The 72,089-nt window shown below is 34.7% G+C and overlaps 3 protein-coding genes across 6 annotated transcripts; all 3 read right to left on the reverse strand.

Annotated features, from left to right (window-relative positions):
* Window positions 1-25,342: 25,342 nt before the first annotated feature.
* On the reverse strand, window positions 25,343-28,371 carry LOC112773218 (probable serine/threonine-protein kinase PBL28). Of its 4 annotated transcripts, none has more exons than XM_072224714.1 (10): window positions 28,271-28,371; window positions 27,742-27,874; window positions 27,357-27,503; window positions 26,939-27,172; window positions 26,627-26,862; window positions 26,421-26,547; window positions 26,261-26,332; window positions 26,001-26,181; window positions 25,779-25,911; window positions 25,343-25,697 (listed from the first exon to the last, which is right to left on the reverse strand). In XM_072224714.1, exons 2-10 carry the CDS (start codon window positions 27,812-27,814, stop codon window positions 25,446-25,448), a joined length of 1,455 nt encoding a protein of 484 aa, XP_072080815.1. In that variant the 5' UTR covers window positions 27,815-27,874; window positions 28,271-28,371; the 3' UTR covers window positions 25,343-25,445. The 4 variants fall into 4 exon arrangements, with proteins under 4 accessions (XP_072080815.1, XP_072080816.1, XP_025674069.1 ...); XM_072224715.1 differs by having other exon boundaries at window positions 27,378-27,503; window positions 27,742-27,865; window positions 28,271-28,321; XM_025818284.3 differs by lacking the exon at window positions 28,271-28,371 and having other exon boundaries at window positions 27,357-27,479; window positions 27,742-27,950.
* Window positions 28,372-53,583: 25,212 nt separating this feature from the next.
* Window positions 53,584-56,368, reverse strand: LOC112771133 (aquaporin PIP2-7). Its single transcript, XM_025815764.3, has 3 exons — window positions 55,318-56,368; window positions 54,727-55,163; window positions 53,584-54,071 (listed from the first exon to the last, which is right to left on the reverse strand). Exons 1-3 carry the CDS (start codon window positions 55,634-55,636, stop codon window positions 53,958-53,960), a joined length of 870 nt encoding a protein of 289 aa, XP_025671549.1. The 5' UTR covers window positions 55,637-56,368; the 3' UTR covers window positions 53,584-53,957.
* A 5,221-nt stretch (window positions 56,369-61,589) lies between these two features.
* Window positions 61,590-62,446, reverse strand: LOC112771134 (large ribosomal subunit protein uL11). The gene has a single exon (XM_025815765.3). The coding sequence runs from the start codon at window positions 62,297-62,299 to the stop codon at window positions 61,799-61,801; it is 501 nt and encodes a 166-aa protein (XP_025671550.1). The 5' UTR covers window positions 62,300-62,446; the 3' UTR covers window positions 61,590-61,798.
* Between the last annotated feature and the right edge of the window lie 9,643 nt (window positions 62,447-72,089).

The raw sequence follows: 72,089 nt of genomic DNA on the forward strand, positions 1-72,089 counted from the left end.
TATGTACGACTTCCCTTCAAAAAGAATGAAGACATCAACCCTACAAAGGCCACGCATTCAGGAATGAACCCTGAAGATCTTAAGTTGGCAAGAGCTGAATGTGCAGCCCTTCTTGTTCAAGGACTCATTGAACCAACCAACTCCAACTGGGCATGTCAAGCATTCTATGTTGAAAAAAGAGCTGAGCAAAATAGAGGGAAAAAGAGACTTGTCATTGATTATAAGCCACTTAATGTCTTCTTACAAGACGACAAGTTTCCTCTACCAAGAATCTCAGTTATTACATAAAGATTAAGTGGAGCAAAAATATTCAGCAAGTTTGACTTGAAAGCTGGATTTTGGCAAATTGGGCTCCATCCTGAAGATAGGTATAAAACAGCGTTCTGTATACCTGAAGCCCAATACCAATGGACAGTAATGCCATTTGGACTCAAAGTAGCCCCCTCTCTCTTCCAAAAAGCAATGACCAAAATCTTTGAGCCCATACTACACTCCACACTCATCTACATTGATGACATCTTACTGTTCTCAAAAGACAGCGAAGCCCACAAGGCACTCCTGGCCCAATTTACTCAGATCATCAAAGACCAGGGAATCATGCTATCAGCAAAAAAGAGCTCTATTGCTAAGACAAAAATTGAATTCCTTGGGATGATTTTCGAAAATGGATTTTTCCAACCAGGGGATCACCTTGCCAAAGAATTAATCCATTTTCCTGATGAAAACTTGACAGTCAAACAAGTCCAACAATTCTTGGGAATCGTCAACTACATCAGAGACTTTATCCCAGATGTGACCAGACACACCAGCCAGCTGTCAAAACTCCTAAAAAAGAAGCCCCCACCATGGGGACCTGAGCAAACCACAGCTGTCAAAACCCTGAAGAAGATAGCACAAGACCCCCCACCTTTAAAGATTCCCAGCACAGGAAAAAGAATATTGCAGACAGATGCTAGTGATGAATTCTGGGGAGCTGTGCTACTTGAAGAGATTAATGGGACAAGACACTATTGCGCGCATGCTAGTGGACAGTTCAAAGAATCTGAAAAACATTACCATGCCACTTACAAAGAGATTCTTGCTGTCAAAAGAGGGATAGAAAAATTCAATTTCCACCTCAGTTCTTATCATTTCACTGTGGAAATGGATAACACCTCTTTCCCATCAATGCTAGAAATCAAGAAAAAAATCCTGCCAGACTCTCAATTGCTAAGATGGAAGGACTGGTTCTCTCGCTATAAATTCGAGGTAAGACACATCAAAGGACATCAAAACACACTTGCAGATTTCCTATCCAGGCCAACCAAAGAACCACCCCCCAAACCAGTAGAATCACTTCCTAAACCAATCCATTACATTTACACCATGAGCACCTACAACCCTTCATACACCATTCCATTTCCTGATTGTCCACCCCACAATAACCCATACAGAAGAAAAATTGGCCCTTTTCCTTTCAAAGCAAGACCCCAGACAGTGTTTCAAATAGTCTGTCTAGCCAGGCAAACTTTGTTCTATTGGTTACACCAGCTCCTTACCATAACCCAAATACATCCAAATCCAAAGTACTTTGATGTGGATACCCCTTTTTGCACTATACCAATAATCCAAGGACCTATACCAGAGGAAATGATGTGGTATATCTGGGCTCTGTCTTCCCTATATCCATGTGCTATCATAATACCACTCTTCCCAATATATCACATTCTGTGTAACAGTACTCAAGCCCAGTCTCATCTAGTCAAGTTATTTGCTATGTATGCACCACTTGGGGCATGGAGAGGAATGTTATATAACATGATCGAGCAGCACCAATTATGGGATAAACCCTCCAGGACAAAACGGAAATTCTGTTGTTTTGTCACCCTTCAGAGAGATTACTTTGCTGGATGTAAAGCCCATAATGAGAAGACACATACCAAGAACAAGGTCGATATTGTTGGATATTCTACCATATGGCCCACAGATGAAAAAACAGTCCTAAATGCCTTGGCCAAATACCTTTGTCAACTTTGGCAACCTGGACTATATGGAGAAAAAGATGTAGTTGAAGGACTCCCATTTCAATCAGATGTACCACCAATAACTCTCCAAGAGTTTCAGTCCAGATTCATAACTTCAGGGATAATCAACCAGTTTGGACAATACTCCTTTTATGCTCCAACAGACCTACCCAGTACGTCCACACAAGCTCCAAGCAGATATTCTGGAGAAGATCTGAATTCTGAAGATCCAGGTGGAAGAGTGTATGCTTTACCACCAAGCCCAACTAGAATTGATGCAGGAATACCCGATGATGCTGAAGGCCCAAAATCAGACCCATATGACCCATATCTGCAAGATGCCCAAGATCCAAATGAAGAAAACACTGAAGACCCGTTTCTCTACCTCCAAGACCCAGATACGGATTTCAGAGCTGTCAATCTAGCTTCTGATTCATCCTTCTCAGACGGTGATGGGACCCTACCAGAAGACTATTTCAAACCGTCTCTTTATTAGAACACTGTTGTTCCCACTATGTATAATTATGAGTGTGCTAGAATAAAGTGACATCATTCACATGCTTAGAAAATGCCAAAAAAGATAAGGCTTATCCTTATCCTCCAGGTGGCATTGTATGATAGGCTTGTTTAGATTTCGCTTCTATCTAGAGGCCTCTATATAAGGAGGTGCTCACCCCAGTTGTAATCAGATCTCAAGAAACATTGTAATATATCCACTTTTCCTATCTCTCAATATGTTCTAAGTTCTCTTTCTCTCTCTGAAAGCTTAGCTAGTATTATTTCCTTCTTCCTCAATCCAGTGCCATAACAGTATGCTCTGAGCTTGCCTCTTTTAAGAGGATCCTGCTCATCAGAAAATGGCATGGACCAGATCCATGGGAATTTCTCATAGTGGAAAAGGGACTCAATGTTATAATGCTAAGTTTTGCTCGGACCCTTTGATCTCACTCGTTATAATAGTTGAAAAGAGTGATTGGGATAAGCAAATGATGCATTATCTCATTGTCATCCTGAAGTACTGGAGATCCACCCCTGTGGTATCAGAGCCTCAGGTTGATAAGAGGAAGAAGAAGGTATTACTAGTAAAAGCAAGTAAGAGAGAATCACTAAATAGGAAATCTGCAAGTGTGTTTTGATGTCCTTTGATGTGTCTTACCTCGAATTTATAGCGAGAGAACCAGTCCTTCCATCTTAGCAATTGAGAGTCTGGCAGGATTTTTTTCTTGATTTCTAGCATTGATGGGAAAGAGGTGTTATCCATTTCCACAGTGAAATGATAAGAACTGAGGTGGAAATTGAATTTTTCTATCCCTCTTTTGACAGCAAGAATCTCTTTGTAAGTGGCATGGTAGTGTTTTTCAGATTCTTTGAACTGTCCACTAGCATGCGCGCAATAGTGTCTTGTCCCATCAATCTCTTCAAGTAGCACAGCTCCCCAGAATTCATCACTAGCATCTGTCTGCAATATTCTTTTTCCTGTGCTGGGAATATTTAAAGGTGGGGGTCTTGTGCTATCTTCTTTAGGGTTTTGACAGCTGTGGTTTGCTCAGGTCCCCATGGTGGGGGCTTCTTTTTTAGGAGTTTTGACAGCTGGCTGGTGTGTCTGGTCACATCTGGGATAAAGTCTCTGATGTAGTTGACGATTCCCAAGAATTGTTGGACTTGTTTGACTGTCAAGTTTTCATCAGGAAAATGGATTAATTCTTTGGCAAGGTGATCCCCTGGTTGGAAAAATCCATTTTCGAAAATCATCCCAAGGAATTCAATTTTTGTCTTAGCAATAGAGCTCTTTTTTGCTGATAGCATGATTCCCTGGTCTTTGATGATCTGAGTAAATTGGGCCAGGAGTGCCTTGTGGGCTTCGCTGTCTTTTGAGAACAGTAAGATGTCATCAATGTAGATGAGTGTGGAGTGTAGTATGGGCTCAAAGATTTTGGTCATTGCTTTTTGGAAGAGAGAGGGGGCTACTTTGAGTCCAAATGGCATTACTGTCCATTGGTATTGGGCTTCAGGTATACAGAACGCTGTTTTATACCTATCTTCAGGATGGAGCCCAATTTGCCAAAATCCAGCTTTCAAGTCAAACTTGCTGAATATTTTTGCTCCACTTAATCTTTGTGTAATAACTGAGATTCTTGGTAGAGGAAACTTGTCGTCTTGTAAGAAGACATTAAGTGGCTTATAATCAATGACAAGTCTCTTTTTCCCTCTATTTTGCTCAGCTCTTTTTTCAACATAGAATGCTTGACATGCCCAGTTGGAGTTGGTTGGTTCAATGAGTCCTTGAACAAGAAGGGCTGCACATTCAGCTCTTGCCAACTTAAGATCTTCAGGGTTCATTCCTGAATGCGTGGCCTTTGTAGGGTTGATGTCTTCATTCTTTTTGAAGGGAAGTCGGACATAAAATTCTGGATTTTTCCATAAAGGAGCAGGGTGGTTGAATTGATCATGACTATCACAGCAAGCACTGAGGAGTAGCTGCTGGATCTCCTTATATTCTTCTGGAGCTTCTTGGATTTCAAGGATACTTTGTATCCCTGTAAAAGGCAAAAACTGCCCTTTGTAACTCAGACCAGTGGGTTTGATATGTAGCCCATGAGTTCGGAAGAAGGCATCGAATCCGAACAAAACATCTTTGTCAGGGAGGTAGCTTCCCAGCACTCTAAGCCAAGTGGTCTGGCCTGCAAATATCTCCAGTCCAACTGGTTTTTTGGAGATGAGATTGATGGTGAAGACTTCACTGTTAGCTGCTGCGAATTTCTTGGAAAAAGGTGCCCACATTTCTTTTGGTAAGACATGTGGTTTTACGACAGTAGCACAAGATCCAGTGTCCATTAATGCAACGGCCTTTATTGGTTTATCATAGACAGATGTCTTGACTTTTAGATCAAAATGAGGTCTAGGAGTACCATCAATCTGTTTTACTCCTAAAGATCCGAGATACCCAAGTTCTTCTTCTGGCATACTCGTTCCTTTAGGAATTCTTGTGGTGATGGAAGCAATAGATGATATGATAAAGATAGACCTTTTTGGTGGGAGGTCTTCTTCTGAACTATTCTCTTCTGAGTCAGAGTCCTGGAAAACGTATTCAGTTTCATCATCTTTGCTTCTCTGTTCCTCAAGTACTGACTCTAGATCTTCCTCATCACCAATGGAGGCAGCATCCATTAAAGACTGGAGCATTTTTATTTCCTTCTTTGTCTTGTGAGGACATGACTTAGCAAAGTGTCCTTGTTTTCCACAAATGAAGCATTTGTTTGACTTGGTATGGGGTTTCCTCCTTTTGAAGTAACGATATTTTTGCTTGCTTCTTCTCCTTCTGAATGCTTTCTGATGAAATGTATTGGTTGATGATCGCCAATGCGTCTTTTTCTTTGGCTTGCATTCACACATACTTGACTCTTTGCACTTAATTTTCAGATGGGATTTGCTGCATGCTCCTTTGAGTTTGCCTGAGTTTTTGTTAAGCTGTTTGAACATTTGTTGTTGTTCACACAACTTGTCCAAGGCAGCTAGGGCTAACTGGTATATTTCTCCAATGGTTGTGGTAGCCACTTCTTTGCGAAGAGTCATCATCATTCGCTGTATTTCAGGCTGAAGCTCATCTGGCAAGGATGCTATAAAGACTTGCTTAAGTGGCGGATTATTATTTCCTCCAAGAGGATAATATTTAGCAGCCATCTTTTTGTAGTGTTTTTCCAAGTCTTTTCTGTTGAGGGAACAACACTTCATCTCAAAGTATTCTTGAGAATTTCTTTTTTGGATAATTGCAATGTCTCCTAGAAATTCTTGATGTATTATACCACAGGGGTGGATCTCCAGTACTTCAGGATGACAATGAGATAATGCATCATTTGCTTATCCCAATCACTCTTTTCAACTATTATAACGAGTGAGATCAAAGGGTCCGAGCAAAACTTAGCATTATAACATTGAGTCCCTTTTCCACTATGAGAAATTCCCATGGATCTGGTCCATGCCATTTTCTGATGAGCAGGATCCTCTTAAAAGAGGCAAGCTCAGAGCATACTGTTATGGCACTGGATTGAGGAAGAAGGAAATACTAGCTAAGCTTTCAGAGAGAGAAAGAGAACTTAGAACATATTGAGAGATAGGAAAAGTGGATATATTACAATGTTTCTTGAGATCTGATTACAACTGGGGTGAGCACCTCCTTATATAGAGGCCTCTAGATAGAAGCGAAATCTAAACAAGCCTATCATACAATGCCACCTGGAGGATAAGGATAAGCCTTATCTTTTTTGGCATTTTCTAAGCATGTGACTGAGGTCACTTTATTCTAGCACACTCATAATTATACATAGTGGGAACAACAGTGTTCTAATAAAGAGACGGTTTGAAATAGTCTTCTGGTAGGGTCCCATCACCGTCTGAGAAGGATGAATCAGAAGCTAGATTGACAGCTCTGAAATCCGTATCTGGGTCTTGGAGGTAGAGAAACGGGTCTTCAGTGTTTTCTTCATTTGGATCTTGGGCATCTTGCAGATATGGGTCATATGGGTCTGATTTTGGGCCTTCAGCATCATCGGGTATTCCTGCATCAATTCTAGTTGGGCTTGGTGGTAAAGCATACACTCTTCCACCTGGATCTTCAGAATTCAGATCTTCTCCAGAATATCTGCTTGGAGCTTGTGTGGACGTACTGGGTAGGTCTGTTGGAGCATAAAAGGAGTATTGTCCAAACTGGTTGATTATCCCTGAAGTTATGAATCTGGACTGAAACTCTTGGAGAGTTATTGGTGGTACATCTGATTGAAATGGGAGTCCTTCAACTACATCTTTTTCTCCATATAGTCCAGGTTGCCAAAGTTGACAAAGGTATCTGGCCAAGGCATTTAGGACTGTTTTTTCATCTGTGGGCCATATGGTAGAATATCCAACAATATCGACCTTGTTCTTGGTATGTGTCTTCTCATTATGGGCTTTACATCCAGCAAAGTAATCTCTCTGAAGGGTGACAAAACAACAGAATTTCCGTTTTGTCCTGGAGGGTTTATCCCATAATTGGTGCTGCTCGATCATGTTATATAACATTCCTCTCCATGCCCCAAGTGGTGCATACATAGCAAATAACTTGACTAGATGAGACTGGGCTTGAGTACTGTTACACAGAATGTGATATACTGGGAAGAGTGGTATTATGATAGCACATGGATATAGGGAAGACAGAGCCCAGATATACCACATCATTTCCTCTGGTATAGGTCCTTGGATTATTGGTATAGTGCAAAAAGGGGTATCCACATCAAAGTACTTTGGATTTGGATGTATTTGGGTTATGGTAAGGAGCTGGTGTAACCAATAGAACAAAGTTTGCCTGGCTAGACAGACTATTTGAAACACTGTCTGGGGTCTTGCTTTGAAAGGAAAAGGGCCAATTTTTCTTCTGTATGGGTTATTGTGGGGTGGACAATCAGGAAATGGAATGGTGTATGAAGGGTTGTAGGTGCTCATGGTGTAAATGTAATGGATTGGTTTAGGAAGTGATTCTACTGGTTTGGGGGGTGGTTCTTTGGTTGGCCTGGATAGGAAATCTGCAAGTGTGTTTTGATGTCCTTTGATGTGTCTTACCTCGAATTTATAGCGAGAGAACCAGTCCTTCCATCTTAGCAATTGAGAGTCTGGTGTGGAGTGTAGTATGGGCTCAAAGATTTTGGTCATTGCTTTTTGGAAGAGAGAGGGGGCTACTTTGAGTCCAAATGGCATTACTGTCCATTGGTATTGGGCTTCAGGTATACAGAACGCTGTTTTATACCTATCTTCAGGATGGAGCCCAATTTGCCAAAATCCAGCTTTCAAGTCAAACTTGCTGAATATTTTTGCTCCACTTAATCTTTGTGTAATAACTGAGATTCTTGGTAGAGGAAACTTGTCGTCTTGTAAGAAGACATTAAGTGGCTTATAATCAATGACAAGTCTCTTTTTCCCTCTATTTTGCTCAGCTCTTTTTTCAACATAGAATGCTTGACATGCCCAGTTGGAATTGGTTGGTTCAATGAGTCCTTGAACAAGAAGGGCTGCACATTCAGCTCTTGCCAACTTAAGATCTTCAGGGTTCATTCCTGAATGCGTGGCCTTTGTAGGGTTGATGTCTTCATTCTTTTTGAAGGGAAGTCGGACATAAAATTCTGGATTTTTCCATAAAGGAGCAGGGTGGTTGAATTGATCATGACTATCACAGCAAGCACTGAGGAGTAGCTGCTGGATCTCCTTATATTCTTCTGGAGCTTCTTGGATTTCAAGGATACTTTGTATCCCTGTAAAAGGCAAAAACTGCCCTTTGTAACTCAGACCAGTGGGTTTGATATGTAGCCCATGAGTTCGGAAGAAGGCATCGAATCCGAACAAAACATCTTTGTCAGGGAGGTAGCTTCCCAGCACTCTAAGCCAAGTGGTCTGGCCTGCAAATATCTCCAGTCCAACTGGTTTTTTGGAGATGAGATTGATGGTGAAGACTTCACTGTTAGCTGCTGCGAATTTCTTGGAAAAAGGTGCCCACATTTCTTTTGGTAAGACATGTGGTTTTACAACAGTAGCACAAGATCCAGTGTCCATTAATGCAACGGCCTTTATTGGTTTATCATAGACAGATGTCTTGACTTTTAGATCAAAATGAGGTCTAGGAGTACCATCAATCTGTTTTACTCCTAAAGATCCGAGATACCCAAGTTCTTCTTCTGGCATACTCGTTCCTTTAGGAATTCTTGTGGTGATGGAAGCAATAGATGATATGATAAAGATAGACCTTTTTGGTGGGAGGTCTTCTTCTGAACTATTCTCTTCTGAGTCAGAGTCCTGGAAAACGTATTTAGTTTCATCATCTTTGCTTCTCTGTTCCTCAAGTACTGACTCTAGATCTTCCTCATCACCAATGGAGGCAGCATCCATTAAAGACTGGAGCATTTTTATTTCCTTCTTTGTCTTGTGAGGACATGACTTAGCAAAGTGTCCTTGTTTTCCACAAATGAAGCATTTGTTTGACTTGGTATGGGGTTTCCTCCTTTTGAAGTAACGATATTTTTGCTTGCTTCTTCTCCTTCTGAATGCTTTCTGATGAAATGTATTGGTTGATGATCGCCAATGCGTCTTTTTCTTTGGCTTGCATTCACACATACTTGACTCTTTGCACTTAATTTTCAGATGGGATTTGCTGCATGCTCCTTTGAGTTTGCCTGAGTTTTTGTTAAGCTGTTTGAACATTTGTTGTTGTTCACACAACTTGTCCAAGGCAGCTAGGGCTAACTGGTATATTTCTCCAATGGTTGTGGTAGCCACTTCTTTGCGAAGAGTCATCATCATTCGCTGTATTTCAGGCTGAAGCTCATCTGGCAAGGATGCTATAAAGACTTGCTTAAGTGGCGGATTATTATTTCCTCCAAGAGGATAATATTTAGCAGCCATCTTTTTGTAGTGTTTTTCCAAGTCTTTTCTGTTGAGGGAACAGCACTTCATCTCAAAGTATTCTTGAGAATTTCTTTTTTGGATAATTGCAATGTCTCCTAGAAATTCTTGATGTATTATCCCCAGAAATTGTGAAGAGGTACCATTGATGAGCTGGAGTCTTTCATACTCAGAAAGGTTAGTTGCCCATTCTCGGAGATTGCCAGTCATCCGATTTATGAAATCTGCAAGGACTTGTCTGCTTGTGAGATTTAGGTTGGCCATGTTGGTCTGAATCCACGCACTAAATTCATTCAACCTTTCTCTGTACCTTGCTGGTGGGACATCATCAAAAGTGAACCATTTGTTGGGAGTTTTAACTTCAATTGGGCTTATATAATCGTGATTTGCTGAAGTTTCTGGTTCATCTCTTTCAGAAGTTATCTCTTCCTCCTCTTCTTCTACAGGGTTGACCATGGCTATTGCTGAAAGATCTGCTTCATAGTCTCCTTCAGACTCCTCATCTTCTTGTTCACTGGTCTCAGTAGTCTCATCTTCTGATTCTCCAGTAATCTCTTCACTGGGTGATTGAGTATCCAGAGTAAGGGTATAAATTGATCGTCCTGGAGCAGGCGACCCTTCTTTGATGCCCTTATCTTTCATAGGGACATTGGAAGATGTCTCATCTCTAAAAAAGTTTCCTGGCTTCCAAGGAGGATGAGGTCTAGATTGGAGGGATGGCTGAGGTTGTTGTGGCCTAGGCAAGGACGAATGATGCCGTCCTTGAGGAGAAATAGATCTTTTAGTGTTTGCTTGCCTGGCCAAATGGTAGGTGGATTTGAAGATGGAGTCATAATCTGGGGTTTCTGGTGGTGAATATGTGGAAGGGAATAAGACAGGTGAATATGAGGGGTATGGTTTGGCATACATGGATAATGGGTCTATGGACAGCGTCTGGGGTACAGTCGTTTTGCTTTTGTCCATCTCAATTTGTCGAAGTTGAGCCTTGACTTGATCCAATTCTCTGTTCTTCTTTTGGAATTCTGGGCCAAAGTAGCGATTGTCAATGTAGGCCTTGAGTTCTTGATCAAGTTGAAAAGCTTGTGCAGAAAGTCGATCTTTGAGTTCAGCCACTTGTTCTGCCATAGAACTTAATTGTACTGAGAGACCCTCAGTTTTCTCTACAAGAGTATCAAGAGTGTGATCTATCCGGAGCAGTACTTTATTTTGGCTGACTGCATTATCTGTATGCCAATTGAGCACCTCTTCTTGAGGAGTTGTTGCTTGATGTCCATGTGGAGTGATTCCTTGAGGTATCACATAAGGTCTCCTTGTGATTTTCTTTTCATCAGTTTGGGTCACTAAAGGTGGGAATTCTTCCTCATAAGATCTGAGGGTGGCGATACATGGGATTGTATCGACTGGCTGAAAAGGATAATCTGCGAAGCTTTTCCTAGACAGTTTTGTCCTCTTGATCATTGGTTTCTTTCTGAGCATTGGAGATGATTCAGCATCATCAGGAGGCTCAGGTCTTTTATAGGAGCATGGGGCTTGTAACGACTTTTTCTTCTTTTTCTTGTTCCTCCGTCTTCTAGTATAATCTTCATCATCAGTGTCACTCCATTGATTAGCACAGTCACAGTCAGAATCACACATAGAGGGATCAACATCCCAAATGAAGTGGCCATTTACGTGAGAGACGTAAACAGGTTTTCCATTCTCATAGAAATGCACTGGTGGATCATTTTGATCATGAGTTGTTTGCACCTGAACAGGAGAGATCATATTGATCCTTCTGAAGGATGATCTTCGCAGTGAAATTTGTTTGGTCATTCCAGGTTTCTGAAAGACAGTCGTCACTGTACCATCACTATTATGGGTAATAGTTGGAGGTGCTGTAGTATGAACATCAACCTGTTCTTTTGGGAAAGCTTTCTCATAATCAGTAATCCATTCCAACGGAATGATAGAAGAAAGTTCTTCAGTAGTGATCATCCTTGGAATATTTACTATTGCAGGTCCTCCAGCACTGTCTGTGAACATGAATAGGGCTTCTCCAGTAGTGTTTGGGAGATTAAGATCAAGAGCATGATCTTGGACTCTGTAGAGGACTTGGTGATGTAAGGTGGCCTGTTCAGCATTAGAGTCTTGAATTACTCCTACCAATTGTATTTGGATTTTCAGCCTTTGACTTATCGTAGGATCTGATAATCTCATGGTGAAATTAGGAGCTATAGTAAGAATGACACTTCCATTTGAGAGTGTTGTTACTAATGCTCCGATCAAGGCATGTTGGTATTCTTTGAAAGTAGTATCTAAAAGAGCAACTTTGGCTGTTACCGGAAGAGATCTCCTTCCATGAAGGGTAAGAATGAGCCTGACTGCCCCTAGATGCATATGAGTGTAGCCTTGGTTTTGGTAGTTTTCGATGAGTTCTTGTGGGATTTCTAAGGTTATGTATTGTTCAGCAGTAGTGGCTTTTAAACCACACTGTTGGAGATTAGAGGACTGGATGACTTCTTTGGGAGGAGGAGAAGGGTTTCTATGGATGAGATGGCGAATAGAAATGAGGGTTGATTTCTTTTGTCTGTGGTAGAAAGAGTAAGGACTTATGAGAGGGTATTCAGTGGCCGGGGTACGTGAGTCTTCTGGAACATGAGTGAATTCTACCAACTGATCAATTTTATTTCCAAGAGTTTTCTTTAAACTGGAGGGTAATCGGTCTATGCTCAGAGGGGTAGAGTGATGTATAGGTTGAGAAGAGCTTGATGAGTCTGTGATATTCATGATTATATTTAGTGATTCTCTCTTACTTGCTTTTACTAGTAATACCTTCTTCTTCCTCTTATCAACCTGAGGCTCTGATACCACAGGGGTGGATCTCCAGTACTTCAGGATGACAATGAGATAATGCATCATTTGCTTTTTTTAGAGATGAGACATCTTCCAATGTCCCTATGAAAGATAAGGGCATCAAAGAAGGGTCGCCTGCTCCAGGACGATCAATTTATACCCTTACTCTGGATACTCAATCACCCAGTGAAGAGATTACTGGAGAATCAGAAGATGAGACTACTGAGACCAGTGAACAAGAAGATGAGGAGTCTGAAGGAGACTATGAAGCAGATCTTTCAGCAATAGCCATGGTCAACCCTGTAGAAGAAGAGGAGGAAGAGATAACTTCTGAAAGAGATGAACCAGAAACTTCAGCAAATCACGATTATATAAGCCCAATTGAAGTTAAAACTCCCAACAAATGGTTCACTTTTGATGATGTCCCACCAGCAAGGTACAGAGAAAGGTTGAATGAATTTAGTGCGTGGATTCAGACCAACATGGCCAACCCAAATCTCACAAGCAGACAAGTCCTTGCAGATTTCATAAATCGGATGACTGGCAATCTCCGAGAATGGGCAACTAACCTTTCTGAGTATGAAAGACTCCAGCTCATCAATGGTACCTCTTCACAATTTCTGGGGATAATACATCAAGAATTTCTAGGAGACATTGCAATTATCCAAAAAAGAAATTCTCAAGAATACTTTGAGATGAAGTGTTGTTCCCTCAACAGAAAAGACTTGGAAAAACACTACAAAAAGATGGCTGCTAAATATTATCCTCTTGGAGGAAATAATAATCCGCCACTTAAGCAAGTCTTTATAGCATCCTTGCCAGATGAGCTTCAGCCTGAAATACAGCGAATGATGATGACTCTTCGCAAAGAAGTGGCTACCACAACCATTGGAGAAATATACCAGTTAGCCCTAGCTGCCTTGGACAAGTTGTGTGAACAACAACAAATGTTCAAACAGCTTAACAAAAACTCAGGCAAACTCAAAGGAGCATGCAGCAAATCCCATCTGAAAATTAAGTGCAAAGAGTCAAGTATGTGTGAATGCAAGCCAAAGAAAAAGACGCATTGGCGATCATCAACCAATACATTTCATCAGAAAGCATTCAGAAGGAGAAGAAGCAAGCAAAAATATCGTTACTTCAAAAGGAGGAAACCCCATACCAAGTCAAACAAATGCTTCATTTGTGGAAAACAAGGACACTTTGCTAAGTCATGTCCTCACAAGACAAAGAAGGAAATAAAAATGCTCCAGTCTTTAATGGATGCTGCCTCCATTGGTGATGAGGAAGATCTAGAGTCAGTACTTGAGGAACAGAGAAGCAAAGATGATGAAACTGAATACGTTTTCCAGGACTCTGACTCAGAAGAGAATAGTTCAGAAGAAGACCTCCCACCAAAAAGGTCTATCTTTATCATATCATCTATTGCTTCCATCACCACAAGAATTCCTAAAGGAACGAGTATGCCAGAAGAAGAACTTGGGTATCTCGGATCTTTAGGAGTAAAACAGATTGATGGTACTCCTAGACCTCATTTTGATCTAAAAGTCAAGACATCTGTCTATGATAAACCAATAAAGGCCGTTGCATTAATGGACACTGAATCTTGTGCTACTGTCGTAAAACCACATGTCTTACCAAAAGAAATGTGGGCACCTTTTTCCAAGAAATTCGCAGCAGCTAACAGTGAAGTCTTCACCATCAATCTCATCTCCAAAAAACCAGTTGGACTGGAGATATTTGCAGGCCAGACCACTTGGCTTAGAGTGCTGGGAAGCTACCTCCCTGACAAAGATGTTTTGTTCGGATTCGATGCCTTCTTCCGAACTCATGGGCTACATATCAAACCCACTGGTCTGAGTTACAAAGGGCAGTTTTTGCCTTTTACAGGGATACAAAGTATCCTTGAAATCCAAGAAGCTCCAGAAGAATATAAGGAGATCCAGCAGCTACTCCTCAGTGCTTGCTGTGATAGTCATGATCAATTCAACCACCCTGCTCCTTTATGGAAAAATCCAGAATTTTATGTCCGACTTCCCTTCAAAAAGAATGAAGACATCAACCCTACAAAGGCCACGCATTCAGGAATGAACCCTGAAGATCTTAAGTTGGCAAGAGCTGAATGTGCAGCCCTTCTTGTTCAAGGACTCATTGAACCAACCAACTCCAACTGGGCATGTCAAGCATTCTATGTTGAAAAAAGAGCTGAGCAAAATAGAGGGAAAAAGAGACTTGTCATTGATTATAAGCCACTTAATGTCTTCTTACAAGACGACAAGTTTCCTCTACCAAGAATCTCAGTTATTACACAAAGATTAAGTGGAGCAAAAATATTCAGCAAGTTTGACTTGAAAGCTGGATTTTGGCAAATTGGGCTCCATCCTGAAGATAGGTATAAAACAGCGTTCTGTATACCTGAAGCCCAATACCAATGGACAGTAATGCCATTTGGACTCAAAGTAGCCCCCTCTCTCTTCCAAAAAGCAATGACCAAAATCTTTGAGCCCATACTACACTCCACACTCATCTACATTGATGACATCTTACTGTTCTCAAAAGACAGCGAAGCCCACAAGGCACTCCTGGCCCAATTTACTCAGATCATCAAAGACCAGGGAATCATGCTATCAGCAAAAAAGAGCTCTATTGCTAAGACAAAAATTGAATTCCTTGGGATGATTTTCGAAAATGGATTTTTCCAACCAGGGGATCACCTTGCCAAAGAATTAATCCATTTTCCTGATGAAAACTTGACAGTCAAACAAGTCCAACAATTCTTGGGAATCGTCAACTACATCAGAGACTTTATCCTAGATGTGACCAGACACACCAGCCAGCTGTCAAAACTCCTAAAAAAGAAGCCCCCACCATGGGGACCTGAGCAAACCACAGCTGTCAAAACCCTGAAGAAGATAGCACAAGACCCCCCACCTTTAAAGATTCCCAGCACAGGAAAAAGAATATTGCAGACAGATGCTAGTGATGAATTCTGGGGAGCTGTGCTACTTGAAGAGATTGATGGGACAAGACACTATTGCGCGCATGCTAGTGGACAGTTCAAAGAATCTGAAAAACATTACCATGCCACTTACAAAGAGATTCTTGCTGTCAAAAGAGGGATAGAAAAATTCAATTTCCACCTCAGTTCTTATCATTTCACTGTGGAAATGGATAACACCTCTTTCCCATCAATGCTAGAAATCAAGAAAAAAATCCTGCCAGACTCTCGATTGCTAAGATGGAAGGACTGGTTCTCTCGCTATAAATTCGAGGTAAGACACATCAAAGGACATCAAAACACACTTGCAGATTTCCTATCCAGGCCAACCAAAGAACCACCCCCCAAACCAGTAGAATCACTTCCTAAACCAATCCATTACATTTACACCATGAGCACCTACAACCCTTCATACACCATTCCATTTCCTGATTGTCCACCCCACAATAACCCATACAGAAGAAAAATTGGCCCTTTTCCTTTCAAAGCAAGACCCCAGACAGTGTTTCAAATAGTCTGTCTAGCCAGGCAAACTTTGTTCTATTGGTTACACCAACTCCTTACCATAACCCAAATACATCCAAATCCAAAGTACTTTGATGTGGATACCCCTTTTTGCACTATACCAATAATCCAAGGACCTATACCAGAGGAAATGATGTGGTATATCTGGGTTCTGTCTTCCCTATATCCATGTGCTATCATAATACCACTCTTCCCAGTATATCATATTCTGTGTAACAGTACTCAAGCCCAGTCTCATCTAGTCAAGTTATTTGCTATGTATGCACCACTTGGGGCATGGAGAGGAATGTTATATAACATGATCGAGCAGCACCAATTATGGGATAAACCCTCCAGGACAAAACGAAAATTCTGTTGTTTTGTCACCCTTCAGAGAGATTACTTTGCTGGATGTAAAGCCCATAATGAGAAGACACATACCAAGAACAAGGTCGATATTGTTGGATATTCTACCATATGGCCCACAGATGAAAAAACAGTCCTAAATGCCTTGGCCAAATACCTTTGTCAACTTTGGCAACCTGGACTATATGGAGAAAAAGATGTAGTTGAAGGACTCCCATTTCAATCAGATGTACCACCAATAACTCTCCAAGAGTTTCAGTCCAGATTCATAACTTCAGGGATAATCAACCAGTTTGGACAATACTCCTTTTATGCTCCAACAGACCTACCCAGTACGTCCACACAAGCTCCAAGCAGATATTCTGGAGAAGATCTGAATTCTGAAGATCCAGGTGGAAGAGTGTATGCTTTACCACCAAGCCCAACTAGAATTGATGCAGGAATACCCGATGATGCTGAAGGCCCAAAATCAGACCCATATGACCCATATCTGCAAGATGCCCAAGATCCAAATGAAGAAAACACTGAAGACCCGTTTCTCTACCTCCAAGACCCAGATACGGATTTCAGAGCTGTCAATCTAGCTTCTGATTCATCCTTCTCAGACGGTGATGGGACCCTACCAGAAGACTATTTCAAACCGTCTCTTTATTAGAACACTGTTGTTCCCACTATGTATAATTATGAGTGTGCTAGAATAAAGTGACCTCAGTCACATGCTTAGAAAATGCCAAAAAAGATAAGGCTTATCCTTATCCTCCAGGTGGCATTGTATGATAGGCTTGTTTAGATTTCGCTTCTATCTAGAGGCCTCTATATAAGGAGGTGCTCACCCCAGTTGTAATCAGATCTCAAGAAACATTGTAATATATCCACTTTTCCTATCTCTCAATATGTTCTAAGTTCTCTTTCTCTCTCTGAAAGCTTAGCTAGTATTATTTCCTTCTTCCTCAATCCAGTGCCATAACAGTATGCTCTGAGCTTGCCTCTTTTAAGAGGATCCTGCTCATCAGAAAATGGCATGGACCAGATCCATGGGAATTTCTCATAGTGGAAAAGGGACTCAATGTTATAATGCTAAGTTTTGCTCGGACCCTTTGATCTCACTCGTTATAATAGTTAAAAAGAGTGATTGGGATAAGCAAATGATGCATTATCTCATTGTCATCCTGAAGTACTGGAGATCCACCCCTGTGGTATCAGAGCCAGAAGATGAGACTACTGAGACCAGTGAACAAGAAGATGAGGAGTCTGAAGGAGACTATGAAGCAGATCTTTCAGCAATAGCCATGGTCAACCCTGTAGAAGAAGAGGAGGAAGAGATAACTTCTGAAAGAGATGAACCAGAAACTTCAGCAAATCACGATTATATAAGCCCAATTGAAGTTAAAACTCCCAACAAATGGTTCACTTTTGATGATGTCCCACCAGCAAGGTACAGAGAAAGGTTGAATGAATTTAGTGCGTGGATTCAGACCAACATGGCCAACCCAAATCTCACAAGCAGACAAGTCCTTGCAGATTTCATAAATCGGATGACTGGCAATCTCCGAGAATGGGCAACTAACCTTTCTGAGTATGAAAGACTCCAGCTCATCAATGGTACCTCTTCACAATTTCTGGGGATAATACATCAAGAATTTCTAGGAGACATTGCAATTATCCAAAAAAGAAATTCTCAAGAATACTTTGAGATGAAGTGCTGTTCCCTCAACAGAAAAGACTTGGAAAAACACTACAAAAAGATGGCTGCTAAATATTATCCTCTTGGAGGAAATAATAATCCGCCACTTAAGCAAGTCTTTATAGCATCCTTGCCAGATGAGCTTCAGCCTGAAATACAGCGAATGATGATGACTCTTCGCAAAGAAGTGGCTACCACAACCATTGGAGAAATATACCAGTTAGCCCTAGCTGCCTTGGACAAGTTGTGTGAACAACAACAAATGTTCAAACAGCTTAACAAAAACTCAGGCAAACTCAAAGGAGCATGCAGCAAATCCCATCTGAAAATTAAGTGCAAAGAGTCAAGTATGTGTGAATGCAAGCCAAAGAAAAAGACGCATTGGCGATCATCAACCAATACATTTCATCAGAAAGCATTCAGAAGGAGAAGAAGCAAGCAAAAATATCGTTACTTCAAAAGGAGGAAACCCCATACCAAGTCAAACAAATGCTTTATTTGTGGAAAACAAGGACACTTTGCTAAGTCATGTCCTCACAAGACAAAGAAGGAAATAAAAATGCTCCAGTCTTTAATGGATGCTGCCTCCATTGGTGATGAGGAAGATCTAGAGTCAGTACTTGAGGAACAGAGAAGCAAAGATGATGAAACTGAATACGTTTTCCAGGACTCTGACTCAGAAGAGAATAGTTCAGAAGAAGACCTCCCACCAAAAAGGTCTATCTTTATCATATCATCTATTGCTTCCATCACCACAAGAATTCCTAAAGGAACGAGTATGCCAGAAGAAGAACTTGGGTATCTCGGATCTTTAGGAGTAAAACAGATTGATGGTACTCCTAGACCTCATTTTGATCTAAAAGTCAAGACATCTGTCTATGATAAACCAATAAAGGCCATTGCATTAATGGACACTGGATCTTGTGCTACTGTCGTAAAACCACATGTCTTACCAAAAGAAATGTGGGCACCTTTTTCCAAGAAATTCGCAGCAGCTAACAGTGAAGTCTTCACCATCAATCTCATCTCCAAAAAACCAGTTGGACTGGAGATATTTGCAGGCCAGACCACTTGGCTTAGAGTGCTGGGAAGCTACCTCCCTGACAAAGATGTTTTGTTCGGATTCGATGCCTTCTTCCGAACTCATGGGCTACATATCAAACCCACTGGTCTGAGTTACAAAGGGCAGTTTTTGCCTTTTACAGGGATACAAAGTATCCTTGAAATCCAAGAAGCTCCAGAAGAATATAAGGAGATCCAGCAGCTACTCCTCAGTGCTTGCTGTGATAGTCATGATCAATTCAACCACCCTGCTCCTTTATGGAAAAATCCAGAATTTTATGTCCGACTTCCCTTCAAAAAGAATGAAGACATCAACCCTACAAAGGCCACGCATTCAGGAATGAACCCTGAAGATCTTAAGTTGGCAAGAGCTGAATGTGCAGCCCTTCTTGTTCAAGGACTCATTGAACCAACCAACTCCAACTGGGCATGTCAAGCATTCTATGTTGAAAAAAGAGCTGAGCAAAATAGAGGGAAAAAGAGACTTGTCATTGATTATAAGCCACTTAATGTCTTCTTACAAGACGACAAGTTTCCTCTACCAAGAATCTCAGTTATTACACAAAGATTAAGTGGAGCAAAAATATTCAGCAAGTTTGACTTGAAAGCTGGATTTTGGCAAATTGGGCTCCATCCTGAAGATAGGTATAAAACAGCGTTCTGTATACCTGAAGCCCAATACCAATGGACAGTAATGCCATTTGGACTCAAAGTAGCCCCCTCTCTCTTCCAAAAAGCAATGACCAAAATCTTTGAGCCCATACTACACTCCACACTCATCTACATTGATGACATCTTACTGTTCTCAAAAGACAGCGAAGCCCACAAGGCACTCCTGGCCCAATTTACTCAGATCATCAAAGACCAGGGAATCATGCTATCAGCAAAAAAGAGCTCTATTGCTAAGACAAAAATTGAATTCCTTGGGATGATTTTCGAAAATGGATTTTTCCAACCAGGGGATCACCTTGCCAAAGAATTAATCCATTTTCCTGATGAAAACTTGACAGTCAAACAAGTCCAACAATTCTTGGGAATCGTCAACTACATCAGAGACTTTATCCCAGATGTGACCAGACACACCAGCCAGCTGTCAAAACTCCTAAAAAAGAAGCCCCCACCATGGGGACCTGAGCAAACCACAGCTGTCAAAACCTTGAAGAAGATAGCACAAGACCCCCCACCTTTAAAGATTCCCAGCACAGGAAAAAGAATATTGCAGACAGATGCTAGTGATAAATTCTGGGGAGCTGTGCTACTTGAAGAGATTGATGGGACAAGACACTATTGCGCGCATGCTAGTGGACAGTTCAAAGAATCTGAAAAACATTACCATGCCACTTACAAAGAGATTCTTGCTGTCAAAAGAGGGATAGAAAAATTCAATTTCCACCTCAGTTCTTATCATTTCACTGTGGAAATGGATAACACCTCTTTCCCATCAATGCTAGAAATCAAGAAAAAAATCCTGCCAGACTCTCAATTGCTAAGATGGAAGGACTGGTTCTCTCGCTATAAATTCGAGGTAAGACACATCAAAGGACATCAAAACACACTTGCAGATTTCCTATCCAGGCCAACCAAAGAACCACCCCCCAAACCAGTAGAATCACTTCCTAAACCAATCCATTACATTTACACCATGAGCACCTACAACCCTTCATACACCATTCCATTTCCTGATTGTCCACCCCACAATAACCCATACAGAAGAAAAATTGGCCCTTTTCCTTTCAAAGCAAGACCCCAGACAGTGTTTCAAATAGTCTGTCTAGCCAGGCAAACTTTGTTCTATTGGTTACACCAGCTCCTTACCATAACCCAAATACATCCAAATCCAAAGTACTTTGATGTGGATACCCCTTTTTGCACTATACCAATAATCCAAGGACCTATACCAGAGGAAATGATATAGTATATCTGGGCTCTGTCTTCCCTATATCCATGTGCTATCATAATACCACTCTTCCCAGTATATCACATTCTGTGTAACAGTACTCAAGCCCAGTCTCATCTAGTCAAGTTATTTGCTATGTATGCACCACTTGGGGCATGGAGAGGAATGTTATATAACATGATCGAGCAGCACCAATTATGGGATAAACCCTCCAGGACAAAACGAAAATTCTGTTGTTTTGTCACCCTTCAGAGAGATTACTTTGCTGGATGTAAAGCCCATAATGAGAAGACACATACCAAGAACAAGGTCGATATTGTTGGATATTCTACCATATGGCCCACAGATGAAAAAACAGTCCTAAATGCCTTGGCCAAATACCTTTGTCAACTTTGGCAACCTGGACTATATGGAGAAAAAGATGTAGTTGAAGGACTCCCATTTCAATCAGATGTACCACCAATAACTCTCCAAGAGTTTCAGTCCAGATTCATAACTTCAGGGATAATCAACCAGTTTGGACAATACTCCTTTTATGCTCCAACAGACCTACCCAGTACGTCCACACAAGCTCCAAGCAGATATTCTGGAGAAGATCTGAATTCTGAAGATCCAGGTGGAAGAGTGTATGCTTTACCACCAAGCCCAACTAGAATTGATGCAGGAATACCCGATGATGCTGAAGGCCCAAAATCAGACCCATATGACCCATATCTGCAAGATGCCCAAGATCCAAATGAAGAAAACACTGAAGACCCGTTTCTCTACCTCCAAGACCCAGATACGGATTTCAGAGCTGTCAATCTAGCTTCTGATTCATCCTTCTCAGACGGTGATGGGACCCTACCAGAAGACTATTTCAAACCGTCTCTTTATTAGAACACTGTTGTTCCCACTATGTATAATTATGAGTGTGCTAGAATAAAGTGACCTCAGTCACATGCTTAGAAAATGCCAAAAAAGATAAGGCTTATCCTTATCCTCCAGGTGGCATTGTATGATAGGCTTGTTTAGATTTCGCTTCTATCTAGAGGCCTCTATATAAGGAGGTGCTCACCCCAGTTGTAATCAGATCTCAAGAAACATTGTAATATATCCACTTTTCCTATCTCTCAATATGTTCTAAGTTCTCTTTCTCTCTCTGAAAGCTTAGCTAGTATTATTTTCTTCTTCCTCAATCCAGTGCCATAACAGTATGCTCTGAGCTTGCCTCTTTTAAGAGGATCCTGCTCATCAGAAAATGGCATGGACCAGATCCATGGGAATTTCTCATAGTGGAAAAGGGACTCAATGTTATAATGCTAAGTTTTGCTCGGACCCTTTGATCTCACTCGTTATAATAGTTGAAAAGAGTGATTGGGATAAGCAAATGATGCATTATCTCATTGTCATCCTGAAGTACTGGAGATCCACCCCTGTGGTATCAGAGCCTCAGGTTGATAAGAGGAAGAAGAAGGTATTACTAGTAAAAGCAAGTAAGAGAGAATCACTAAATATAATCATGAATATCACAGACTCATCAAGCTCTTCTCAACCTATACATCACTCTACCCCTCTGAGCATAGACCGATTACCCTCCAGTTTAAAGAAAACTCTTGGAAATAAAATTGATCAGTTGGTAGAATTCACTCATGTTCCAGAAGACTCACGTACCCCGGCCACTGAATACCCTCTCATAAGTCCTTACTCTTTCTACCACAGACAAAAGAAATCAACCCTCATTTCTATTCGCCATCTCATCCATAGAAACCCTTCTCCTCCTCCCAAAGAAGTCATCCAGTCCTCTAATCTCCAACAGTGTGGTTTAAAAGCCACTACTGCTGAACAATACATAACCTTAGAAATCCCACAAGAACTCATCCAAAACTACCAAAACCAAGGCTACACTCATATGCATCTAGGGGCAGTCAGGCTCATTCTTACCCTTCATGGAAGGAGATCTCTTCCGGTAACAGCCAAAGTTGCTCTTTTAGATACTACTTTCAAAGAATACCAACATGCCTTGATCGGAGCATTAGTAACAACACTCTCAAATGGAAGTGTCATTCTTACTATAGCTCCTAATTTCACCATGAGATTATCAGATCCTACGATAAGTCAAAGGCTGAAAATCCAAATACAATTGGTAGGAGTAATTCAAGACTCTAATGCTGAACAGGCCACCTTACATCACCAAGTCCTCTACAGAGTCCAAGATCATGCTCTTGATCTTAATCTCCCAAACACTACTGGAGAAGCCCTATTCATGTTCACAGACAGTGCTGGAGGACCTGCAATAGTAAATATTCCAAGGATGATCACTACTGAAGAACTTTCTTCTATCATTCCGTTGGAATGGATTACTGATTATGAGAAAGCTTTCCCAAAAGAACAGGTTGATGTTCATACTACAGCACCTCCAACTATTACCCATAATAGTGATGGTACAGTGACGACTGTCTTTCAGAAACCTGGAATGACCAAACAAATTTCACTGCGAAGATCATCCTTCAGAAGGATCAATATGATCTCTCCTGTTCAGGTGCAAACAACTCATGATCAAAATGATCCACCAGTGCATTTCTATGAGAATGGAAAACCTGTTTACGTCTCTCACGTAAATGGCCACTTCATTTGGGATGTTGATCCCTCTATGTGTGATTCTGACTGTGACTGTGCTAATCAATGGAGTGACACTGATGATGAAGATTATACTAGAAGACGGAGGAACAAGAAAAAGAAGAAAAAGTCGTTACAAGCCCCATGCTCCTATAAAAGACCTGAGCCTCCTGATGATGCTGAATCAGCTCCAATGCTCAGAAAGAAACCAATGATCAAGAGGACAAAACTGTCTAGGAAAAGCTTCGCAGATTATCCTTTTCAGCCAGTCGATACAATCCCATGTATCGCCACCCTCAGATCTTATGAGGAAGAATTCCCACCTTTAGTGACCCAAACTGATGAAAAGAAAATCACAAGGAGACCTTATGTGATACCTCAAGGAATCACTCCACATGGACATCAAGCAACAACTCCTCAAGAAGAGGTGCTCAATTGGCATACAGATAATGCAGTCAGCCAAAATAAAGTACTGCTCCGGATAGATCACACTCTTGATACTCTTGTAGAGAAAACTGAGGGTCTCTCAGTACAATTAAGTTCTATGGCAGAACAAGTGGCTGAACTCAAAGATCGACTTTCTGCACAAGCTTTTCAACTTGATCAAGAACTCAAGGCCTACATTGACAATCGCTACTTTGGCCCAGAATTCCAAAAGAAGAACAGAGAATTGGATCAAGTCAAGGCTCAACTTCGACAAATTGAGATGGACAAAAGCAAAACGACTGTACCCCAGACGCTGTCCATAGACCCATTATCCATGTATGCCAAACCATACCCCTCATATTCACCTGTCTTATTCCCTTCCACATATTCACCACCAGAAACCCCAGATTATGACTCCATCTTCAAATCCACCTACCATTTGGCCAGGCAAGCAAACACTAAAAGATCTATTTCTCCTCAAGGACGACATCATTCGTCCTTGCCTAGGCCACAACAACCTCAGCCATCCCTCCAATCTAGACCTCATCCTCCTTGGAAGCCAGGAAACTTTTTTAGAGATGAGACATCTTCCAATGTCCCTATGAAAGATAAGGGCATCAAAGAAGGGTCGCCTGCTCCAGGACGATCAATTTATACCCTTACTCTGGATATATTTTGATCTGTTTTGGAATTGAATAAAAAACGGTAAATATCAGAGAGCCATTAAAATTTATTTTTTATTATTATTTGATCAAAAATAATTTATATTTATATTTATAGATATTTATATATAAAAAAATATAATTTATAATTGTATTTATTAGAGTTTATATACATAAATTAATACAATTTATATTCATATTTTATAAAGTTTACACACATAATTTTAAGTCAATATAATAGTAATAATTTATATCTATATTTATAATTTATAAATATATTTATTAGAATTTATATACATAAATTAATATAATTTATATTTATATTTTTTAGAATTTGTATATATATAAATAATAATTTAATATTTATGACGGCTAAAATTATATTATAAAAATTGATGGTTACATAAAATATTTTATAAAAAATTATTTAGTTTGATTAAAAAATCTAATATAATATTAAGAATAATTGTGAGAATCTTGTTTTTGAATTAAAATTTATCTCCAGTTAAGTAAAGGACAATATTTAAGTAATTAAAAATATAGATTCTCCTTTCACACAAAATTATAATAGCAAATTAATTTTGATGTGGGGTTTAAAATTCTAAAATACCAAAATATAAGATAAATTCAAAATTTTCACAACTATGGTTGTATGTCGTCATGCAAACCAAAATTACCATAGACAATTTTTTTACTAAAAATAGAAATTGACCTCGACGATTTAATTCTTTTGAGATTAAAAAATAAAAATTACAAATCATCTCTTATGATTTTTTACTTTATAAATTGCTTTCCATATTTTAGTTAAACACAATAATTCCAATATTTTTGCATTTCAAAGCCCATATTTAAAAGATTCGGCAACTTGTAATACCCGTATCCAATATATAGTTCCACTAATTTCAATATTTTATTTACTTTGAAGAATGTAATTACAAATGAATTTTCCTTTTAGGAACGCTATGCCATAACAGTAACCAAATGCATAGGCTTATTGGAAAAGTTCACTCCCAAGAGTGACGACACCAATGTCCTCATTGACTTGTGAATAAAAAGGAGCAATCTCTCTTTGAATCCGCTCTAGCTCTTGCACTATTTGCCCCATTGATGGCCTTCTATAACTCTTGCTTATGCATAATAATGCCAACCTCACCATTCTCCTTGCACCATCTTTTTCATGCTCTCCTAATGTTACATCAACCAACTTCTCCAACCCATCACTATCCTTTGCCTTTGCCTTTGCCTTCAAATACATCATTATCATTTACTGAGTTACCAGTGTTTATTAAAAAGCATGTAATGAATATACCTAATATTTATGTACCTGGAATACTAGGTTTTCTTCTAAGGTTGACATGTTTCTGTTATAAACTTCACAACCACTAATCAACTCCAGTAAGAAGACTCCAAAGCTGTATACATCACTCTGCTGTGTATAGTTTTCTGGTGAACTCAACCTTGCCAAAGAAAAATGTTCATGCACCATAAATCAACAAGGAAAGGCTAAAACTATAAAAAGAAAAACAGCATAGTGTAGTTAGCATACTCTGGGTCAAGAAAGCAATCTATGCATGAAGATGAGGCTGCAGCCTGATCAACTTCTCTTTGCAATGTGCCGAATCCGTAATCCGAAACCTTGGCAGTGTAACTTCCATCCAAAAAAACATTTTGAGTTCTGAAATTGGTGTGAACCAAAGGAGGATCCAAACTGTGAAGATGTTCCAGTCCTGTTTGCAAAGTATAATAGACTAATAAGTTGTTTATTTTGAATTCTAAAAGGATAATCAATAGTAAAGATGGACAAACCTTTGGATGCTCCTAAAGCAATGGATAACCTCCTCCACAAGTCTAACTTTCCAATAGGCAAACCTTCACTATCTGCAATAAGAAAAGTTACACATTAAGCAGAATAATAAAGAGAGGTAAAACAATAAAAGCAAACTCAAAAGAAAGAGAGGCAGAGTACCATATAGGTGATTCCCTACATGGCCATTAGGGAGATGTTCATACACTAGTAATTGTTGATAGCCATCTTCATAGTAGCCTATAAGCTTCACAAGATTCATATGATGAATGCATGATATCTTCCTCACCTGTCATCACTTATTATATATCAACATGATGTAATATGCATATCAAGCATGTCTGTTTTTAATGTTCAAATTTATCTACCTCGCCGATGAAATTCGTCGTTAGAGAAGACATTCTCCTCTTTATAGCCACAATAGATCCATCTTGAAGCAAGCCCTGGTAAACCAAACCAAATCTATCTTCACCTACAATATTACTTTGATTGAAACATCTTGTAGCTTGTTCTAGTTCTAAAATTGTTAACTGCCTTGCATTGTGTGCATAATATGGACACAATTCGTTTACTTGCAGAGAGTTGTTGCTTCTTCCCATCTCAACTGTAAGAATCCACAACATCAGATCAAATTTTAACCAAAAATCTCAAAGTAAATAACATGAAAAATCTCAACTTACCTGTGGGAGATGGCATAGAAGAAGCACTCTCAGATGTTTGCCTCATGATTCTTTTAAGACGCATCAAGCAGATATACACAATTACCACAATGATAATCACCAATAAGGCGGCAGCAACGCCACCAACTGTGGCGGCAGCAGCCCTTCTTTCACCCTGCCTGTTAACTTGAGCTTCTTGAACAGGTGTAAGTGTTGGAATGTCATTGTTTCCATCCACCTTTGCTGCTATTCCACCTGTTTCTCAAGTAAGGATCTTTTCTCATCATTCTTATGATTGATTTCTTGATGTTACACTAAGAGTATAAAAACTTTAGAAAGTTAATTTTATAATCATGTTAACAAATTACACATATCTCTCTGAACAACAAAATACTACACAGTACACACAAATTCAGAGAAACATAGAGAAGGAGCTTACAGAGAATCAGTGATAAAGCACCTGGATCTTTTAGTTTATAGCAGTTAAGGCGACACGGCCATTGCATTCGACACGGATACTTCACAATGCTGCATCCCAATTGCTGTGATCTGCCAAGTGAACCTTTCAAAGTGAACAAAGCCTCAGCTGCAGTCAACAAATTTGTCATTGGATCTTCTCATTGACACTAATTTTATCTATATATATTGAAGATCAACATGTAGTTTACTACTTTACTTTCCATGAGAAAATGGAAACATATAGTCTTTGTCCAATAATTCATAGCTTGCAAATGGAAATTTGATAGACAAATTCAATGCTTTTTGTTATGGAAAACAAAAGTTGCTAATGAATATGGTAAAGGGAAAAAGATATAAACACTTACCATATAATTTGCTGAGACATAAAAGTTGAATGAATATGAGTATGGGCAACTTTATCCCCCATAGCAATCGCATTGTCAACAAGCATCACCCTATGAACTTCATGATAGACTCTTCTTGCTTTTTCTACAAGCACTAAAACACACTCAAATAAACAGGCTTACATATTTCTCATTCTTATAAGCTCTTCAAGAGAAATAGGAACTATGCACAGTTTTATGAAACATGAAATAATCTCAGTCAAACTAGACAGAAGAGCAATAAAGAAAAAAGAGGGAACTAGCATACAATCAATCAATAATGGAGCTACATCACAAACTAAGATCTCTCATCCACAAAGTGACAATGAAAGTCAATTTTTTAGTCAAAAATAGCATAGTGGGCAATTTTGATGACAGAACTTACTAGAAATACAAAATGTAATGTAACAATCATCAAAGGGAATAGACAGTAAACTGCTTTATATAATGGTGAAAATTTGAGAAGAATTTTGAAGTCACACTTTGCATGGCTCTCAAGTTACATACTTACCGAGGAAGTGGAAAGAGAAAGCAATAAAAAATGCTTGAAAAGGGTATGAATGAATGAAGATAAGAAGAGTAAGAGAGTGTAGCACTGGCAAGTAGCAACACAAGAATCCAACAGTGGAACTTGGTTGACTATATATACTAAACAGCTAAGAAAGGTAACAGGAAAAGCTGGAACATACTTTAAACAGGTTGTCTTCATTGAAGTGGACAGCTGAACTTGCTGCTTTCTTTTGATCTTTGTTGTTAAACCCACAATATATATTTTCCAGCCTAATGAGAAATTTGGAATTCCAAATCCCAAAATATTCCCAAGGAATCTCTCAACCCCAGAGGAAAATGCATGCCACAATATATATAGACTTCTTTCAAGTACTACTTATATCAAATACCTTTTCACCATTATTTTGCAAGTTCCATTATTCCTCAGAGAAGCTCATAAATCTAAAGGTTTTTATAAGCATAAACCACAATTTAATTAGTCTCTAAAGTTGTGTTTGGACCTAATAAAAGAATGAAACCAAACACTTTCTTGTATTTGTCACATGTTGGCGTTTCAATACTTTATAAATAGAACTTAGAAGATTTTGATTTTTGTTTATCTCTTTTTTTTTTCCCATAATTTCATAAGATAAGAGCATCAGCATGATGCATTGTTGTGCAGCAAAGTGGTAAAAGAGAAGAACATGACAAGTGGACCATGGAGCAATGGTAAAAGACATAACGTGATGATTCTGAGTTAAGGTAAACTACAAAAGCCAAAAACAATAACATCATCCATGTAAGAATGATCCCCGTGGAGTTATGTTATGTATTAGAGATCTCTAGAAAGTTGAGGCTAAATCAAAGTACATAACATCACAGATTGTGGTGCTTCAAGGATCAAACTTCGTTAGGAGACATGATTTTAAGGAGAAAATGAAAAGTTATTATGCAACTCATGGCAAAGAGAGATCACGTGTGTGTAACTGTGTATGTGTGTGAGCTTCGGTAAAGTACATGCTTCTATGTCTTTGTTTTTCTTATATATATATATAATATCATATAATATAAACTACTAGTTAATTTGGTTTGACTTAGTCCTCACGTTACAGTAAGGTTTTACTAGAGAAATAATGATTCTATAGTACATTAAATAAAAATTATTAAATAATATGATATATTTAATTAAATTATTATCTAATAATTTTTAACTATTATTTTCACATGAAATCAACTCATATTAAATGACGCTTTGACTTTCTTATTACAAAATTTTTCTCTCACAAGTACAGAATACTTGTCTCCAAATTATATAAACAAAAAAAGGGCACATGTGTAGGCTCTCTGGGTCTAGAGGGAGAAGGAGAGAAGACATAGATAGCATTGCATTGGAAGAAAAGAGTTTGTTACTTAATAGAAGCCACTACAAGTAACAGTGTAAGCAAGACAATTCCATTCAAACTTGCATCAGGGGCATGTGCTGCTTTCATTTCTTGTTACTCGTGACTAGTCTTAGTCTAGTTCACAAAATTGACCTCTTTGAATTCCTTCCTTCCATCTTTCTTAGGTTTCACATGTCCTCGGAAAGTCTCCTCTCAATATATGTTACCTTCAAATAAGTTTTAAAGGGTTATTATTATTATTATTATTATTATTATTATTATTATTATTATTATTATTAATTTTAAGGGTGGTGGTGTATGTGCTAGTCTAGTTAACAAAATGGAAATTAAGACAGATGAAAAGTTAGTTGCTAAAATGATCTCTCACTGTAACTGTATGGGAAAGTGGTTGCGAGGTGAAAAATGAAATGGACATAAGAGAGAAACATCCTTGGTCCTAATAGGAAAAAAAGTAGCATGATGCTGACTTAAGGGTTGCTTTGTGGGGACCAATAAGAGTAGTGAAATGTTTCAGTCTAGCATATGAGAAAAAAAAAATTAGTCACATGAGAATAACAGAAGAATTGCTCAATGATAGGCCATTCTAGCCGGACCCTCACATGCCATAACATTTATGGAAATATATAGGTAAATAATTTTTAATTAGTTAATTTTAAATAATTGTATCTAATAATTATTAATTTTATATTTTTTTAAAAATAAAATTTAAATAATTATTAGTTAATAATAATTAATTAATATATAATATAATTTAAAAATATTTGTTGATTTATTGTTAAGTAAATTCTATTAATTATCTAGTAAGATTGATCATTTATTTGTATTTTGTGATGGTGATGTGTATGTGCCTTCTACCGTTTTCTCTTTCCTATTTTTGGTAATAATGTCTTTACTTTGTCATATATAGAGTATATTTGTGCTTAATCAACTCTTTTATTACTTCTTACTTTTTGGTTACTTGGTATTATCTATATGATGTTACAACATCCGGTCCCTAATCTATCACTCAGTCACTCACCCCAAAATAAAGTTGATAATTTATGAATTTAACAGGCATTTAACATGTTATTTATTTAAATATAAAAATCAAAATTCTAAAGTAGAGTTGAATGCGTAAGAAAGTAAGAAATTATTATTTTTTGAATTTAGATTCTCTAAATTTTAAATTTTACTTTAAAGAATAAAGTATGATTTTTTATCATTTATTTTATTTTATAGGTGGGACCAAGAGTAAATATGGAGAGAAACCATTCAAGAATAAAAAATTACATTTTATCCTCTAAAGTAAAAATTCAAAATTTAGAAGATCTAAATTCTTATTTTTTTTTAATTATTTGATGGGGCCTATATATTATGTTGTAAAAATAATTGAGTCAAAGGTAAATAACACCTTATTTTCTCGCCTTACAAACTACTCACGCTCTAAATATTCAACACACTTTTTTTTGTAAGTCTTCTGGAGAGAGTATTTTTTTTTTTAAATTGTATCCACGGAGCTTCTTTTCTCAAACTCTTCTCTTTACTTCACGTAAGAAGAGTACCATGAAAAGGGAAAAGGAAAATAGATGGGTCTAAAAGTGTGTGTTTGGAAAAATTATAAAGTATTTTTAGGAATTTTATGATGAAAATACTAGAGAGTGGATTTTTAAAAATTTTTTTAGTTATTTGGTAAAATATAATTTTTTATTATTTAATATTTTTTTATGTATTTTTGTTTAGTCTTACTTAAAAAGTGTAAGGTGAAAGATAATTCTTTATCAAATAATTGAAAAAAAAATTGAGAAGATTATTTATTTTTAGAATATCATATTCCGATATTTAATTTAAAATTAAAAAAATATTCTCAGACAACTTTTAATTTATTCTTTGTAATAAAAATGCTATTAATTTAATTCTCACCTTTCTTCTAGTTATTTTTAATTCTAATGGGAATAGAATATAAATAATAAAATAAAAAGATTAAATTATTCCGATCATGTTAACTTTAGCTCTCATTTTTATTTTCATTTATCTCTAGCATAGATTTTTTCTGTTTTTTTTTTTCAAATCATCAATAGAGACTTCACCAATGCTACTGCCATTAGAGCTCACGCCAATACCACCGTTATTCTAAATAGAAGATTTGTCTCCTTCTCTTCTTCTAGTTTATGTTTGCATTGCTTCTCTCTGCATTCTTTTCGAATTTTTCGTTAAGGTTTGAGTTTTCCTTCATACTTTCTATATCATACTATATTAATTTCTTACAACAGGGTACTAGTTTGATTAGTTCTTTTATTTATTTTGCTTGATTTTTTATATACTTGTTGTGATTATATTGCATGTAAATAAAATGTTCGATAATTTGCCTCGATAAAAAGATTAAGTTTAAGGTTCAGATCATTCATTTATTTAATGTTACTTGACTAATGTTTCTTCTATGTATATTAGTTTTATTTTAAACTTATGTATATAAGTTTTGCTGAAATTGTTTTGGCAATGATAGTTTTTCTGTCCTTAATTGTTGTCGTTCTACAATTTTTTTTTAAATATTTTTGTATATTTTGATCAGTAGTTGAAGTTTTTGATGACTTGTTTTCTTTTCCTGTTTTTGGTGGAAGTTCTATTACCGTACCCGATTAAACTAATTTTTGGTGGAGGTGTCATATCTAATCATTCATTTGGATTCTGAAAATAAAAAAATTAATAGGTTGTATAAGGTCTTGTGCTGAATTCTGATTAATTTATTAATCTTTGGACTACTTGATCTGGTTGGATCACTTGGATATTATCCTGATAAAGTATAGAATCATAGAATGTCTAAGGCGTCTAGTTTAGAAACGACTAGATGTATTATTATTTCTCTAGCTACTATGTTTAGTGTTTAGCTTTTGATATACTTTATGTGTATTTTAAGTTTGTAGCCTTGATAAAAAACTAGAATAATAATCTTATTAATTGTTTGGGAGTGAGATGCTGCATACATATGTCATGAGAGTCAAATATAAATTTAAACTTGGGTAATATATGCTGATAATCATATTGAGAATCCACCATCAAAATTACTGATAATATAAAAAGACTATTTATAATATTGAGTCATTCTCTTTTTTTATATTGAAGTTTGGATGAACAACATTTTAATTTTGTTTAGTATATATAGTGATTGTCCAAATCTATTTCCTCAATCTTCATATTATTTTAAATTAAACATAATATTGAGATATAATTTTGTCTAATATATTTTATACTAAATATAATATAAAAATTTAAATTTAATCTTTGTTTTTTGATCTCAGGCTCCTTTTTAAAACAGCCAAATATTTTGATACATACATACTAAAAGTATAAAAATATATATAGGATCAAAACATAAATATTAAAATAAAATAATATTAAATAACTATCTTAGCTTAAATCAATTCAAAAGTAAACGTCGTAAAAATTAGACACAAGTTATCATTTTATCTAACATTGTTATAGTTATTTCTGTATTTTATAATACTATTAAAATAAATGCAAAAAAATACTGGATTATTAGACATAAAAAATAAAGTTGTTTTTGATAGTCTAGAATTAAGAATTAGCAATAATATTTCTTTTTTCCTAAAATAAACTAACAAAAGATTAGATAATCCAACAACGTTTGGACTATTAAATAGTCTTAGTAATAAAATATATTTTTAAAATTTTTTAATAATTTTTAAATAATTTTTATTTATTTTTATTTATTAATTAATCATTTATATATTATTTAATTCTAAAATTTACTATTTATTTTAAAAATTATTATTTTATTATTCATCATAACCTTAATTCTAGTCTATAAATACCACGACGGGATCTTTCAACTGATTAAAAAAAAACTATTCAAGTTTTATGTTTTTAATTAACGGTTCAATTAGGTATCCTTTAAATATGGTACAATTTTCAGCCTTTTCTTACAGTAATTCAAAAAAAATAAAACTAAAACATCTAAAAACTGTAAATAGATTTAGTGTCTTTAAAAATTAAATTCATATTTAAAATTCAAATTAAATCAAACTAACATTTAAAATTTAAATCTTAAATTTATGTTTTAAATTTAATATATTTAATATAATAATATTTTATAATTTAAATACACATCTAAAATTTAAATTACTCAAAATTTAAAATTTAACTTTTAAAATTCTAAAGGTTTTTTACTTTTTAGAATGGATTAACTCTGACGGGTGCAAAAAAATTATGATTAAGTTCTATTTAGTAGTGTGTTAATGATCGAAAGATGTTATTTTTGTTGCATACCTTTCGTAGTCAATTAGCTTGCTGGGTTGGTTGCATGGGCTGGTTACACTGAAATTAAAAGAAATAGATGTATTTCTTTATTCTCATCCCAACAAATAGATGTATTTCTTTTAATTTCAGTATAACCAGCCCATGCAACCAACCCAGCAAGCTAATTGACTACGAAAGGTATGCAACAAAAATAACATCTTTCGATCATTAACACACTACTAAATAGAACTTAATCATAATTTTCTTGCACACGTCAGAGTTAATCCATTCTAAAAAGTAAAAAACCTTTAGAATTTTAAAAGTTAAATTTTAAATTTTGAGTAATTTAAATTTTAGATGTGTATTTAAATTATAAAATATTATTATATTAAATATATTAAATTTAAAACATAAATTTAAGATTTAAATTTTAAATGTTAGTTTGATTTAATTTGAATTTTAAATATGAATTTAATTTTTAAAGACACTAAATCTATTTACAGTTTTTAGATGTTTTAGTTTTATTTTTTTTGAATTACTGTAAGAAAAGGCTGAAAATTGTACCATATTTAAAGGATACCTAATTGAACCGTAAAAAAATAATTAAATATTATTTAAATATGATTAAAAGCTAATTAAAGGCTGATTAGTATTGTACAACTAGCATTTCCCTTTAAATAAACACAAAAAACACGTTAAATCTTATTAAACATTAGAACTTTTTCTGTTATTTTAGTTACAGTTAATCAAGAATAATACTGTTCAATTATTAGATGGGAGAAGTAATTAAAAAGAAATTTTTTTTTATTAATTTTGTCATTCAATCTCATTTGTAATAACTAATATGAAGTACCAAAAATAATCATCAAAATTATTGTATTTTTTTCATGGTTATAATTTACAAACAATTTTTTATACCATAATTTTTAGTACTCGTTTTAAACCTTTGATTTTTATTAATTTTTATTTAAATTTTTGTATGTTCTTTGATGTACATTATTATTTTTTAATTAAATTTTTAGTATTTATTGGTTATATAATTTTTTAATAATTTTTATTGATATATCTTTTATAAAATTTTATTATTTTTTATTTAATTTTGTATAATTTTTATCATGTGTTTTTTAATTAGTATATATTTTGTTTACTACTATTATTTTTTCATAATATATTTTATCGATTCTATTAAAAAGAAAAAACTAAATACAAAAAGAGTACTAAAATTTATTATTAGAGAAAATACTAAATTTTAACATATAAATTTAAATTTTTTTAATAAAAAATTATAATAAAAAAATATAATTCTGAATGATATAAGTTTATGACGAACAATAATTGTAGAATCCAATCCTAAAGACCACAACAACAAAAATTGTTGCAATCTTTTTGTCCAGCCAAGTATTATTATAGATCATAAAATATCTATGTAAAATCACCTATAAATAAAGTAAAGGTTAATAGTCAAAAATCGTCCTGAAAAGATTCTTTATCTTCCCCGACGTTCATCAAAGTGACAGCATAATAAACGGATATCGTTTTGCATTTTTCTCCGAAACTAGCCCTGCACATGATTCTCATTACTCCATCGCTCTCTCAGTCATCATCCATCTACCTCCATGAAACAAAAAAAAATAATCCACACTAAAATAAATTTTCTCATTCAAAATTTAAATTAATTTCTCTCATGAAAATAATGAAACTAAAAATTACAATAGAACAAAAGTAAAACTACCAACTTCAAATTAAAAACTAACATAGGTTTGCATTTGAGAAAAATCACAATAAATTTCACGAATAAAAACAGAAAGATTAAGAGAAAAGGGTGATTCACCATAAAAAATCTCAACTGATCAAGAACCCTCATTGTTCTCTTGACAACCCACGATAGAAAGACCCGCATGAACAGCGGGTGAGAAAGCGAGTCACTCATAAAGAGTCGCAATCGATCCGAAGAAAACAAAACACCCAAAGAAGAGAATGAAATCCAAAAAAAAATACGGCTATAGTAGTTCATGTCACAGTAACCACCGTTGCCACCATTATTAGAACCTACGCCACTGCCACCATCTCCGTTTACCTAACTCGTACCCATATCACAAAAAGTTTGCCGAAAGCCCTCCAAATTAAGGATTTTGAATGCTGTAAGATCTCGCAGTACTACCACAATACACTACCTCACACAAACATTTCACGCCGAAAAAGAAAGAAAAAAGAAAGAGGTTTTTGGAGGAAAACAGAAGAATGGCTGTTATGAGAGGTGGTAATGGAAAGAAACGCAATTAAATATCCCATCCTGTACATCAAATGGCGTCGTTTCAATCTTTGGAGTGAAAAAAAGAATAAAATTACGTAGTTTTAGAGTGCTTTACGGTATCAATTAACGTTCAACATAAGCAAACGTTAGTCACAGTTTACAGAAGGATGAATTCCATCAACACAATTATTATTCGGAGACTAATTTGATTAATTTTATTTTTTAAAAACTAAAATAGGGATCAGATAATCTTTAATCTTTAAAGAATGACTATTAACTTAATAAATTAATAATTAATCACTCTTCATTCTCTATATTTCCATACATATACATTATCTTTTTCTTTTTTTTCTTCTCTCACAAATCTTTCTATTTGATCATGTGGAAGAAGTGGTGCAAACTAAGGAAAAACAGGGATTGCCAAAGGATTGTGACGAAGATGAGCAATGAAAGCAACCTTCAAGTTACACGTTTTCTAAGCCTTACAGCCACTTGTTCAAAAAGGTAAGTGAGCTTTGCACACTCTGTGGTGCTGATGTGGCACTTATCATGTTTTTTCCTAATTAAAAAAATTTTGCACGTACTCTTTTAAATTTATCTGGCATTTTGCAATTGTTGAAGCCCACTGCAAAGTCCGAGTAATGAACATTTATTCTTTTGGATTTAGATCCTCTAAAATTTAAATTTCACTTTAGAGAGTAAAGTATGATTTTTCACTATTGATTTTATAGGTGGGACCAATAATAAATATGAAAGAGAAACTATTCAAAGGTAGAATATCACACTTTACTCTCTAAAGTAAAATTCAAACTTTAGAGAATCCAAATCCTTCTTTACAATAGACAATTCCTTGTATTCAATATAAACATTCATTTATATTCTTAATTCAATATAATTTCCGTAGTCTCATTTTTAAAATTAAATTCAATTGTACTCCCATTATTTTTGCTTTATTTATTTTGTACTTCTTTTCTATATTTATTTGTTAATATTAATATAATTTATTTTTGTATTTAAAATATTAATTTTAAATATTTTTATTTTAAAATATTTTTTTATATTATTTTTTAAATACCATGATAATTTTTCTTAATGAAATAAAAAATAATTTATTATAAAAATAATTTATTTAATTAACAATCAATTAATAAAATATTAATAAATAAAAATTAAAAGAATAAAGAACTTTAAAAGAATAGGATTTGGATTCTCTAAAGTTTGAATTTTACTTTAGAGAGTAAAGTGTGATATTTTACCTTTGAATAGTTTCTCTTTCATATTTATTATTGGTCCCACCTATAAAATCAATAGTGAAAAATCATACTTTACTCTCTAAAGTGAAATTTAAACTTTAGAGGATCTAAATCCTGTAAAAAAAAGCTATATCTAATACTTTAAGGATTGTATGAGAATATGTTAAACTAGTGGTTGTATTGAATTCCGTACAGAATAGTGTTTTATTGGATAATTTACCTCAACATTTTTTTTGGAAGCAGTAAAATTTTTTCAAGTGATATAAGAAACACATACATATACACATTACGTTGTATGGATCATTTATGCCACCATTTAATTCACGGAGACTGACACGGACACAGGACACAACACAATACGAGATACGTCGATATGTAAATTTTAAAATTTTACATGATACGGAGATACGCATACATATAAAATATAAAGTATTTTTTAGATAAATCGTAGTGATATTTTAATATTTTATTAATATTAAAATATAAATTAATTTTTTAAATTATTTTTAATGTCTTATTTTAATTATATAAAGTATTTAAAATATTTTTTGTTTTAATAAATAATAATATATACTATATCTAAATTTATTTTAAGAATATATATTAAGAATAAGACGGGACACACTGACACATGATGGTATTTAGGTGTGTCCAAGTGTGTTCGGAGAAAAAATTTTTATTTTTTATTGAGACACGATTTGGACACAGCAGACACGCGTGTCGGTAAGTGTCGTGTCCGAAATATATCCGACACGCAGCCACAGCAAATCAACAAAGTGTCCGTGCTTCATAGGCCACCATTTATAATTTTGAAATGTTAAAAAAAAAGTAAATTATATTTAGATCGATCGATGTTCATGCTATGGAAACTCCTATTTCTCAATTAAGTCCAAATGGAAGATGCTCGGTAACTCTATCACTCATTTAACTTGTACAAGACCTCCATTACATTCGACCAAGAGGTTCAATCCTTCAATCTGCGATAATGATGATTCTTGACGGCGAAGGAGAAAAACACAGAATCAACTACTATGCCGAAGTATGCCGCTGTTGACTTGGAAACAGGGTGTTAGATAGAGTCTTCTAGTTTCGCTATTGCTGGTTGCAGAGGGTGGCGCTGACTTTATGAATGGGAGAGAAGATGCCTACTCGAAGCGGCGCTGCTCCCTTTCCGACGTCTTCATGCTCTCTCTCTAACGTTAATTGTAATTTGTTTGAGCAATTGCAGTTCACCTAAACAAAAACAATAGCTTAATCCTAACCTGGTATATTTTTATGGGCAAATGACTTGATTAAACCCAATGCATTTCAATATATCCTGAATGTCCCAACTCAAAAAATGCAACGCTAAAGTCCCAAACTACATTTCTATATAAATCGAATTGAGTGAATTCGATTTAGCGTAACACGTAGTAAATCGAATCTAATTGATTCGAATTAAGTAAAAAACGTAGTTCAACTGAAATCGAATAAAATCAATTTGATTTGACGTTCTCCTACTAAATCGAATCAAATGGCTTCGATTTACAGATGAACCTAAATCAAATGTAATATATTCAATTTATAAACGAACGTAAATCGAATGGATTAAATTCGATTTACACATGCACCAACGTTAGGGTACATCGAAACTAAATGTTTCGATTTACAAAGCAACGAGGTATATAAAAACGAGCTCATACACGAAATTTTGTAGAAGAGTGAGATTCAAAATGGCTAATGATGAGAGTTTTGTAGCTCTTGTGCACTATAGAGGGTCAATTAAGAAGAAAACGTGATCAAGAATTAAGTTCATTTACAAGGACCCGCTAAGTTTTTTTCTCAAACCTTCTACCAGTTTCGCTGAGTTTAAAAATACTATACTCCAGAGACTAGGACTGCATGGCGTGAAACGGGGGAGAAGTTATTCTATAGAATTCCGATTTTCGTGTTACGCGATGATGTAAAGTATGATTCATTCGTTATTAGCAGTGACGAAGATATGCAGGTGCTGTTTCATTATCGCCGTCAATTTCCTGAGGTTAGGACTCCGGAGTTGTTGGCGAAGCTTGTGGATGTGGCATCTAGTTCTGGAGGTTCGAATAGGAATTTACACTCCACAGGACATCTAGCCAGCTCTAGTGCCATGCCTGTGGGATCCTCGTCAGCAGTGCCGGTGATTGCACCCGAGCCAGATTTAGTGGCTTCACCATCCTTTGTCGTTAATCTGAATCGCAGTTGTGATGCATTAGTTGGTGAGGCTGGACCGTTGGGAGAGGTTTCTTTCACGGCGCCCAGTTCTCCTCTGTTTGTTCCGGTTTTTGGAGAGGTTGGAGCACCCGATGGAGTTGAGGATGCATTGCATGATGATGATGATGATGATGATGATGATGATGATGATGATGATGATGTGGAGCCCGCAACGATTGCTGATGATAGCGACGAGGAAACACCACAGACGACTCCACCTGTGGGTGGGAGAGCATCTAGTTCAGGTACTAATCAGTACCCCCTGCACTTTCTCTGCTCTAGACTTGGATGCCATGGCACCTCAAGAGGATCCCTCTGTACCTGTCGGCTTCGGGGCAAGAGACACGCAAAATGCAAGAGGTGTAGCTGAATTTCAGGTCGGTCAGCAGTTTTAGGATAAAGAGAAATTCGTGTTTAGCGTGAAGACCTATAGCATTCACCGCGGGGTTGAGTACAAGGTATTGGAGTAGGATCACTGCAAGTACTATGGCAAGTGCAAGGAGTTCGGAAGCAGGTGCGTATGGCTCATTCGGGTCAGCCTCTGCCAGCGCAAAGGAATTTGGGAGGTAAAACGGTATAATGGTCCTCATACTTGTCTAGCCACATCGATCTCTAGTGACCATAGAAAGTTTGATTATCATGTTATATCGGCCTTCATTATGCCCATGATCAGAGCTGATGCTGCCACGTCGATTAAGGTATTGCAGAATGCCACGGAAGCACACTTCGGCTTCAGACCGACGTACATGAGGGTCTGGATGGCCAAACAGAAGGCTGTGTCACAAATTTATGGAGACTGAAAGATTCGTATAATGAGCTGCCACGATGGGTATTGGCTTGCAGATCACAATGCTGGGTAGTGTAGCTGTGTTGAGGATGAGTCCTATTCGAGTTGGTGGGCAACTGGATGACTGATAAACCCCATATTTAGGGTTTATCTTGTGTTGAATTTAGAGGATTTTGTTAACCTTTCCTTACATTTATTCAATGAAATAGCATGGTTTTATAACTTCTCCTTTAATTGTGCTTAAGAGTGAAAACATGCTTTGAGGACTTAAAATAGCTAAATTTAATTCACCTTGATTCCATTAGATGCCTTGATATGTTTGTTAAGTGATTTCAGATTTAGGAGGCAAAGATTGGATCAAATGAATGAAGGAAAAGCATGTAAAAATGGAGAACTCATGAAGAAATGAAGGAATCGCAAAAGCTATCAAGCCGACCTCTTCGCACTTAATTGACCATAACTTGAGCTACAGAAATTCAAATGATGTGGTTCCAGTTGCGTTGGAAGTCTAACATCCGAGGCTTTGAAATGATATAAGATTTGCTATATTTGCATCACGTTTAGGGGGGCGTGCACGCGCCGATTTGCACGTGATTCATTAAAAGCAAATTAGTGGCTAGCGAATTCTAAAGCCTTGTGGGCCCAATCCAACTCATTTCTAATGCTATTTAACCCAAGGATTGAAAAGGGATGAGACATCTAGTCATTAGTTGAGTTTTATTTCAGTTTTCACATGCTTTTAGTTAGTTTCTAGAGAGAGAAGCTCTCTCTTCTCTCTAGAATTAGGAGTAGGTTAGATCTAGATTAGGAATTCATAGATCTAGGTTAATTTCATGTTTTGATTTACTTTTCCTTTTGTAATTCTTCTTCTTCTACATCTCTTCCCTCTAGTTTAAGATTGAATTCTTATAATTCTCTACTTTTATGTTGATGTACTTTTGTTCTTCCATTTTCCTTTAATGCAATTTATGACTCATGTTCCTTTATTGTTGATTTAATTTGTTGTTGTTTATTTCCTTGCAATTGAGTAGTGTAGATTTACTTTCCTTGCTATTTTACTATGTTTTTCTTTTATGCCTTCCAAGTGTTTGATGAAATGCTTGGTTGGATTTTAGTGTAGATTTACATTCCTTGCAATTTTACTATGCTTTTCTTTTATGCCTTCTAAGTGTTTGATAAAATGCTTAGTTGGATTTTAGAGTAGATTTTAGTGCTCTTGGCTTGAGAAGGTAACTTAGGAACTCTTGAGTTACTAATGTCCGAGTAATTGACGGTTGGGAGCCATTAACTTTAGATCTCACTAATTGATTTGGTGTAGAACTAGGACTTATGGTCTTGGATTGACATAGCTCACTTGACTTTCCTTTATTAGTTAGAGAATGACTTACTGGGGTTGATCCTTGCCAATTCTCATGTTGTGGTTAGTGATTAAGATAGAGATCCTTGACCACCAAACCTTGCCAAGGCCTTTGTTAGTTGTTAGTTTATTTTCATTACATTTTACATTTCTTGTCTATAATCCCCAAAAACCCCAAACACAACTCATAACCAATAACAAGACACTTTATTGTAATTCCTAGGGAGAACGACCCGAGGTTCCAATACTTCGGTTTATAAATTTAGGAGTTTGTACTAGTGACAAACAAATTTTTGTATGAAAGGACTATTGTTGGTTTGGAAACTATATTGCAACAAGCTTTCATTAGAGAAATTCTAAACCGTCAAAAGTCCTCTCATCAATGACTCTACAACTTATTTCCATCGCTTGTTTTGGACATTCCCACCCTGTGTTGAGGCATTTCGACATTGCAAGCCGTTGGTTAGGGTGGACGGTACCCACCTGTACAGCAAATACGGTGGTACACTGCTTATCGCGATTGCACAAGATGGCAACTCCACATCATCCCTATTACTTTTGCACTTGTGGAAGATGAAAATGCAGAGTCGTGGTCATTCTTTCTATCTCACCTTCGGGCTCATGTGATGCCTCAGCCGGGTATACTTGTCATATCAGATAGGCACAACGGGATAAAGGCTGCGTTGGAGGCTCCTGATGGGGGATGGCTTCCGCCTACTGCATATAGGGCATTTCGCATCTGTCACGTGGCGGCTAATTTTGCCCTAACTTTCAAGGGGAAGGATGCAAGGAGGCTATTAGTGAATGCTGCATATGCAAAGACGGAGGTGGAGTTTCAATACTGGTTTGACATCCTGCGTACGTTTGATCCTGCGATGTGCGACTGGGCTAATCGAATTGAGTATGCACATTGGACTCGGCATCGGCCTCGGCCACGACCTCTGACTCCACACAAGCCACGACCCCTCCTACCTCGCCTGCCGCGTCCCCTCCCCTCCATCACATCAATGGCCTCCTACAGCCAAATCCACTCACGCTAGCTACATCATGTCCAACACGCTGCCTCTTAGCAACCCTACGGTTGTCTGGAACATCAGGCAGCTAGTCCTTGTCCGGGACTCGTCCAGGACCTCGCTCAATTGCCTGAGCTGGTATCGCAGCTGCCCTAGGGTCACATAGGATGAGATCAGGAGATAAAAACCTCCTGTCGTGCTGATGCCACTAATCAAGGTACTCATGCGAAGGTCCTGGATCAAGTACGATGTCAAACTGTAGCACGTGCTGCGACCTGTTGGCCCAATGAATGTGCCAACTCTGTAGTGTCAACGAAAACGAACGATCTCCGCCCCTCCCATCATTTGACATCAGAAAATCTGTGTTCAGGGCAGCACGTGGCCTACCCTGAACCTCACCAAACTGAGGAAGCACCTGATCTACCGGATGCCACTCAATGACAACGAAATAAATCAACACTGTCGCAGCCCTCCACAGAGTCATATGGCATGCCTCCAATATCTCGGGGTGTACCACCTGCACGACCTTCACCAGGCTATATGGCATCCACAGAAACTGCGCATAGAAGTTCATATTGTTAGTCAACATAAACTAATAACAATGCAAATACAACATGAACATGGAAATACTCACATCACCCGGCTGGAGTAAATCAATCCTCAATCTCCAATTCGCGACACGAGGCCCCTTGTCGCTCAAGCTCGGCTGATAACCTCCCCATCTGATAACCACAACATTATGTTAACAATAATTTTAACTGCTAAAAAATGGAAAATAGTTCGCATAGCTAAATTGAAACTACCTCGACCCCAATGGCCAATGAAAAACATCAAATCCGTCCGCCCGGAATCCAGGGAACCTCCAAAAGATCCACGACTGGAGGAGCTGCAGCGGACCAGCCAACTTCACGATATTTCTGTTCGCCACACGGCACATACACCTGTATAGCCATGACAACGCAGCAGAACCCCAACTATAGTGACCCATGTCCTCCAACTTTGCGACGTACGACAGCCATCGGATGTGGAGGCGGGTACCTGACTTGTCGCCAAACAGCTGCGTCGATAGGAGCATCATGATGTACACACGGGCATACCTCCTAATCGTCTCCTCATCTGCCCCCTATGGAAGCTCACTAAACGTCTCCTCAAACTATGTGCACTTCACTGTGAACTTGTCGATGCAGTTCGCAGGAGGCAATACCCCGAACAGCTCCTCAAACCACACCCATGGTGGTCGGCCACCCTCTATATATCGTGAAAAGTCTGTCAGACATCCGTTAACATACTGACCGTCGATCGGGAGACCAAGGTGGTACGCTACATTCTGTAGAGTTATCGTACACTCCCCAAATGGCATGTGGAATGTATGCGTCTCAGGGCGCCATCTCTCTACGAAGGCGCTAACCAACGGCTCGTTCAACCGAAACTAACTCTCGTTCAATCTTGCAAGATGGTACAGACCAGCCATCTGCAAGTAAGGAACGATCCTATCATCCAACATCATACCGTGCTGCCGTCTCATGCTGCTGATGCATCGATGGGGCTGCATAAGAATAGAAGATGACTTCTCACATTCGTCACAAGAAAACCTCTCAATGCATCAAAATTTCTAGTTACCACAGACATTGCATGCCATCACTTTGCAAACATTTTTACAATGAATCCCTACCAATCCTTTATAGATAAAAACGCTAACCACTACGTTACTCACGATCCAATTCTTCGTATTAACAAAAAAATTACTAATATGAGATAAAAACATGTTCTTTTTATTAACACACATAAAAACCTGTAGTTAACCCTGTTCATGACTCTACAGCTAACCCTATTCTATAGTTAATGTCTCACTAAGTCTGACATGAACGAAATTCAAATATCTGTTTTTTGACTTATTTTAAAAATCCCACACTAACAGTTCTAACTAACTACTAATTTATTTTAAAAAAATATATTAAAAAATACTAACCTCGAGGTGGACGGCTCCAGCAATATGCGCGACTCCATCTAGTCGATACAGACGATTCGGGTTGTCCTCCATGCATACAGATTCAGTTGTTCCCGGGTTGCTTTCAGAGAATTTCGGAACTAGATGGTGGGGCTGGGGGTGGGGTATGAGCTTTCTAGGTTCGAATCAACTGATTTCGATTTGTTTATATAGCAAAGATCCAAGCAAATTAAACCAACTAGATTCGAGTTATGCTCAACCCCAAGTACATGTAAATCGAAACAATTAACTTCGATTTACAAAACCATCAAATTGAATCAGCTGGTTTCAATTTACGTTGGGCTTCAATTCCGTTGGCTAAATCGAACCATGTTAATTCGATTTACTTGTATTTAAAAATTGAATTCACTAAATTCGATTTATTCAATTTCTTAATTGATTTCGATTTTTATTCAAGTTTCTTTTTCACTTAATTCGAATTAATTGGATTCAATTTACTACGTGTTAGGCTAAATCGAATTCACTCCATTCGATTTATATAGAAATCTTCTTCAAAACTTTAACGTTGCCTTTTTTTATTTGGAACATTCAGGACATATTTTTAAAATACATTGGGTTTATTAAAGTCATTTGTCCTATTTTTATATTAGGCCCAAATTTTTTAGAAATTTATAATGTGCCTTGTTCTTTTTGGGAGCCTAAAATCTTTCACCATCCGAAAAGCTTTCTAAATACAAATATAAATAAATTATATTTCTTATCAATTATTATCAAATGAATTTTTTTTTTAGATATTCTTTATAAAAATTTCACAGAAATACCAAAACAAAACTTTGAAAGACATTTAAGATAGAAAACGAGACGGGGCTTGAAATTAAAAAAAAAAAAATTAAAACTCAAATTTTACACTATTTAATAGTCAAATTTAATTTTACAATAACAAAATACTAGAAATTTTCAAGCACAACAAAAGAAATTTTTTAAAGAATTCTTTTACTTTTGAATGGAGGCAGAGAATGGAAAAAGAATAGAAGGGAAGAGTAGAACTAGTTGCGACTAGACAACTGATAGAAGATTGGTAACGACTAAAAGAAGAGATGGAAGTTATGCTTTTAAAACTCAAATTTGTCACCATATTAAAATCTAATTTAAAAAGACATAGAAAATTTTAACCAAACCACACAAAAAAAAGCTTAAAAGAGATTTTTTGCTTTTAAATGGAAGGGAGAAAATGAAAAAAAAAAAATAATGGAAGAGAACTACTAAAATTGGAAAAAGCACGGGAAAAATCAGTAGTAAAAAAAATAGTTAGAAGCACTGATTTTATATTTTTGGATTTAGTTCTGGTGAATGAGACATAAAAAGAGAGGTGAATAATCGAATACGGTAAATATAAAATATTTACGACTGAAAATACTATATTTTGAATTGAAAATTATCATTTTTAACTAAAAAATTATAATAAAAATATTATTTTTAAATTGTATTTCAAACAAAAATATTTTTATATTTTATTTTTATTTTTATCAAAAAATTAAAAAAAAAATGGCTAAACCAATTGACTCCTAAAGATTCATATGAAAAACATTTTTTTTTTGGTATTTGAAAATGAAAACACTTAATGTATATGTATACCTCACATTACTGGTCTGGGGTTGAGAAGTAGTCTTATTTTTAACAAAGTCCAATTGGTCCATCAGAAACCATGTTCCTTGTATATGAAAAAAAATATATCTTTTTAAAATCTAAAATTCTTTATTTTTCCTCTAAAACTGAGAAAATGCTCTTGTGCTGTATTAGTGTATTATTGTTTGATAAGTAACACTTCAATTTTAATTTTTCTAGAACATTGTTATCACACAACTAGATACATAACAGTCACCATTCAAAACAAATTAACAAGAAAGTGGAATATTATAATAACAAAATCAAAGTGGAGAGGCATTATACATTAATGCAATCCTAATTAATCAAAGTAAATTAATTCTAGTAGGCAATTATTATGCAGATAAAGATGGTTGGAGAAAATTATTGGATTTGCCTAAGTTATTAGAGCGAGTGACCCTAAAATGGTACACACTCATACCTAAAAGCACCACAAAAACTATACCAAATAAAATGCCTGCTATCCCACCAGCTCCAATATTTTTGCTAACATTATTATCCTCCTTTGTGGATGATGATGAGGATTTGCTTTCATGAATTTGTGTTGCTTCTTCAGACTCTTCTTGTGTTTTGGTCTCAGGCTTCTTTTTCCTTGCATTGTTATTGATGGGGTGAAAGAAGTTGTATGCTGATGGTGAAAAAGCTTCAGGTTTCACATAAACAAGACCATGGGGTGCTCTTTCTTCTGCTGTGACAACTGAGACACAAAGGATAGTGATGAAGAGGAAGAAGGAAAGCCTTGTGAGATTCTTCATCTCTAAAATTAAACCACTTTTGGATTTAATTGCAATGTGAAGAATTTTTTGGATTATGATCAAAACTTGTGGATGGTTTTAGTGGCTTTTATAATGGTGATGAGGTACTACTATATGAGGAAGTGATTTTTCATTGGACTTTAATGTTTATATATTTATAATTTTGGAGACCAATTTAATAAAGACATTTAAAATGTCTCTTTTTAAATTGTCTGCATTATAATTATTAGACTCGATTTGATCCCATCGAATTATACCATCTAAACATAATATCTTTAAATTTTTTTATAAAAAGACAATTATATTCCTGACTTTTTATTTTTTGGACATTTAAATCCCTAAAAATTTAAAAATACAATTAAATTCCTAAAAAAAATTAGGTTTATTGTTATTGTTATAAAAAAAATTAGTTTTATTCTAATTTGTTAAGAAATTAAAAAATAACCAATTCATTAATACGTCCAATAATAATACGACACGTAAATATTTGTACAGAAAGACGTTTTACGCATCTTTATGGAAGTATTTCCATATATTTTTGTTGGGAAAATGGGGTTAAGGAAAGGGAAAGACCCAATTATTGTGGATTCTGATTATAGCCCCTCATTGAACTCATTGCAATTACTGAACAGTCTAGCCTTTTGATCTGGCTAATAGTAAATTGAGATATTAAGTTGGTTCAATTTTTTTTTTATTTAGATAAAATGTGTTATTTGTACTTATTTTTATTTTGTATATGGAGTAAAGATAAGTATTTCCATTTTTGAAAGCATGTATGATTCATGATGATTTATATCATATCTAATGATAGATGAATATATTTTGACTTAATATATAAGAGAATAAACAATAAGATTTTTTTTTTTTAAATAGGGTATGAAATTCACACAACATAAATTTCACATCTTATAGGAAAGTAAATAGTCCATTTTTTTAGCGTCCTTCTTTCTATTTTGATGGTGCAAGTGTAATAGATATAACAACTCTAACTACTTTATTTTAGATTCCAATTAACAACTAACAAACCATAGGTTATCAATACTTTTTCAAATTGAGTTGGTACTTTTGGTAGTCCTTATTGGAGAGTGGATGGGGCATAAATATCATTTACATCAATCATTATTTGTTAGACCCTAAAAAGAATACTTATACAGTTATAATTAGAGTGTATTATCCCCAATGCATATAATTAGAGTAATTAGTGTATAGGAGTGATTAAAATCATTAAATAAAGTCATCCATCCTTATTAAATCACCAATAAAAACCCTCCCGGTATTTGGTATTAATTAATTACAAACTCAGTTTCTCCTCCAAAGTGACATGCACGTGTTGTTAATCAAATAATGAAATATGAAGGTTAATTTATTATTTATGAAGGTTTTATGCTTAATTAGCTTAGTCGCTAAGTGGGGTAACCTTAGCTTAGAAAGGCAGCAAAGGACTTATTATTGATTTGGCATGCCACTTCCACATTATTGCACAAGAAACAGATTGAATTGCGCATGCAAATTAAAGAGGTGAATAGCACAAAATGTGCTTTTATGTTCTTCACTTAGGCCACACCATGCATGTGATATCATGAAACATTAAAAATCATACCAGCTTGGTGTTTTTTCTTTCCTTTTGTACATGCATATTATATAGTTCATGCCTAATGCATTTCTCTTATATTAGGTGACATGAATGGTAATCGTGAATGTGCTTTTCTTTTTTCTTTTTTTTTTTTTTAACGTGCTCGCTTAGTAGCTTTTCTGGGTCGGGGTTCATTATTATGGACTATTTATATTTTTGGGTGCTGCAACTAAGAGCTATTAAATTCTGCTTAGGCCCTTATCAAGGAAAAAAATTCTGTTTAGGCATCCCTTGCTTGGGCCATAGCCCATTTGTAAAAAAATATTGCTTCGAGATTTTCTAGAAACGGAGAAAATTGAAGTTTGTTGAAAGTTGAAACCCAAAGTTGACCCAAAAAAAGAGTTAAATAGGCTGGATTAAGGTGAATACCGAATACTGATAGACCGTAGCAAAGTGACTACCGTTGGGTCAGTGTCGATAGAGCGAAGCCACCGTGGACGTCGGCTCTCCAAGACCGGTGTATTGTTAGGGACTTGGGTATTATGGGTGCTCAAAGTCCCACATCGAGTAGTATGGGATACTTGATGTTGTATATAAGGAGAGTGGTTCTTCCCTCTTAACAGCTAGCTTTTAAGGTGTGGTTTCTCACTTTTCTTAGATACTTAACAATGGTATGGGATGTCAATGAGGCGGGGGCAGGGGATGCCTCCCTGTTCTCCGTCCCCTAGCTTTTAAGGTGTGGGAAGGTGTGGTTTCCCACTTTCCTTAGATACTTAACAATGGTATGGGATGTCAATGGGGCCCGCCCCCATAATTAATCCCGATCCTCGCCATGGGGGAATAATTGTCCCCATCCCCATTCCTCATCTTATAAGTCCAGAAATACAACATAGCAAATTATTTCAAAATCTTAAAATAAAATAAGGTTAGGGTTTTTTTAATTGGTAAAATTACTAAAAAATCGCTCGCTCGGGTCCCCACGCCTGTCTCGAATGAATTTTGCTCCCCATTCCCATCCCCACGGAAAAAATTTCCCACCAACGGGCCCCATTCGGGGCGGTCCCCGCGGGGATTCCCGCCTCCTGAAAATTTTTGACACCCCTACCATTGACCAAGAAAAAATTATTCTAAAAAATCGATAAGAAGAATTAATTATTAAAAATGACCTTTGTACTAAAATTATTAAAAATGGTTGATTTATGTAATATTTAAGAGGAAAAATTAAATTTCTTTTGTAAATAAATATATTCTTAGATTATTCTTTTTATTTATTCTTTTTTTTTTTTGTAAATATGCTTTCTCTCTAATAGACTATCATACTTAAATCCTTATTATTGATATGTCTTTATATATAGGAAAATATTTTGTTGATGTAAACTACCGATTCTTTATTTATAAGTCATTTAATTTTTAATTTAACTCTTTTATTATTGTTAGTGATAAGAAGTATGACCAATATGATTTGAAAATTTTCTTATTCATTGTTGTTGGATTTAAAATTATAGGACTTGTTAAATTTCTTTTTACTCTTTGATATTTCTAGGTAATGTATATTTATATTTATCCCCTAATATTTGAGTGATGGATATGCGGGTTTTGTGAAGAGAATATGCGACAAACAAAACAATCAACTATTCTGATCTTATGCTACACGTCTATTCATTGTTTTTTTTAACTCCAATCAAATAACATAATTGAAGCAATTATGAAGCCAAACTTTCATTTTCTGCAATTTTCGTCAATACATACATCAACATATAGAATTGCATTTCATTATTCTTAACCCAACATATATGCAACAAGAATATGTTCTTGTTTCGGTACTTGTCGAATTCATTTATTGTTAACCGGAAATGTTATATAATTTGTGTTGGCGAGAACCTTATATGAATTATGATTTCTAATTCTATCTTATCAGATGATGATAATGATGACATTTTTCGAAAATGCTCAAATCATGAAGGAACTAATTACAAATAGCATAATCATTAATTCTCTATAATTTTTGTTGTCAGTGATATTAGAAGTATATTAAAAATAATATATATTAAAATATAGAATAAAATGATAATTAAATTATTAAAAATTTTGATATTAGACTAATTAGTCTCTAAAAATAAAAATATTAATTTAGTCTTCCACGATAGCAAGCGATGGACACGTAAAATCCTTCTATTAATTTATGATAAAAAATTGTTATGTAAATAACAATTTTTAGAGTGAAACTTTACTGTTTTGCTAAGATTCGTGATAAATATAGAACAGTTGATAAATGTTATATGGAATCTCAAAAAGATAATAAATATTTTATAGTCCAAAACTAAATTATTTGTATACTCATGTGATCAGTTTTTAGTAATGGGGTAAAATTTATATAATATGATAATAATTTTTATAATAAAAATAATATGTGTATATAAAAAATTAAATATTAAATTATCTATTAACCACTATATATCTATGTATAAATACATGTATTATTTAACTTATTTTCAAGGTGTATTTTATATTTTAATATATATTTTATACAGATAATTATTTTTTATGTACATATAGCATAATTATTGTTATGATTATATTTTGTTATTGTAAAATATGATTAGCTTTCAAAATATCTAATATACAAATTAAAACATTAAAATAGTAATTTAAATAATAATATATAATTCAAAATATCTAATATATAATTTTATATTTTTAAAAAATTAAGTAATTTTTCTCTTAATACTACCATCAAAATTTCTCTCTTTCCATATATATTATTAAATAATTATTTAAAAATTCACCTCCCAATACAATTAGAAGCCGACTCTTATTGATATTCATAGTTTAAAAAGTTCTTTCAATTAATATAGTTGTTACGCAAAAATTAAAACTAATTTGAAAAGAAGATAAATAATATTCTTTTGAGTTGATTTTTAAAAAAGAATACTAATTTCGTTTAAATATGAGAATTTATCATTCTAACGAATATCTAATATAAAATTTTTAAATTAACGATTAAATACCAAAAGTTTAGTAAAAAATTATTGTGGGGTCAAATTTAATAATTTAATGGGGCAAATAAATATTATTATCATATACTACTCAAAAAAATTTTAAATTGTAGTTGGGGCGCTTGCCCCCACACCAATGCACTTAGATCCGTCCCTACATGTAACAATAGTGGAACACGTATCACAATAAATAACGAAATACATGAACAATTCTGTTTTGTTTGGATGGATTGAAAGGACATACATCATGTTTATTATTGTGGAAGGCTTCATTGATATTTTATTTTTCATTAAAGATTAATTAGTCTTTAATCGAAATTCTTGAAGATTTAATTGTCATTTTACTCTAAAATATAAAAGCACATTAAATATAAATTAAAACTACATAATAATTAATTTAGTGACTAATTTTTAATGTGTAAATATTATTTTTATTAGTTTATTGATAATAATTTATATTCTATATATATATCAATTAATTTCTTAATCAGAGATGATGAAATTAAACTTTACATGCATCATCATGTAAAATTGATAGGAAATTGATTTGAGTAGTCCCTACCAGCCACCATATACATCATTCCTATTAAAAAAGATGATATGCTTAATTGTGACCATTAATTAAACAAATAAAGTACACCTAATGGGATACATTAAAAAAAATAATAATAAGGTAAAGACAGGTACTTCAGCTCACTAATCTATTATGTGGAAAAAATTAAGGAACCCCGTTACCTAACGTGTTACTATTTCTTTCCGTATATTATTATAGCATATCCTGAAACGATTTTTTTATTATGTTTTATATAAAAAGGGAAACATTAATACCATCCACAAAGCTATAGTTTTATATGCAAAAAAGGAACAACAGGCCACAGCCTATAAGTCACGTCCAATAATATCATCACCATCAGACAAGTCGAGCCAGATGATATAATATATTAAGCCTTAATAAACTTTTGTCCAAAACGATGATTTAATTTAATTTATATATTTAATAAGAATAATTAGGGTACCTCCATCCTCCACTATTTATTATGATCCTTGCAATAGTTTAATACATTCGGATAAGGATCCAAACAGTTGACAATAATGTTAAGCCCCTAATGCTAGTTATTTTAGTATTAAGGCTAGCTTAATTAATCAATTAATTAAGTGAAAGCACAACAAATTTTAATTTTGTCTAGTGTTGAGTGATACAACACTTTGGCTTTTGTCACTATCGGTTTTTCAAATTAAAGCACAAGACACTAAGATGGATCGTGAGTGATATGTTACGCTTACCTAACTAATAACCCTAAATTAATATATATAACACTGGCCAATTCAGGAAGAACATTCCAGAATTATGTGTACTTCTTGGCTAAAATAATTAAGCTTCGGCTATAAAATTTCACTCTTTTTTTCTATCAATCCCGCTACCTTAACAATATTTCTGCCTATTTCTGCCAACTCTTATTTATAATTGTATTTAATAGAAGTGTCGTTGTAGATGTGTCTAACAAAAATATCTTCTTTATGACTGTGTTTAATAAAAGTGTCTTTATAGATATATTTTTTTAATATGTCTCTTTATATATATGTTTAAAATATAATAATTAATTATTATTAATAATAAGTTAGCAAATAATATGTTGATATTCTATATTTTTCCTTTTTCTATAAAGAAAATTAAATTGGTATTTAATTTTTAAGAAAAGTTGAGTGACCAGAAATTTTTATAACATCAACTTATAAAAATACTATAAATTTAGGGTAATTTAATTAATTTTGCGTGTAGAAGAGATCAAGCAATTATCACAAAAAGCTTATAAATAACACATGCAATGTACTAACAGTTTTGATGTGAAGTATATAAAGAGAAAAAGATGACAAAAAAGAGTGAAAAATAACTTAATAATGAGGATAATGCACAGGATCATAATACAGAAGGCAACACATAATGATGAAGAATACATGAAAGGACAAAAGGGGATAGAAAATACACCCTTAGAACACAAAAGCATGCGTGCTTATCTACAATTTTGATGTGACCCCACATTTTGTTTTGGCCTGTTTTGCCCTCAAACCCACCACACAGCTAAGCTTGAAATGGAAGAAAGCCAAAACACACAAGAAGAGGGTCCCATACACACTGGGAAGAAGATAGACACTAGCCATAACCTCATAATAGAGTTTAAGCCATAATAATTATTGAAGTTAAAGATGTGTCTGAGAAATAGTAAACTAAGGTGTGATTTTGATTAAGCGTTGCTCCTGAAGGATCCAAGAGCTTTGATTGCTGCTGCTCTAAGAATGTGTTGGTGGTAGATTGCTGCTGCTGCTGCTCCAACGAAGGGTCCAACCCAGTAAATCCACTGAAAATCAAAATAAACAATTACCACTGTTAAACAAAAAATTGCTAGCTAGGAAGTAATGTTTTTGGTTAAAAAAAAAGTTGTTCAGTATTTATTCAAATATAAAACGAAAATAAGAGTCAAATTTCGGATTTTTTTTAATACTCATGTTACATATATATAAAAATTTAAATATTAAATCTAATATTAGTATAAAATATATATTATATACAAATTTAAAAAATATTTAAAAATATGGAATAAACTAAAAAAATTAGGTTAATACTAAAAATAATAAATTTCTATAGACCTATCGTATTCTCAATATGTAATACCTTATTTTTTTGGGATAACATATTTAGCTTTGAAAAATATTATATAATTATTAAAATTTAGTATTTTTAGTTATATGGCGGCTGGTATTTCTCTTTGATATTCTAATAAAAAAAAATCTAGGAGGCACTAACTTTATTCAATTCTAACGTATCTAATCAGTAAAAAAAGTGAGTAATTGGATGAAATTTCATACCAATCTTACACTATTAAAATTATCATTAATAACTATTTAATGACTACAAATTATAAAAGTTGATGGCCTCCTAACACTCTTCTTTCTAATAAGCTCATTATGATAAATAAATAAAGTATGTAATTGAAAGTGGAAATAATAGAGTACCTGGTCATCCCAAGCTTTATCATTGTTGAAGATAACAGCGGGTCCAAAACTCCTTGCAGGGTTAATTCCAGTACCAGTGATAGGGATAGTGGCCAAGTGAACCATGAAGACGGCGAATCCAATGGGGAGTGGTGCCAACACTGGAACATGGGAGTCCCTGGCGTTCCTCTTCGGATCAGTGGCAGAGAACACGGTGTACACAAGGACGAAGGTGCCGATGATCTCAGCACCTAGAGCAGTCCCTTTGTTATACCCGTGGCTGACGGTGTTGGCACCACCACCGTATCTGTTGTAGAACGATTTCTGAAACCCCTTCGCAAGTCCGGCACCGCAGATGGCACCGGCGCATTGCCCGATCATGTACAGCACTGTCCTTATTAGTGACAGTTTCTGCCCCACGAACAACCCGAATGTCACCGCTGGGTTGATATGTCCACCTACAACATTCATTCTTTTAGATGATCATTCATTTTTTTAGATGATCATTCGGCGCTTGAATACTTTTTATAAATTACTTTTTATATCAAATAATAGGAAGTATTATAAATTACTTTTTATATCAAACAATAGGCGGTAAGTATTATACATTACCAGAGATTCCAGCGGTGCAGTAAACAAGGATGAAGATCATGCCACCAAAGGCCCATGCAATACCCAAGATTCCAACGCCGTCACACTGATTGGTACCAGCAAGGTTTGGGTCCGTCTGGTGCTTGTAACCTATGATGGTCAAAACCGTTATATAAAGGAATAGAAGCGTTGCTACGAACTCAGCAATCACTGCTCTGTACAAAGACCACTTTTTCAGCTCCTCAAAGTCTATCAATGGCGCCGGTGGAGGGTCATTATAGTCTTTTGCACTGTACTCTCCTCCTTGCCCTTGCTCTGCTACCTCAACATCCTTCGTCATTTTCTCCCTCTCTCTCTCTTTCAATTCAATTCAATTCTGTGCTTTCAGGTTTCAGCAAAACAGGGTATTTAAGGAATCAGAGTAACAGAGCCACTACACTAGGTTAAATAATTAAACACAATTAATTAATTTCTTTGATGACATGTATTAACGTTATTTTTTTGCCGCCCTTATTAGCTTGATTTCGCTTGCATGGACCCACCTTACGCCTTAATAATTAACCCTGTGCATTGCCCTTAACTTTTCCAACGACTCTTATTAATAAAAAAAAAGTCTATAAATCAATGTTTGTTGGTTTCTGGAAATTTCTTTAGGGTTTAGGTTTATGTGCTCTGTTTCTATGGGCCAACGTAACCTTATAAAAGGGTTCCTAATAATTCAACCGCTACATGTGGTTTATATGGCCTAGCTATAGCTTGCTACTGTGGAAATTATGTAATAATTAACCGGCTTGAATGAATATGAATTCCATACGCAAGTTATTTGCAAGAAAGTAAATACAACTGTGCCTCATTTTATCTTCCACTTATTCGGGAAAGATCTTTTGAATAAAAATACAAAATCTATTTATTTGCATAAATTACACTTATCTAATACTATACTATATATTTGGATTGTCTTTAAATCAATTCATCATGTCTATATTTATCTTGCAAAATGAAAAATGAGTATTACGTTTTTACAAAATACGAAGAATATTGAATGTCATATAATTTATTTTTTTTAAAATAGAAGATATAATATGTATATACAACTATTTATGTACTTTTTTTTTTTACCAAAAATAGGAGATTCGAATCCGCAACCTCTTAATTGAGTATGGGGAGACTATGTCATTTGAGCTATAACTCATTGGCTAATAGTAAAAGACATATTGATATCCATATGTCATTTTTTTTAATCAAAGATAGGAGACTCGAACCCACAACCTCTTAATTGAGTATAGGGAGACTATTTATGTATTTATTTTTGTTTGCTTAAATTTTAAAAAAAATAATTATATATATATATATATATATATATATATATATATCAAAGTTTCTATAATATAAAAGTTTAAAATTCAATTTATTTTGATCTAAAAATAATAATTTCAGTATAAATCTAATAATAAAAAGAGAAAGTGAGTCTAAACAAAAAAAATTAAACAAAACAAAAATCGTATTAAAAATATAATTATTTAAACATCTTCTCTTATAAATTTAAATTTTTAGAAAGAACGGATTTATAATATATGGAATTAATCCTACCTACAACTTTAATTTCATACGATCTAAAATTACATCAAAAATTTATAGCAGGGGATTAGGCTAATATGGAGCTAACTCCATGGATCGGAGTGACTTTTAATCCATCTAACTTTTGCCATTTCTATGAAACTATATGAAGCAAAGCATCAAATTAAAGTTAATTAGTGGCCACGAAATATTGTCATAAAAAAATTGCAAGAGATAAACGCATATATTCTATTATTATATATGGAAGTAAAAGAAATTAAAGCTATCAATCATTGTTCTCGGCATCATTAAATATGTACGTAATTGATAATGTGATTAAAATAAGAGGAAAAGTAGTTGTCACTTTTGTTGGGTGACGAATGCTTGCCAGATGAACTTATCTGGACTCACCTAAAATTCAGATAGGTTCAGAGCAAATTCCAGAACAAACTACGGACTCATGGCCCTCGCAACTATTCTGAGCCCACCATTTCTAATTAACTAACTGCAATATGTAATAAATAATTAAGCAAAATTAAATCATAATCATGGCTAATTTTAACTGGTTTTTGGGAATCTCCTCAAATATTATTATATAAAAAAGAGACTGCATATTTAAAGTTTTTTTTTTAAAAAGAAACAAACTCAACACGCTGAGTGGAGCGTACAAGAAATACACATGGATTTTAGTAACATCTATGTCATCTCCGGCATAACCATCAACAACATGGGTTACTTTGACACCAATCCTTAGAACAACAAAACGATCTAGCAACACAATTCACTACATCTGTTGCCTTATTCTAAAAAATGGACTCGTTTTTTAAAGTTCGTGTAGGAAAAATATTAAAAGATCAATAAAATTTATTATTTTTTATTAGTAATTAATCAATAAAAAGTGTAGATTAAAAATATATTATTAGATTATTAAATTAAAAAAATTAAATTAATAATTAAAAATATTAGTAAAAAATAATATAATAAATTCTGTTGGCACTTAGAAAACATTTTGAATATGGTATTTATTAACTTATAATAAGCATTGGTTCAATTTTGTGCATGTCCCTATTTAATACATTTTCATTTTCTTTTCAGCTGTTTAAGTGCAAGATTATTACCAATAATGATTGTCAATTATATTGATAATGAATTGGCATTGTTGCTTTATAGCGTAAAAATTCAATAAGAGGTTTTTACAAATAAACTCTACATGCATGCAAATTTATACATCAGATTTGTTCAACAAATTCATGTTATTAATCAAACACGACCAGTTCCCTTCTGAGCACTTTATATCTTGTGATTAATCCTTTTCTATCGCGTGGTTAATAAAAATAATTGGTTTCATAACATGATATTCGAAGAAAAATTAAAGAATAAGGAATTATTGGACGGTGACATGATTAACAAACTACCTTTGGTCCATAATCCATTACATATTTTTTATGAAACAATTGAATACATTTCTACATAAGCGCAAGGATAAGCTAACGAAATTGAGCTATTAATTACAAACTTAATTGGAATTCAGGCACCGACCAGCGAAATTGTCATTGCCTATCTTAATCAAGGCTAGCCAAAGAAAATTTGTACAAACATTGATCATCATCTCTGGCCAACAAATGTTCGACACGTGGTGCTTTTTCAGCCACAACAACATTCTTTCATTCTATTATTTCAAAATATATATCATATTGTTCAACTACGTTCCATTCATTGATTCATAAATTTCACGCATGATATTTGAAAATATATCATAGAAAACAGATTTAAATAAACCACATATATACCAGAGTTATGCCCAATAATATTCTTGCCGGAATTTTGATTGTTATGGTATTCATCAATCATCATCATCTTCCAATTACATGTATCATTTTATCATAAAATTCTACTCAAAAGCATAGCTTGAATGGCACATTTGTTGTCCATGTCACGAGAGTAGTACTGTAGCAGTGGTTGCAAAATCAACATTAGAGAATATTTATAACAAAAGATATGTTATTTATATATATTCATCTAATTCAATCTTATAAATTGAAATAGTACTTATCTTTTTCACTGAGTATACTATGAGATATTATTTTCTGATATTTTAATGCATAAGGATTAGTGGCTGTTTTGGAATTATATGATTAGTCAGCCTGTCATCTATCACTGCATACTTATATTAGCAAAATCATGACCGACCGGAGGGCTGACGACAATTGTTTTGATATCCTAATTGTCAGGGATTAAACGTTCGCATTCCAATGGACATTTTAAAATGTTCTAAATTAATCTCCTAACTCCTTGGGATCTTTTTTTTTTTTAATTTTAGACTTTGGTAAAAAAAACTATTCCTACTGTATTTTCCAGTCACACTCGCACTTGGTCTATACCGAGTTTTAGAGGAGTACTAGGGAGCTAGCAATTTTTGTGTTTTGTAACTATCAATTGGTTATCAATAGTATTTTTAATGGCGTGAGATTACATCCAACGGTGGAAGATCACTCACTTTTCTTTTGATGGTTAAGTATTGGCCACAAAACACAAAAGTTGCTGGCCCCTAAATTTTCTCCGAATTTTAAATCTGGGTGCATCGTATTCAGAGACACATAATTTTGTCACTTGAACTAAAACATTGTTTGGATCGAGTGAATTTGAAAAAAAAAAATGTGAGGAGAGAAAATGGATAGAAAAGTAAGTTTTTTGTTGTTTGGATGAGAAGAGAAAATAGAAGGGAAAGAAAAAAATTAATGTGAGGTCCACTAAATTATTTTCTCTCCATAAATGAGATAAAAATGAAGAGAAATGTGACAAATATAAATAAAATTACATATTTACCCCTTATCATTAATAAATTATAATTTACATATAATATAGATAAGAGTATTAATATAATTTTATACTATTATGATTTTCTTTCTTCTCACTTTTCTTTTCATCCAAACAAAAGAAAATTTTTTCTCTATTTTTTTTTCATCTATTTTCTCTTCATCCAAACAATATATAAATAACTTTAATTTTTTTTTCTATTTTCTTTCTTCTCATTTTCTTTTTTCTTATTTTCTTTCCTATTCCCAAACAAAGCTTAAGTCTCAGCTCCGTTTTTGTCCTATTTAGTTTGTAATTAGGTTCTTTTTTCAACGTTAATTCTGTTTTAATAAAAAAACAAAAACTTAGCAAGCCGGAAAACAATAAGCAAGGATAAAGCCCAAATTATTTGAAGGTAAAGTCATCAATATTCTTAATTAAAGCTTGTTTCGGCCCAAATAATTAAAAAAAAAAAAACATCCATGCTTTGTTTTTTCGAGTTTCTGCCTTTGAATTGTTTAGGTAAATTTAACTACTACGAATGGTACACGAGTCTTGAAGGTCTAGAACAATAAAATAAAACTTAAATACATGAATTTTAACTTTGATTGAGAGATGTTCAACACATAGCACGAAGCACACTCATTTATGAGTAGCTTGGCATTGTTTTATGGTACGTTACAGCATTATTAATATGTACAACTTAATAAATGACTGATATACTAAATCATCATAGATCCAAGACAATTGCATATACAAATGCATCATCTCTGATTATTCCCATCTGCCGCTGTAATTGTTTGCGAGTCCCGTCTCGCTATTCATATTCAAATACAGAAAGAATAGGGACGCTAGAAATGGGAACTGGGCACTGCCCTTGACCTTGCAAGGATACAATGCCATTGCCAGCCCTGTCCTAACAAACAGTTCACAATTAAAGGTCGGCGCGACCATCGTCTTCACCATCAAACTCTTCAGCTCTTTCTTCGAAAATGGTCTCGAGTTTGGGAGAGTTGGAGGGCTTCCAAGGGAAATCCAGAAGCAAGGGTGCAACCTCGATCCAGGGCTGCATTTTCTGCCTGAGCTCTCTTGCCATTGAAGACAAACGTCTTACTTGAGAGGTGGCTACGGCCTCTGTTAATGGAAGCTTTTATTATTGTGTAGATCTCTCTCTAAGTCCCTGAATGAAACGAAGAGAGAGAAAGCAGAACCAAACGAGGGACTATTGAAATGTTGGCTTGAAGGATTCCTAGGGAGAGATATATTTGAAAGTGCTGTTGATTGAATTGATTTGAAATGCAATGAGAAATCAAGAGCTATATATATACACAAACGGGGAAGCAAAAACTTCGGAATGAATGGGAAAACGAGTGGCAGCGAGAACAACACGAGACTAAAAATGGCTTCAAAGCCAAGAATAGTGCAAGATCAAACAACACGAATAACGAACATTGCATCATAGAAACAAACCACGTGGACAACACAACCACCTAGTAGAAACAAATATGTTTCACCTCATTCACCATATTGTAAAATCAAGTCCAATATGCACCAATGATAAATCAATTTTAGATAATATGAGACATGTAGGATAAAAAAAAACTAGCCTTGTAAAAGACCTAGTGAAAATAACGAAATTAGAATAGCAACAATCCTCAGAGAAGGTAATACCGACTTGATCGCGGTGACAAACTCCACACAGAATTCAAATGGAGAAACATATATTATAATAGCTATTAAGAATTAAATAAAGTAGATGGTTAGGTATCATTGGATATTCATATGCTTCTAAATGGACTACTACAACTAATAAACAATAGGCACACGAATAAACGGAATATAATTATGCAATAATAAAAGAGATATGTAATAATGAACTAACAAAAACAATGCAATCCACCCTTAGAAGGAAGATACACTAAAAATAATACACATTATCCTTGTAAAACTGCATTCCACATTAAACAGGATCACAAAAATTCCTCAACATCATCTCAATTGTCAATTACCTCAAGAGTAAATTGAATTTGGAATTATCCTTCAGCAGTTTCCCAAAAATTATATCAGAAGAAAAAAAAACACTAATTAAACAGAGATAACAAAAAACAATATAGAAAAAATAAAAAAGAAATAGAAGAAAACTTCTTGATCAATCGAGAGGGATCTCAACATCTCCGTCCGTGATCTCCTCCTGCAAATCCTTTGGATCCTTCCCGTCGACGGTGCACCCGACGGAGACGCACGTGCCAAGAATCTCCTTAACGGTGCCGCTCAGCTCCTTCGCCATCGACCTTGGCCGCATAACCCTTGCAATTTCGATGACGTCATCCAGCGAGATGTTCCCGTTGTGCTTAATATTCTTCGTCTTCTTCCGGTCTCTCTCCGGCTCCTTCAAAGCCTTGATGACCAGCGCCGCCGCCGACGGAACCACCGAGACCTTAGCCTGACGGTTCTGCACGGTGAGCTTCACCGTCACTCTCAGTCCCTTCCAGTCCTTTGCTGTCTCCTTAGCAATGTCTTCTCCGATCTTCTTCGGAGAGAGACCTAGCGGACCGATCTTAGGAGCGAGCGAACTCGCCGCGCCAACCTCACCGCCGGTGACTCGGACGTAGACATCGACGACCTGCGAAGGGTCGAACTTAGGCGGCATTGTTGCTGCAGAAGAATCGAACGGCTAGGGTTTCAGAGTCAAAGAGGGAAATGAAGGCGCAACGTTTGGGAGAACTAGGGTATATATTTGACACTAGGGTTTTGCATTGACTCGTTACTGAAACTTAAAATGACTATTTTGCCACTCAAAATCACTTTGGTTTCGTTGGAATCATGCGTCTTTTGCATCAAAGATGAGGGTAAATTTGTACAATGGAATTGCAATGACGATTTTATGCGTTTTTTCTTGTGTTGAGCTTAGTGATTTTTTTTTTTTTTGGACATTGTGTTTAGTGTTTACCTTAGTGATGAGCTGATGGCAGTAAAAGGGTAGCAGGGCCGATTCGTCTTTTTATTTTTGAGATTTTTGTTGGACATATTTGTTTTTGTTCGATAGTTGGGTTCTCTTTCCCTAAACATGATTGTGATGAGGCCCAATAGAAGACACCATCTTTCTGGGCTTGGTCCCAAAACATAAAAGGGCACTAAACACGGATCCCCGCTTGATTTTTGAAAACATGCTATGGCATAATTAGGGTTTTATATTTTGGATATAAATTATTATTTTAGTCTTAACTAAGTTGGGTTGGTATAGTAGTTAGTTTATTAGTCTGCTTAAGCAAGTGTTAGGAGTGTGAATCCTATCTTATACATTCAACAACCTATTGACCAGCGGCAAACCTTTAGATAGAGTTTTCCTTTAAATAGAGTTTCAATTCGCGACGGATTAGTCTTTAATGCTCAGATCAAATCCTAATTTGATCTCTAACATTTTAAACGTCTCATTTTAGTTTTTAAAAGTTTCAGACATTTTATTTAATTCCAAAAATCTTCAAACGGATTTAACATTGTCCCTTTGTTAAATTTGACACAAATAATTATTATATTTAAGAGTCAATAATATTTGATTTTAGTATGTAAGTAAAATTGATCTACTAAAAATCACTAATGTAAAAGCTTTTTTTTTATTATAGAGCGTTGATGATTGATTAGTAGTATTTTTTTATATATAAAAAGGACATTCAGCAAAAAAAAAGTGTTACAAAAAAATTTTGGTTATATTTTTCTAACACAAAGAGAAATATATAACTTAACAATAATATTGTTAACGTCCATATCATTTACTCCGTTAATTATTTATGTAAATTTAATGGTAAGACAATATATAACCTGTTTAAGTTTTTTTAAAACAAAAATAAAATATTTAAAACATTAAAAATTAAATTATAATTTAATCTAAATATTAAAAGTTAAAATAATATTTTACCCTTATATTTTTTTCCAAACAACAAAAGCAAGTTTTTTTTTATCCTTTTGGGATAAGAATTGTATCAAAGTATCAAGATCAAAAAATAAGAGGTGCAAGATACAAGAAGTACATAGAAGTAGATTTCAAGCAAAGTCAGATCCGAGGACCTATCAATCTAAAAGATCAATTAAATTACTATTCTGCCATATTAAAAAAATTTACATACCTAAAAAATGTAAGACTACACATCCAAAATCTGTCTTAATTGATTATTAACTATTTTATTATTGTTACCTATATTTGGGATACAAAGTGGAAAAATTTGAGGCATGATTAAGACATAAAGAATTATTTATTCATTAATGAGTCTATTAAAAGAGGTAGTCCAATAGCTGCTAACTTGCTAAGCATACACTTCACAAATTTTTATATCAAAATTTTGTAAGTTGAAATTATCAACCAAAAATCTTCTAAATACGATTCTTATATTAGATAATTTATTCTTTCATTCTCAAAGACAGAATTTTTAAAAGAAGATACAAAATAAAGTTATACTGTCAAACTAGAGAAAATTTAAAATAGAAGTCAGTTAAACAAAGATATTAAAAATATTCTTTTTATGATTTTTTTTTAATAATTAAATTTGACATATATAACTGATTAAATTATATTATTTTTATTAAAATTAAACTGAATAAACCAATTTAATTAAAAATTAATAAATTAAATTTTAAATCAATTTAAATTAATATTTTTTTATAAAAAATTATTACAATATTTTTATTATAAAAAATAATAAAAATATATTTATTATTATTATTTTATATATATTTTTTTTTAAATTCTAAATATTAATTTTATGACGATAAAAAAAATTAAAATTTTAAATTTTAAATTTAATATATATAATAAAAATATTTTAATTATTTTTTATAATAAAAATATTATAGTTATTTTTTACAAAAATAATATTAATTTAGATTAATTTAAAATTTAATTTATTATTTTTTAATTAAATTAATTTATTTGATCTAAATTTAATAAAAATAATATAATTTATTTTATTTTATATATTAAATTTTAATTATTAAAAAATATATTTAAAAAAAATATTTTAAACATCTTTATGTAAGTATTTTTTATTCAAAATATTATGATTTAATATTTAGTAAAATACCCAGGCGCGTATAATACACATTACGAGGATATACTTGAATCTAGTTATTATCCTCCTATATATATCCATTAACTATTGGATTAATTAAATATGTTAATATATAATATTGTTAGATGAGAATAATTAATGACTTGATAAATCATTTCGGTGTTTATCTGATCCACGCTCATCCGGATATCTCAGTCATAATTTAATTAAAAAAATATTTATACTATTTTATATGTATATCTTTTTATATATTTTTTGTGTTATCAAACTTTAGAAAATTTTATATTTTCATTTTTAATATATTAAAAAATAATAAAAAAATATATAGGTATAACATTTTTTCAGAATTTATTTAAATACGTGTGGGATGGGCGTATGGGACAATCTTAGACACTCTATCGAGATATGCCCACCACACACGTGTTATTGTTGTTTTAAGACTTGGTCCACGTACAATTGTGAGGCCATTCTACCAGGCCATTATCTATGCATTTATTATATCAAGGAAAAAAAAATTCAGATATTTGATATTGTGGATAAAAATTAAAAGACTTCAAGGTTGTAATATACTTTCATTACATTTTACAAGCAAGCAACCACATTTTCTTACTTTACACAATCAACAATATATACTATTTGGTCATTCATACATATGTTCAGTGATTTGTTTGAATTGTTGTTATTGAGGGGCACCTAACCTATATTATTGCAGATATAGTGTATGTTTGGGCGCTATTATTTTATTAAAAAATAATTTTTTTAATGAAAAATTTTTTTTATTTTTTAACATATTTGATAAATTTTTAGTAGTAAAAATAAAAGTACTAGTAAAATAAAAAAAATATTTTTTGAGAAGTTATAATTTATATCTTTTTTTAAAAGATTTTTTTCTTTAAAAAAAGATATTTTTCATGTAATAAATAAACAAAAAAGTACTTTTATATTATTATACCCAAACATAATTGATAGATAAAAAGATCTTTTTATATGAGATATCCAAACATAAAATTACTTTTACTTTTTTATAAGATTTTTTAAAAAAAAATAATTCAAAAAAAGATATTTTCTTAAAAATTCACCCAAACAAGTCCATAATATCTTATATCAATTTCCGGACATATATCATCTTATGTTTCCTAGTAGCTTATTTTGACCAATTGTGCTTTAGGTTAAATATCTGCACTATATGTTCGTTTAACCATTTGCATTTGAAAATTAATTGTTGTTTGTATTTCATAGCATAATCTTGTCTAGCTATATATTAACTTAGACACCATTTATAGTATACACTACCATACTGGGGATGATGAATGCATGTTATTAGGTTAAAAATGTTGATAAATTAGTTACAATACGTGTGGGTTGGGACTTGGGATAAGCATAAGGAGGGTGGGGGCCATTATCAACTTTCAACTACTAATGAATGCTATCATAGTTCCATACGCATAAAGCCATAGATATATCTAATAATGGTGCACTGGAATGGTGCTTTCAATCCCCATCAATTTTCTAATGAAAGGAGAGGCTATTATAAGATGCCAGTTTTCTCCATTGAGTGGTCAATTAACCATACCCCACTTTTATCACTATTTATATACATTTTATCATGTCATTATCTATCTAGCTAGCTAGCTTTAGATTATTTCAAAACACCAATCAAAGATATTAGAGGCAAAGTTATGACCACCAAACCAGCATTCTAAATAACAGGCATAATAATTACATAACCATTAATATAAGCATATTAATTATGTAAGCGATATAACCATGCTCCATTCCAGCTAGGATTTTTTTTTTTTTTTTCTGTCTTCTTCTTCATCACAGAAAAAGTGAAAATACCGAGAGAGAAATACAATACACAAAGGAAAGTAAAAAGGATATGTGTGTGTCTATCTAATTATAGATACTTTCTATAGTTTTATAGTTTTACTGAAATGATATCAAACCATTATAAATGGATGGAAATAATACTATTCATATGATCCAAATAATTAAAATTATAGCTTAAAATGGATTAATATTCTAAAACAGGAACAAATGTATTCAATAGCTAGTGGGGACAAGTAGTGTTTACAGTGGAATTTAAAAAATTATCGAGTGAGTATTCTTAATTTGAAAGGTTAGTTGTCTTTATTATAACATTAACTTTGACCCCATTCTTTAAATCTCTAACTCTGCTCCCTCTCTAATTTTTTTCTATGCTCTAGATTCCGGAGTTAATTACTACCGCTATCAATAACGGATCTAGAAAATTTTAGTACGTAATGGGGTAAAATTTATATAACATAATAATAATTTTTATAATAAAAATAATATGTATATATAAAAAATTAAATATTAAATTATTTATTAACCACTATATATCTATGTATAAATATATATATTGTTTAATTTATTTTTAATATATATTTTATACAAATAATTATTTTTATGTACATATAGCATGATTATTGTTATGATTATATTTTGTTATTATAAAATATGATTAGCCTTCAAAATATCTAATATACAAATTAAAACACTAAAATAGTAATTTAAATAATAATATATAATTTAAAATTCTATTCTTTTAAGTTTTCTATTTTTAAAAAATTAAGTAATTTTTCTCTTAACACTACTATCAAAATTTCTCTCTTTCCATATATATTACTAAATAATTATTTAAAAATTCACTTCCCAACACAATTAGAAACCGACTCTTATTGATATTCATAGTTAAAAAAATTCTTTCAATTAATACAGTTGCTACGCAAAAATTAAAGCTAATTTGAAAAGAAGATAAATAATATTATTTTGAGTTGATTTAAAAAAAACACTAATTTCGTTTAAATCTGACAATTGATCATTCTAACGAATATCTAATATAAAATTTTTAAATTGACGATTAAGTACCAAAAGTTGAGTAAAAAATTATTGTGGGATCAAATATAATAATCTAATAGGGACAAAAAAATATTATTATTATATACTACTCAAAAAAATTTCAAATTATAGTGGGGCGCTTGCCCCCACACCACTACACTTGGAACCGTCCCTAACCGCTGTCCAAGCACCCACCCTACCCGCATCACTGTCGCCGATGTTGCTGTGGGGCTGCCCCTTTCTCCCCGTCAATATTACGTTAAGCCTCTTCAATGCCTGTGTCGCTGCCGTTTAACCTTTCTCCTTGCGTCGTTGCTCCATTGTCCGTGTCTGACAATTTGTTCTGCATTTCTCTTGGCCGATGTCTGTTGCCACTCCGTTATCGTCTCTCATCACTCCATCATCGTCTCTCGAGTGTCGAGTCCATCTCTCCAGTTTTCAGCATGGTTATGAAAATCAGATCGAACCGGCTAGACAAATCAGTCGAACCGGAAACTGGCGATGTAAATGGTCTGGTCCAGTGATTAAAACTGCCAAATCAAAAATCGTTTGAAAACTGTTGAATCGACCAGTTGGACCAGACTGGGAACCGATCAGCTACTTATAAACGATATCGTTTTGAGTTTTTTTTTTTTAATGGTCACCCACCCCCTTCCCCCAACACCCCCCTTCGTGACTTATTCAGAATTAGAAAAGCAAAGCTTCAAAGTTCAAAAATTAGGGTTCTAAGTTCTAACAAAAAATTAGGGTTCTGTCGGCGCCTCCGCGACCTCCTCCTTCTCCATGTCCTGAATCTAGCCCTTCTCTTGTAGCTCGACACGTCGTTCCCATCCTCCCGTGGCTTCTCTGGTTGAGGGTTGGAGCTGCTTGCTGTCGTGTCCCCGTCATTTCGCCGCTCGCCATCGCCTTGCTTCTCGCCATCGTCTTGCTTCTCGTCATCGTGCTCACATAGAGAAAGAATCATCGCAAGCACCGTCGTTTCCTCCTTCTCTCGGTCAAGCTGTCATCTGCTTCTCAGGTGTGCCGTTGTCTGCTTCTTAGCTGTCCTACTCGTCAAGGTCCTTGTCGTCTGCGACCTTCAGTCACGCCGCGTCTTCTATCTTAGGGTTTGTAGCTTTCTTCTTTTAATTTTTTGTGTGTTTTGAAAATTTCTGATGTGTTAAATTTATTTTTCTGTTTGGTTCTGCTATGCTACTGTTTTATATGTGTTGTGATTTTATTATTTTAATTTACTGATTATTGATTATTGAATATGATGTGATTATTGATTAGCTTTGGTTCTTCCATGCTGTTGTTTTGTGTGTCATCGTGTTGCTGATTGTTCTAGATTTTCGAATGTGAAATCATTGATTTTGTGTTGTTATGCTGTTGCTACTATGTTTTTATTTTTGTTGCTAATTGTTCTTGATTTTTTAATGTGAAATTATTGATTTTGTGTTGTTATGCTGCTGTTGCTGGTTTTTTAGGGTGCTTATCTGTTGTTTTTTTATTTTTGTTGCTGATTGTTCTTGACATTAAAATTTGTGAAGCTGTTGAGGACTTGAAACTTGACTCTTTGGTAATGGGTAGCAGAGGCTTTGGTGCAATTCAAAGGTACTGACTTTACTATTTATCGAAAATCTCTATGCTTAATACTATTTTGTTTTCATTGAGAACAAGTTACTGATAAACATATTGATTGCAGAGTATTGTTGGGGAGTGTTACAAATTATGTAACTACAAATGCAACTTGTCCTGTAACAATTGTCAAAGACTCTACCTCTTTTACCGCTTGATCATGTTGTTGCCCTCTACTGGTAGTATTTTTAGTTTTTATAAATAAATAAGCTTTGTGTTGAACTGCACATACATGATTCAGTGTGTCTTATTGGAACCAGAATTTTGTTACTAGAATGATGTATATTGTCTTTAGTTTATTATTATAAAGTGACCACCATTCACATGAATTTGTTTACCATCTAAGGTTCTCAGTTATCTTCTTATTAAAGTTATTATAACTTTTTGGTTACTGAATGTTCTCTTGTCTTGTTTACTATTTAACTTTTTGAGTTTGTATTTTGATAAGATCATATAACTTTGGTTGATGATGTTTTATGTAGTGTTTTAAATTTGAAAAATATTTTAAGATTTATATTAGATTATAATTATATTTTAGGATGTTTATTTATAATTTGTTTATTATTTTATTTTAAAACAATTTTTATGGTTGATTTACGGTTGGACCGATTCGACAAATAAACAAGTGAACCAGCGACTAGAACGGTTCGATGACTGGTCCTGTTCTCAGAACTTTGGTTTCCAGTCACTTCAGGCACCGGGCACCTCTTCAGTCTTCAGCCTCTCAAGTCTCTTCGTCCCTGCTGCCTGTTGGGGGCATCTGTTAAAACTGGTACCAATAGAATGCTCCCCACAGCACTCGGTAAAACAAAAAATAAACTGAACAGGTTACCCTATAGGCAAACTACTCTCAACTGGAATTTATTGAATGGAAATGCAGAAATTACAATAGAATAGAAAAATGATAACAGAGGAATTTCGAGAGTCCTCTTCTCTTCTAGCCTAGGCCTTTCCAAATCTTTTCCTGCCTCAATACCTATTCTGTTCCTTCTTTTATTGCCTCACCCTCTCTCTAATCGAAATCTTCACAATCATGCAGTTTCCTGATTCTCCTCTGATTGATTCAATCAGTTATTGCCTCCTAAAATCATGTAGTCCCTGATTCTCCTCTAACTGATTCAATCAATTATTGCTTCCTAAAATAAATCAGTTATTTAAATCAGTTATTCCTCCATTTCCTTTATTATTTCGTCTAGAATAATGATAAGGTAAAAGGATTATTATCTTCCCTTTTTTAGCTGCCTACACTGCTGACTCAACATTCTCCTCAGGGTATGTAACAATAGCCTCCCCTTGAAGCATCACCTTGTCCTCAAGGTGAAAGGAGGGAAAACTGGCCTGGATTTCTCTTGCTGCCTCCCAAGAATTTTCAAATTCAGGGAGGTCCTTTCACTTGATCAAAACCTCCAGGTTCCCATCAACATTCTTTCTAACAGCCAATACATCTTCAGGTTCTGCTTGCAGTACATACTCCTCAATCAAGGCTGTTGGTAGGGGCTGAACCTAAGTGCTGGGGTTTACACATTTCTTCAACAAGGAGACATGAAAAACTGGATGCACTCTTGCATTGGGGAGAAGCTTCAGCTTATAAGCAACTTGTCCAATTTTCTCTAGAATTTCATAGGGACCATAGAATCTAGCACTCAGCTGTTGGTTTACTCTTCGGGCCAGTGTCTTCATCCGGTAGGGTTGCAGCTTGAGATATACATGTTCTCCTGGTTCAAAAAACACTTCTTGCCTCTTACGATCTGCATATGTTTTCATCTGGTTCTGCTCCCTTTCTAGCTGGAACCGCAGCTCGTCCAGCATCTGATTGCGTTCCCCCATTAGAACTCTAACTTCCTCAACCGCAGCCTCTCCCCCTCCTCTCAACAGCACGGGAGGTTCTCTCCCGTAGAGTGCCTTAAATGGAGTCATTTTGATGGAGACATGATAATTGGTATTAACCAATATTCAGCCCAACTCAACCAGCGAGGCCACTGCGTTGGTTTAGAACCTGTGAAGCATCGAAGATAGGTCTCCACGCACTTGTTCACCATTTCACTTTGACCATCAGTTTGCGGGTGATGGGCCGAACTCATTTTTAGCGCTGTGCCTGCTGCCTTAAAAATTTCAGACCATAAAGCACTCATGAGGAGTCTATCTCGGTCGGAAATAATGGAACTTGGGAAACCATGAAGCCTCACAACCTCCTTCATGAACAGCTCAGCCACTTCATTGGCTGTGTATGGGTGAGAAAGGGGGAAAATGTGCATATTTGGTCAATCTATCCACCACCACAAAGATGGTGTCTTTCCCGGCAGCTTTCGGAAGCCCACCAATGAAATCCTTGGAAATATCCGACCAAACATTGGTCAGAATTGGAAGTGGTTGCAACAGGCCGGCTGGTGATAAAGTGGAGTGTTTGTTCCTCTGGCACACCTCACATTGCTTCCCATATTACATGATAGTCCCCTTCATTCCTTCCTAAAACAAAACTCCTGATATCCTCTTGTACGTTCTAAAGAACCCGGAATGCCCTCCTATCTTCGAATCATGGAATTCTTGGAGGAATTTAGGAATCCATTTGGAATGCTTCGAAATGACTGACCGGCCATGGTACAGCAGCCTCCCATTGCGCCATTCATACCCAACTGCTGTTTCTCTCCCCTGAATCAAGTCTTGGATAATCCCTTGTAGCTTGGGATCTTGCTGGACTTCTTTCTCTGTGCCTTCACAATTTGCCGTGAACACTACTGAAACTGCTGCAAACTGAAAGTTTCTGGAGAGTGCATCAGCCACTCGATTATCACTTCCCGCCTTGTATTTGATCTTAAAGTCGTACCCGAGCAGCTTAGTTATCCATTTTTGCTGTTCTTCTCCACCAATCCTCTGATCAAGCAAAAATTTGAAGCTTTT

Source organism: Arachis hypogaea, chromosome 18 (assembly GCF_003086295.3).
Source record: "Arachis hypogaea cultivar Tifrunner chromosome 18, arahy.Tifrunner.gnm2.J5K5, whole genome shotgun sequence".
Classification (NCBI taxonomy): Eukaryota; Viridiplantae; Streptophyta; class Magnoliopsida; order Fabales; family Fabaceae; genus Arachis; species Arachis hypogaea.

What these genes read in the sequence shown, in the direction of transcription:
- LOC112771133 (XM_025815764.3), bottom strand. Translation starts at nt 55,636, where the DNA reads ATGACGAAGGATGTTGAGGTAGCAGAGCAAGGGCAAGGAGGAGAGTAC. An exon ending in CTGCACCGCTGGAATCTCTG is followed by an intron (nt 55,164 to 55,317) that starts GTAATGTATAAT and finishes TGAATGTTGTAG; the next exon opens with GTGGACATATCAACCCAGCG. An exon ending in ATAAAGCTTGGGATGACCAG is followed by an intron (nt 54,072 to 54,726) that starts GTACTCTATTAT and finishes TTTGATTTTCAG; the next exon opens with TGGATTTACTGGGTTGGACC.
- LOC112773218 (XM_072224714.1), bottom strand. Translation starts at nt 27,814, where the DNA reads ATGCGATTGCTATGGGGGATAAAGTTGCCCATACTCATATTCATTCAA. An exon ending in TTCTATGCCATCTCCCACAG is followed by an intron (nt 26,863 to 26,938) that starts GTAAGTTGAGAT and finishes GGATTCTTACAG; the next exon opens with TTGAGATGGGAAGAAGCAAC. An exon ending in TGTAGGGAATCACCTATATG is followed by an intron (nt 26,333 to 26,420) that starts GTACTCTGCCTC and finishes TTCTTATTGCAG; the next exon opens with ATAGTGAAGGTTTGCCTATT.
- LOC112771134 (XM_025815765.3), bottom strand. Translation starts at nt 62,299, where the DNA reads ATGCCGCCTAAGTTCGACCCTTCGCAGGTCGTCGATGTCTACGTCCGA.